Source organism: Phoenix dactylifera, chromosome 10, assembly GCF_051530095.1.
Source record: "Phoenix dactylifera cultivar Ajwa chromosome 10, Ajwa_hap1_PhDact_Kaust_v1.1, whole genome shotgun sequence".
Taxonomy (NCBI): Eukaryota; Viridiplantae; Streptophyta; class Magnoliopsida; order Arecales; family Arecaceae; genus Phoenix; species Phoenix dactylifera.
In genome coordinates, this window is record NC_143199.1 from 18278597 (window position 1) to 18350685 (window position 72089).

At 41.0% G+C, this 72089-nt stretch overlaps 1 protein-coding gene across 4 annotated transcripts; it reads left to right on the top strand.

The window, feature by feature from the left end:
* The first annotated feature begins 8490 nt into the window (after positions 1-8490).
* Positions 8491-35381, top strand: LOC103698115 (uncharacterized). 4 transcript variants are annotated; one of them, XM_088705447.2, is made up of 10 exons: positions 8491-8844; positions 12606-12808; positions 13764-13959; positions 16594-16764; positions 16884-17000; positions 22193-22390; positions 32232-32291; positions 32374-32472; positions 34932-34991; positions 35072-35206. In XM_088705447.2, exons 2-9 carry the CDS (start codon positions 12666-12668, stop codon positions 34977-34979), a joined length of 1032 nt encoding a protein of 343 aa, XP_088561573.1. In that variant the 5' UTR covers positions 8491-8844; positions 12606-12665; the 3' UTR covers positions 34980-34991; positions 35072-35206. The 4 variants fall into 4 exon arrangements, with proteins under 4 accessions (XP_088561573.1, XP_088561574.1, XP_088561572.1 ...); XM_088705446.2 differs by lacking the exon at positions 34932-34991 and having other exon boundaries at positions 8492-8844; positions 35072-35381; XM_088705449.2 differs by lacking the exons at positions 22193-22390; positions 34932-34991 and having other exon boundaries at positions 8492-8844; positions 35072-35381.
* The last annotated feature ends 36708 nt before the right edge of the window (positions 35382-72089 follow it).

Genomic DNA, 72089 nt, shown 5'->3' on the forward strand with positions numbered 1-72089 from the left:
TTCTATAACTAAGGTTCTTTTGTTAAAGACTCTATAGGCTTTGCTAGTTGTAGAGTAGCCTAAGAAAATTCCCTCATCAGATTTAGAGTCAAATTTACCTAGATTATCTTTTCCATTATTATGAACAAAACACCTACATCCAAAAGCATGAAAGTAATTAACTTTTGGTTTTCTGTTTTTCCAAAGTTCATAAGGTGTTTTCTTTATGATAGGTCTCAATAGAACTCTATTTAATATATGACAAGAAGTATTAATGGCTTCTCCCCAAAAGTACTTAGGGAGGTTACTTTCACATAACATAGTTCTAGCCATTTTCTCTAGAGTTCTATTTTTCCTCTCCACAACTCCATTTTGTTGTGGTGTCCTAGGTGCAGAAAAATTATGGGTTATCCCCTTTTTACTACAAAATTCCTCAAATGACTGATTTTCGAATTCGGTACCATGGTCACTTCTAATAGCTATTACTGAGGTATCTCTAGCATTGGTTACTTCTTTATGGAATTTCTTAAAAACAGAAAATGCTTGATCCTTATGTGCTAGGAACATGACCCATGTGTACCTAGAATAATCATCTACAATAACTAGACCATATTTATTTCCACCTAGGCTTGTTGTTCTAGTTGGTCCGAATAGGTCCATGTGTAATAATTCTAGAGGCCTAGAGGTAGAGACACATTTTATGGATTTAAATGAGTTCCTAGATTGTTTGCCAAATTGACATGCTTCACATATTTTGTTCTTTTCAAATTTTAATTTTGGCAAACCTATCACGGAATCTCTTTTAACTAGTTTAGTTATTGTGTCCATGCTTGCATGACCTAACTTACGGTGCCACAACCAACTAGCATCATTATCCTTAGTTTCATTAACAACTAGATATTGGTTATGTTTTGCAAGATCTTCAAGGTCTACAACATATACATTTCCTCGTCTAATTTCTTTAAAAACTAAACTATTATCATTAGGGTTTGTTATAATGCATAGTGATGGTTTAAACATAACATCATACCCTTTATCACATAATTGACTAATGCTTAATAAGTTATGCTTAAGACCATCAACATATCTAACATTATCAATATAAGTAGAAGGGGTGATTTGAACTTTACCAATACCAATGATGTGACCTTGGTTGTTGTCTCCAAAAGTCACAGCACCTCCCTTCTTAGCTTCAAGGGTGAAAAATTGATCCTTGTCACCCGTCATGTGTCTTGAGCAGCCACTGTCCAAGTACCAGCAGTTTTTGTTGACCTTGGCTGCAAGACACTCCTACACAAGTAGATCATATAATCTTAGGTACCCAAGTTTTCTTGGGTCCTTCATGATTAGTCAAGTTGGTTCCTTTTGGAACCCATACTCTTTTAATTTTCTTTTTTGTTTTACTTTTCCTATAGTCACATACATTTGCCTTATGTCCTATAGTCCCACAACAAAAGCAGGTTATTTTCATAGTTTTAGTTTTCCCAGCTTTAACAAAGAAGTTACTAAGAAATTTTTGTTTATTTCTTGGTTTATACCCTAAACCCGCTTTATTAAATACTGCTCGTTGACTATTGAGTATCATATTTAACTTTTCAGAGCTATATGTAAATTTTTCAACTAAGGGTTTGTATTTGTTAAGTTCTTTAGTTAGTGTTTGATTTTCTGCTTTTAGATCATTAAGTTCTTTTGTGAGATCCTTATTTAAGATTTGTTTATGTTTTTTAAGTTCTGAAAATTCCTTAGTTAGTTTTTCATTATCTTTAGTTAAGGTATTAGTCTTTTGAGTTAAAAGTTGGTTGCTTGTCTTAAGTTCTATATTTTCTTTGGTGATTAAATCCTTATTCTTAACTAATTTATCGTATTTATGTAGGTATGATTGATAAGCTATTTTTAGTTCTTTATTCTTAAGATTTATTGCCTTATATTCTATCATTAATTCATTAAATGCATCATAAAGTTCATCAAAAGAAAAATCAAGATGCGCGTCGGAAGTTACCTCATTTTCATTGGCCATGAAGCAGAAATTGGCCTTCTCTTCTTGTTCATCATCCGATGAAGAGGATGATGAATCGGAGTCGGATAGTGTTGTGACAAGAGCCTTCTTCTTCTTGTACTTGCTCCCCTTTTTCAGTAAAGGGCACTCAGCTCTTATGTGACCCGGCTTCTTGCACTCGTAACACCCAATCCTCCTCATTTTTCCTTTCCTTACCTTTGTCCTTGCGGTAGGAATTTGAGGGGCCTCTCCTTTGATGATAGGACTTCTTGTGGTTGATGAATTTTCTGAATTTGCGCACAAGAAGTGCCTCACCATCATCTTCCTCATGTTCTTCTTCTTCACTGCTGCTACTGCAAGATAAGTCCTTGTTAGATGAAGTAGATTTTAGAGCTATTACCTTTTTCTTATGGGAGGACTCTTCCTCGTTGTGTTGTTTCATGGTTAGCTCGTGCGTCATTAGGGATCCAAGAAGCTCCTCAAGTGGTAACTTGTTCAAGTCCTTGGCTTCTTGGATTGCCGTCACTTTAGCTTCCCATGACCTTGGTAGACACCGAAGGATTTTCCTGACAAGCTTACTGTTAGTATAGTTCTTGCCAAGGCTTTTTAGGCCATTGACAATATCAGTAAACCTAGTGAACATGCATGTGATTGTTTTATTAGAATCCATTTTAAATAGTTCATATTTATGAACCAAAATATTTATTTTGGATTCTTTGACTTGATTCGTGCCCTCATGGGTCACTTCAAGTCTGTCCCAAATCTCTTTTGCAGAATTGCAAGTTGAGACCCTATTAAATTCATTTCTATCTAAGGCACAATAAAGCACATTCATAGCTTTAGAATTTAGTTGTGCCTTTCTCATGTCATGTTCATCCCAATCCTTTTCTAGTTTGGGTACCGTGACACCTTCTACATATATGGATGGGATGTATGGGCCATTTACTATAATGGTCCACATCTCATAGTCTTGGGCTTGGATGAATATTCTCATCCTAGCCTTCCAATATGAGTAGTCGGATCCATTAAAGAATGGGGGTCTTTGGGTGGACTGACCCTCAATGTGAGAAGATCCAAATGGGGTTGTCATTTCGATCTTTTACTCTTGGGTGGAAGAGTTTAGGCTCTGATACCACTTGTTGCCCAGATAGACAACCCAAGAGGGGGGGGGGGTGAATTGGGTTTTAAAATAATTTAGATATTTAAAACGTTGTGGATGACTAATTAAAACTATTGCAAGTTGTTTAATTAACTGCTATGTGCTGTGAGTGGTAAGAGAGAAAGAAGAAGAGAGACAATCAATCACAAACACAAAGTTTTATAGTGGTTCGGAGCTAACCCTTGCTCCTACGTCCACTCCCCAAGTCTCACTTGGGAATTTTACTATAATCCCTTGGATTACAGCCGGTTGTTTTCCAAGCTCACAACCAAACTTGTTGTTTTACGAGCTCACAACGAACTCGGTCGGTTTTCCCAGGCTCACCGACTAGAACTACCCCGATTGTTTTCCCGGGATCACAATCAAACCCTTACACACGTTGGTTTTAATAACTAGGCTCACCAACTAACCTCTATACCCTTGATTCAATCCCCCGATTGAATCAAGCAAATACAAGTTGTAAATAGAATACACAAACAGAAAAACAAGCTTCTCAAAAGCAGATGAAAGACAATATAATCTAAAAGGAGTTTAGAAGCCCTCAAACGCTTTTAAGTAGGAGAAGAGGAATGGCTTCTTAAACTTCGGTCTCCTCTTGAATGTGTAGTCGACTTGAATGCAGGAGGAGCTTCTTTAATTGCTGGGAAGATGTAGGTGGATGCAGTAAATGCAGATCTTCCCTTTTTCTCGTTGAAGGACAAGTTGCAGAGTTGAATGCTTGAATACTTGGAGTGGAATGGTTGTTCTCTACCTTGCTACAGTCCTCTGTGGCTATTTAAACCAGCCCCCACGGAAACTAGCCGTTAGAGAGCTTTTTCTGCCCGTTCTGCACACTCTGTACAGTCTGACAATGTGTCCGTTGGTGGGTTGGAGTCGACTCGCGCGATCAGGAGTCGACTCGTCTGTAGCGGGAGTCGACTCATACTTTTCCGGAGTCGACTCTGCAACTGTTCCAGATTTGAATTAAAGTTGCCTTCGCGACTGGGAGTCGACTCGTCTTGACCCAGAGTCGACTCGCCAACTTCTGGAGCTGACTTGGCTTTCTCGGAGTCGGCTCATCCCATGAAGTCCGTGGACGTATTTTTGAATTTGGTCCACTCGAGTCGACTCGACTGTCCTGGGAGTCGACTCGCCGCTCAGAGCCCGAACTCCCTATCTTCTGTCTTTTGGCTCGTCCAGTCTTGGAGTTGACTCGAGCTTCCTCGGAGTCGACTCGGCTCTCAGTTTCCGAAACTTGGTCTTCTGCCCTTTTGATGTGAAGCTGCCTTGGAGTCGACTCTAGCTGTCTGGGAGTCGACTCGAATCTCAGAGGCAGTAACTTGGTCTTCTGTCTTCTTTGTGGTCGCGGAGTCTCGGAGTCGACTCGCGTAATGCGGGAGTCGACTCGAATCTCAGAGTCCAGAATCTGCCCTCTGACTTTTTCTTTGTGTACTGCTGAGAGTCGACTCTTGCTGTCTTTGGAGTCGACTAGCCAACCATCGGAGTCGACTCGCGTTCCACTGGAGTCGACTCGAATCTCAGACCCGAAAACTGCTCTCTGACTTTTTCTTTGTATTCCTCTTGGAGTCGACTCTTACTACCCTGGAGTCGACTCGGTGAACATCGGAGTCGACTCGCACACTTCGGGAGTCGACTCGTTGACAGGTTCTGAGTTGAAGCTTTCTGTTTGTCTGTCTGTTCTCAGTCGGAGTCGACTCGTACTGATCCGGAGTCGACTCGAGCTCGTGCCAGTGAACTTGATACGCTTGGAGTCGACTCGTGATACTCTGGAGTCGACTCGAGTCTCAGACTTTGGTTCAAGCTGACTTCTTAACTTATCCAAAAATTATGAACCAAGTCTTGAGACACTTAGACAAGATTTTCACTGAAACACTTAATTGAATTCATTAGTAAACAAGAAATATACTCAAATGCTTTGAGCTCATCAAAATCAAATAGGGTTTTAATCAATCACTCCACAGATATGATATTAAATTTAGATTTTTTATAACCATACTAACTTACAATACTCAAATATTAAGTCTCTATGAAGTAAGACATAGCGATGTGCTTGTGCCAACGATTTTTGGTCAATATCAATGCTTTCAACCTTCCCCAAACCTCTTCCACCAAATGAGAACTTGTAAACTTCTGCATTCTCCACAATATTACAACTCTTTTGAGGTAGATTGAATGCAATTTCGACACCTTCAAGATATCTTGAACAAAAGATCAAGGACTCCACATCAATATATCCTTTAGCAATTGAGCCCTCGGAATAGGCTTGATTGCGTACATAATCCATTAAGCATACAAAAAACCTTCAATAACAATTTTTTTTTATCAATATCGACATCGGTATGATATTGTTGAAGCTAATAATTTTTAAATATAGATAATAGAGTTTAACAAAATAACATCTCAATAGGATATATCCATCGGTAGTGAACCGGTCTACTAAGTTTAGCTTCCACCGCTAAGTAAATGAGTAGATAAACCATAATGGTAAAAAACTCAGGAGAAAAGATATTTTCCATATGACAAAGTGTAAGTGCAACACTAGACTCCAATTGATCAAGCTCTCGAGGATCAAACATTTTGGAACATAATGCCTCAAAAAATGATGATAATTGAGAAACAATTGCAAGAACTTGTTTCGGCGTTGATGATCTTAAAGCTAATGGAAAGATATCTTGTATCAAAATGTGACCATCATAACTTTTAAGATTTGAAAGTTTTCGCTCTTTGAGATTTATGTATCGTAAAATTTTTGATGCATACTCATCAAAAGCCTTCATATTTTTCAGAATCGTCAAGAAAAGTTCTTTCTCTTGAATAAACATTGTTTAACATAGAGGAGGTATATAAAATTTATCATTGGAAAGCTCTTTAGGATGAAGCTCTTAATCTTCAGGGATGGACTATTTTTCTTCGCAGGTCGACTTCATAAAGCATTGATTTTCACTACATTATGTCTTTCGTCTAAGATCATTCTAGGGTTAACTTGGCTAATCTTAGGGCCGACTCGTGCTCCACAGGGGTTGACTCATAAACTGCTTGGGTCGACTTATAGAAAGGCTATTCTTCACTATGTTTTATTCACCAAAGATTGTTCTAGGGCCGGCTTGGCTAAGCCTAGGGTCAACTCATAAAAGGGTACCAGTCTTCTTCCTTGTGTTGGGGTCGACTCGTGTAACTTCGGGGTCAAACTCTTGAAACCCTTGAAAATCAAAATCTTCTATCTAGGCCCATGGCCATTTAGAGGTTAGCTCATGAGATCCTAGGGTTGACTCCTCCACTATAAAAACTCTCAAAATATGTCTCCAATTTTGGAATGTTTCTTCTAGGCTTCTCGAACCGTTCAAACTCATTGAGCCCTCTATAAAATAGATTAATTACTCCGAGAACACAAAATTATTATTATTATTATATTCATATATTTTGTACTCATCAAAATCAATTCATTGGGTCATTAATTTATTTCTTTTCGAATAGTCCCACCAAAAATCTATTTTATTTTATATTTTTTTGTGTTTGTGGAGAAAATATTATGAGCATCCCGTACGGTGTTTTTCATTTGGGAGCCCCCACCCTCGGGATTTCTTAAGGTCAACTTCATGGGTCTGTCTTGGACAGAGGTACGCGGGGCGGTGTGGGTTTCGTTATTCGGGACCCGTTTGCCAGGGTCGTGGCTGCAGAGGGCAGTCAACTCTTCAACATTTCAGTTTCAGGTGTGGAGTTGAGAGCCGCTTGGGCGGATCTCCGTCATGCCCGGTGTGTTTTACGGGCCAGTTCTATTATCCTAGAGAGGAACTCGGCCACAGTCATCAGCTGGATTCGGGGGGCCCAAAGGGTAATAGTTGTGTCCACCCTTTGCTCTGAGACATCTGGGCATTGGTGAGGGATGGAGGGGCCTTCCAAGCTAAGCATGTTTTCTGTGAAGCCATTGGAGCTGCGCACTGGGTGGCTGATTATGTAGCCAGTCACTCTGGCAGTACCCTATAGGATGGAGCTGGGGAGCTGCCCGTGGCCCTCGGAGGTATTTTATTTTTTAGTTTTATTAGGTGTATCCGTACTCGTAACGTATAATCCACCCGCCTTAGCAAAAAAAGAAATTATAAACATTTTTTTTCCTATTTCTATGGAGTTCCCAAAATTAATAAGAAGCAGGATTTTTTTGTGTATGGAGTTTCCTAAATATTTTTTTTTCTTTTTTTACATACCTGCTTTTTGTGTGTTGAGAATTTTTCTTTTTGAGCAAAATAATTTTTCCTTTTTGAATAGTCCCGCCAAACATTTAATTTGTTCCTTTTCGAAAAGTTCGACTAGAAATCTAATTGATTTTAAATTTTTTATAATTGCGGGGAAAATATTATGAATGAAATTGGTTTCTTTTTTTGAGCATGCGGAATTCCCAAATTAGGTAAGAAGTGAATTTTTATTGGGCATGGAGTTCCCAATATATATTATTTTCATTTTTTAACATGATTGTGGGATGGTGACAATATTATGAATGAATTATTTTTGAAGTTTTTTAATGCTGGTAGAGAAAATAGTATGAATGAATAATTTTTTCCTTTTTTATGCACGTGGAGTTCCAAAATAAATAAGAACTGGATTTTTTTTTTTTTTTATATGGATGGAGTTTCTTTTGCTTTTTCTAATGACTCTGGGATGGAGAAAATATTGTAAATAAATTACTTCTTTTTTTGTAAAGTTCTCAAAATAAATAAGAAGTGGATTTTTTTTTATTTTTTTTTGTGCATGGAGTTTCTAAAATATTTTTTTCTTTTTTGACACGACTAAATAATGGAATATTTTGTTTCCTTTTTTAAAGACTTCCTAAATTTATTAGGAAGTGAATTTTTTTTGAGTGAAGGACAATATGCGCAAAATTTTTTATTTTTGTCCATGACTTCTAAAAATAATTAAGAAGAGTCGATTTTTTTTATGATTGTTTTTCTATTTTTTTTAAATTTTAGAGAGGGGGGGAGTTTTCTCTATCCTTTTCATTTAATAGGTGTAGAGATATAGTCATATAGAGAAGAGATGTGGGACCATTAGGAATAAGATTTAAAATTTGAATCTTTTACTAATGGAAACAGTTGAACTTCCATTTAAAAATTGAACCTTTTTAAAATGCATTTAAAAATTTCCAACAAAATACACCATAATGATGATTGAATTGGAAACCTTTTAGATGGAGTGTACTCTTTTGCACAAATAGAATGACATTACAAATCCAAGATATAATTCTAAAAGTTTATATAGCTTATGAGGTCTAGTTATAGTTTGGGAAGACATGAGTGTAATTATGTATTTGATAGCAAGGGGCTATGGTCTGGGCCTTTGAGGCCCACTATCTATGTGGCAGAAAATGGGCCACCGCTCGTAGCTCCATCGTGAACTGCTCCCCTTCCGTTTATTACTCTCCTCGTGACCTGACCGTAAGCCTTCCACCCTTCCCCTCTCACTTCTATCCTCCTCCGATTGCCGCCGTGCATCACCGTTTGCCGGCGCCTTCACCATCCCCTCTTCTCTCTTCTCTTGTCCCCCGATCGCCACCTGACATAGAACGAATCTCGCCGCCTACAGCACCGCCACTCCCGCCTCCGGCGTCGCGGTTGCCGTGGCTTGAAGCCTCGAAGGTCTCCATCAATTTCTCTCTCACTCTTTGGTCTTGAGCCATCCACAAGCTCCACGACCGCGAGCGCTACCGCCCGGCCCTCAGGTCTCATCCCAGACGAACCCCCCGGATCCTTTCCACTCTCTCGTTTTCCTTGTTTCCATCCTTATAGCTGATGAAATTCTAATTTTCCCCTTATTTTGTGTTACTGAGATCAAATTCACGTCTCTTCTTTGGTTCCATGAACAGATTTCAATACTAGGATTTCCGTAAATCTTGCTTTGTAGTTAAGTGAAGTTGAACCTTGGGATATATGTTCTATCGAATCCCTTTCTGTTTGTGTGCTAACAGTTTGTGGAAATGGATGGATTTTTGGGATGTTATTGTTTGGCTATTATTTGCAAATTTCAGGATGTTCTTGCTGTCATGTTATGAAGTAAATCTTTGCAACTTGATAGTGAGTGAAGAAAGTGATAAAATGTTCTCGTCTATATTAGTGCTGATAGCTGAGAAGACGGGTCATACTTGGAAAAAAAAAAGAAAAACTAGAAATAGTCATCCATAGGAGGAAGGGACTACTATAACCAAATCCTTGTTATTGATTCTGAAAGGTAAAATAGTTTTGGGTTTAATCCGGTGGTGATAATAGCTATGTATTTTAAGAGAATGATTTTGCATGGCAGAATTTTTATCATGATTGTTATGGGTACATGACTGTGAGTTTTTAAAAAATATAGGCTTTTATGTTATATTGGTCGTATTGCACCTCTATGAAGGTGGTGGTAGTGAAAGTTTTCTCTTGCACATATCGTCTCATGCTTCATGAAATTGGGAGACAGTTTTGGGTTGATGAACCAGAGAAGGCCATGGCAGATGAACAAAATGGTGTGTATGGATTTCTGTATAATAAGCCTTTCCTGTTGCCAAATGATTGACGTCCTAACTTGATCCTATCATCTTATTTGGGTGTAAAATAATCATGATCTCATTCTGCAATGCTTGGTCCTTCTTGCATGAAATCTGAATGGCTAGAGCCTTTGAGTTTGGATGAATTTTTTCTGAGGATTTGTTTGTTGTATTACTTTTAGGTGTTTTGTGGTGGTCAATGTTGCCTATCATGCTACAGAAGAAATTAAACAATAGAAGGTTCACATGGACGTTAATTCGTGTTCATATATGATTGATATTGGACTTCATGTGCTTCCAAATGGTTAATTTGATGTATTACGTTGTCTGCTAGAAGAATAAAATTTTGTTATTCATCTGGATAATTATTATAAATTTTTTTGGGTTAGATTTGAATGCAAGAATTCAGGTGGAACAAAGCTTGTTTTTAGGTTAGGCAGGACCTGAATTCAAAGTTGATAGATTGATCACTTGCATATTGAAATTTAGGATCTTATATTCTTTATCAATTCAAGCTGCATGACTGGAATCTTAGGATCGTTGTTTTAGGAGTGTCCCGTTGGTAAATTGATAGGTGGTTTGAGGATCCAGCTCTCTGCATTCCTGGAAGTGTCTCATAACCATAGGCCATCTACATCTTATCTTGAAGATGGTAGGTAGCAGGTGGTTTGAGGGTCCAGTTCTCTGCATTCCTGGAAGTGGCTCAAAACGATAGGTCATCTACATCCTATATTGATGATAGCAGGTAGCAAGAGGTCTGACATCTGTGAAATGCATAGCATAAGGAGAAACTTAGAATTCTTGATTATCTTAGGCAAAACTGCCATAAATATTTACCTTTTACAACATTTGAAATCTACTATCGACAAGTTATGTATGTCTTTATGCCATGTAAGATATATAATTTGGAAGATACATGGTTCAATGGCCGAGATTCATTTATCCTGTCACTGAAAGTTGTACTCATTAGATAATATAGTTGCATCTCGTCTGAAAGTAATAGTTGTCACAGCCCCCTAATTTCACTGCTGTCATACGCTGCTTGGTTTGAGGTCTGAATTTGTTGAGAAAGGCCTCACAACTCCTGCTGGCTTTTTAGTCTTTGGGTGTTCTGGTGCGCGTTCAGATGGAGGTCTTGGAGATAAGTGGAAGCAATTTACTATAATGAAGTTGTTGCTGGAATGATTGCTCCTTTTGATATCTTTGCTGAGAGAATGATGAGGGAATGCCAGCTTTTTTTGTGATGGAGTTTCAGGGTGGTGTTTGTAAACTATTGACTTTATCTTGTAAACCAAAGCAATGCTCTTTAAAGCTTTTATATAGTTCATTAAATAGATTGAAGAGGCTGATTTAATCTGTAGAAGAAGTCCTATTTGGGAGATCTTTTGCCTTTGTTTCTTTTGTATAAAAGTTCCAATGTAGATATTTGTTCTTCTTAACATATGAGAGGGGCTCTATGTCTTCCTTTGTTCCATACTTCCAACTAGGCCCCAAATTAGTGATATCCTTTTATGGAGTTTTTGAACCTCAATTATGGTAACCAACACAGTTTTGGACATTGAGGCACCCTAGAACCAGTGTACACATTCACAAAAACTTTTTGAATTTATCATAAAATTTACATTTAAATACTTGCTGACTTTAGTGAGGATAGATAACTGAATGTACAAAAATACACAAAAGCCTAAAATTTTGCATTTCCAACATATGCTTTTATCCTATTATCTAATAAAGTTTGAGTCAGGCTTATGAAACCTATGCCAAACAGAAAGAAACTTGTCTAGTGACCCTTGACCTACCAATGATGATAAATATCATGCTCGTCTAAATAGACAACACGATATGTAGAAACCAAGTAAAACAAACAATTAGCGAGACATCAAGAGACAAGAAGAATATACCAGAATAAACAAAAAACAAGGTGGCAAGGTAATAAAAAAGACATTTGAAAGAATATACATGAAATGTCCAAAGTTGAATACCAGAAACTTCGTTGGTTATATGACATTAATTATACATATTGGCTAGTAATAAGTAAAAATGGTCAATGGGAAGTAAATCTGGACTCTGAAAGACAACTCCAAGAAAAGAAATCACAGCTTCTTATGGAATTGAATAGAAATAATAATGTGAAGACAATCAAGTAAGTGCAGTGTGCACAATTACCATACGGTGGGAAAAAAATCAAAACAGGTGATCTAAACTTAGATTTAGTCTGCACAAAAAGCTAAAATTTTGAATTTCCAACACATTTATCTGAAAAAAGTCAAGTCAGACAAACTTTACATAAAGGCAATCAAGTAAAGTGGGTGCACACTTTACATATGTTGGTAGTTCAAAATTTTAGATTTTTGTGTAGCTTAAATCTGGTTGTAAATTTGGTTATCTGTCCTTACTAAAGTCAACAGGTATTTGAATGAAGTTTTGCGATAAATGTGTGTAAACTGAATTTTAGGGTACATAACATTCAAACTTTGTTGGTTACCATAATTGAGGTTCAAAAACTTCATAAAAGAATATCACTAGTTTGATGTGTAGTGCCATGTTTGAGTCAGAAAATAGCATTAAAACTCATTCTTTTTTCTTCAGTTGTGCACAAGTTTATAATCTATCTACATCCAACTAATGCTTTACAATTAGTGTAGTGGAGCATCATGATATATTCTAAAGTCGGTAAAATTGGATCATCAAAATACCTTGTGGAAACTTTATTTTATTTGATGCATATATATTACAAAATCATCATGTCTTTATACAAATAGCATTGTCGCTAATTATCAATTATTACATAAAATATTTACTAAAAATTATTGTTTAGAACATTTTTCTAATTTTTGAACTTCAGCACCATCAACATTTTTTTTTGAAATGATCTCTTTTTGTACCCCATGATAAAGTGATATCTTTTGTCATTTTTCATTGCATGTGATCTAAAAACTGCAAATGGATGACCATGTCAGGAAAAAGAATGAGTCCCTTTTACTCCCTTTACGGTAAGAGGGTTTGTAACAGCTAATGAAATGGAAAAGAAAAGAACAAGTGATGAGTTTGAACCAGGACCTGTTCATCCTTCACAACCAGTGGACAGGTTTGAATTTATAAAACAAGAGCAGAACTCTCCAGATGTTATAACTAAAAGCAGGCCTGCCAATGAACATGAAAGGTATGGTTAGACCATTTGGTTTGCCCCTCTTCAATACTGTTTGCAATTTCCCACTTAGAATTTATAGAAGTATGGGTTGTTTTTTGATGTACATTAGATATCAACCAATATACCACAAGCTTTATGTTATCCTGTTTTCCCTTCTTCTAATCGGAAGTGTGGCCTCACACATAAGCCTACTGAAGGAACAAATAACATGCCATTTTATGTTACTTTGCTTTCGATAAAAACTGTTTTAAACTCAGTCATGGTTGAGTTTGCACTCAACATGGGCTTTTAAGAGAAAGTCGTAAAAAATTCAAATTTCTAAGAGCATGCAGGGTATTCAAATATATTTGTACTCAGGTACTCTCCCTGTCATATTTATTTGCTGTCAAGTAATTTCTGATAGATTATATATTTCCCTGACCAAGGATTACTGTAAATACACATATTTATTTTACAGTTCAAATAGTTCAGTTCAAATTATTAGTGTGTTATTCAGTTTAGTAATTTTATTCGTTTAGGTTGAAATCATCTGAATCCCTAGTATACTTAAATTTGCTCAGTCGAAACTTTACAATGTTCCACAGAATCGGCTGTCAATTCAAGTTTAACTTTTCCATTTTATACTCTGACTTTATTCCATATGTGAAGCCATGTTTCTGTACATCCATACTCTCAGCTTCTATGATTTAGAGCATGTTAAACAACTTGATTGGTGAATGCTTCTTGCCTGCTTTCAGAATTTTCCATGGAAGAACTGAACTTAGGGAGAAACTTTTTGGCTATTGTTTTCTTTACCAATGTTGAGGCACAGTTGTTTTTTTATTTGTTATGATTTCATAATATTCTTTATAGTGTTCGAAAACTTATATCCGATGCGCAATGTGCATGGTTGTATCTTTCTAATTCATGGCCATTTGATGATGTTCTAATGCCATACTTCCAACATACGACTATCAATTTCTTTTAGGGAAGAAAGGAGGATTAGAAAGTGGAGGAAAATGATCGGTGTTGGTGGAAGCGATTGGAAGCATTATGTTAGAAGAAAACCTCATGTGGTTAAGAGGCGTATAAGAAAGGGAATTCCTGATTGTTTGAGAGGACTTGTCTGGCAATTGATATCTGGAAGTCGAGACCTTTTACTAATGAATCCAGGGGTTTATGAGGTAATACACTTCGCATATGCATACTACCTTTGTTTTCCTTGATATAATTTGCTTCTTGGAAATTATTCTATTTAATATGTCAAACTCTATAGATTATATGTTTTACATTGTTGTGGCTAGGAATTCGGATCTTCGTGTCATTTTGAGGTGAAGATAATGACTCAAACTTAAAACGAGTATTGTTTAACATATTTATGATAGTGTGATATCATATAGCTCCTTTTGGAATCAAAATCTTCTGTAACAAAACCAAGTGCAAAGACATTGGCCCTATGAATTTCTATGTGAACCTCTTCCAACATAGATAAGGACAATTCTATAATACAATAATAAGCTCTATTCATGTGAATTTGTTTTTAGATTGGCTTATATGATTTCTCAAAGCTTGGTGTCTGGCCAGACTCATCATACAACTCTAATTGGTTCTGTATGCCAAACTCATCGCCCTGCTTATCTTTTCTTTGGACAATGTTGATGTTGCATCTTATAAAAAGAACAGTCTTTTTATCTTTTCTTTTATCTTTTGGTCACTGTTCTTGCTCTCTGGGTGGGATGCTATGTGTTATAGATGATAGCTAGAAGCGTAGGAAAAACCTTCAGTGAAATTGGGCAGTTTTAGCTAAGTAACATAACTTATGAGATATTTGTAAATTGAGGAATGCAATATGCTTGTAGCCTATAGGAGTATTCTGATACCAACTTACAAATATGAAGCTGATGTACAAAACTGCATCAACTGTCAAAGAATTGCAACATGTTATGAAGATATGAAATGAATAAAAAAAATTAATGATTACTTCTAACAACCAATATTTGTTATATGCGAGAAGGTCTGCTGCCATCCTATTTTCTTCTTTCTATGAGGTGCTAGAATAAATAATAGTAAGATTTGACTTGGAGAAATCTTATAGTAGAAATTTGTCAGGTAATTTCGTGGGTTCTAAAGACTGAATGAGTGTCAATAAATTGTGAAAGACATTTTCGTGCAGAAGAGGAGGTCTGTCATTTTCAAGCATGAGGAATAGCAATTTTGAAATTTTAGTCTTGGTTTGATTTTATGTAAAGGCTCAGTCTTAAGATAATTGTGAAGTTGAAGCAACTACTACTAGTTCCAAGGAGGCTTTATAAGATACTGAGATGAGAGAAGGTAAGAATGTTAAAATAGAATCATGATGGAAAGATTTGGATACTTGGGGCATAAATATACTTAGAACTTGAAAAAAAGTATATGTAGTACTGGTTTCATGTGCCTATATATGAACAAAAGATTTCATCCAGGCTGGGATATCAGTGTCTCAGTATCAGGCACCGACCGATCTGATTTCATCCAGGCTGGGATATCAGTGTCTCATTATCAGGCACCGACTTATCTGATATATAAAAAATGTTGGCCCTTATAATCATGGTCAATATAAACTGATGTACTGATGTATGTGTAGATATTGACCAACATTGTTAACCTTTCTATTTTATCTTTTGAGGGCAGTGAAATCAGTGATAAGGATGAGCACATGCAAAGGGGTTTATTGCAATGTGGTTAAAGCTGATGGTGGTCAGGTGGAGGGTGATAGGCAGCAGCCCGGGAGGGGGCGGGGGGGGGGGGGGGGGGGGGGTGTTGGAGATGGGGCGAAGTGGTGGGCAGCAGAACCAACTATAGCAAATAGAGAGTTCATGGTGGCAGTAGGGCAGAGGATCAAAGGTGGCTAAATGGACAGCAGAGGGGGAGAGGGAGGAGGGGAGAGGGAGGAGGGACCAGTGGTGGTGATGGGAGCAGAGTAGTAGGGGGACGAGGGAAATAGAGGTTCGTCGTGAGGGCTATTTCTCGTAGGGAAATAGATAAGGGTTAGAGAAGAGATGAATATGGGCTATTATTTTAGATGATCCGATGCTTATTTCATGCCAAGAAATTAGGATGCGGGCTGTTTTGGAAGTCAATCTCGACTTTTATCTCAAATAAGATTAACCAGTTTCTTGGTTTATCTTGTTATCGGCCACCCATTGCGATGGATGGGATGTCAGTCCCTTAAAACTTGGATGAAATTGAGGCTAAAATTAGAATGTATAGCTAGATGTCCCTAGAGTTCTTTTATTAAATTATACTGCATATTTAAATGAAGAAATAAATTGACATTTTCATTTAAGAATAAGAGGGGTTAGATGAAATAGGAAATATGCTCAAAATTATTGTAACCACGACATACGATTCAGAGAGTAAAATTCTTATAGAATGATGGTAAAGTTGACACTGTTACTTTGAGAATGAAGGCATAACCAGAAACTCAAATGTAAATATAAAGGACAAAGAATGTAAAATTGAGTAATATGGTCTACATGTGCACAAGAAAAGACTAAAGGAGTCCCTGGTAGGGACAAATGCTCAAAGTTGACATGAAAGCTTCAACAAAGAGATTACTCAATTAATGATAACCTCAATGGAAGTTGTGAAAATGGTTTTTGAAAATTTGGATTGATGAGAGATGCAGTCCTTGAATGGATTGATGAGGCTTGTCATACTTATGTTATTGCTCATGATTTTTTTTGTTTGTTTGTTATCTTTCTTGTATCAAACTTTCTATGTTTTTCCATCTTTTCAGTTTGTTAATAATATGCTTATTGCTAATTATTTTGCTGCAGCAACTAGTGATATATGAGACATCAGCATCAGAGTTGGATATAATTCGTGACATATCTCGAACTTTTCCTTCGCATGTTTTCTTTCAACAGAGGCATGGACCGGGCCAAAGGTCCCTATACAATGTTCTGAAGGCATACTCTGTGTATGACAGGGATGTTGGATATGTTCAGGTTTGAATTGAAGTCATCAACCGACTTTTTAGCATTCGCCCAGCTAAAAGTTTTAAGATTACTGCTTCATAATGTTGAAAGTATTAGGATATCACTTGATTTAGCTAACTATAATGCAGGGGATGGGATTTTTAGCAGGTTTGTTGCTTCTCTATATGAGTGAAGAAGATGCATTTTGGCTTTTAGTTGCTTTGTTGAAGGGGGCTGTTCATGCACCCATGGAAGGCTTATATCTGGTATTCATTCTTTTCTAAATACTGATTTATCTTATGATGTGTTATGGACTTGTTTTTCTTTTATGCATATACTTCTATCTATTTCATACATACTTGTAGTAACTAGTGAAAGTGCACTTGCATTTACACATGGAACTAATACCCAGTAAAAAAGAGAATAATTTGATAAATTTGAAGAAGGTTGTGAAAACTTTTGTTTATTAGTTTCAAATATTTTTAGAATGGTATAGTTTTATTAGTTTTGATTCACACTGGATTAGATCATTTTTGGTGGATTTCGGATTGGAAGTTTTGACACTAAGCATGCAAGAGAAGTAATGGAAGGATGTTGTTATAAGTGCATTATCTTTTTGTTAAACCTATTATAATGTGTTTTTATTGAACCAATGATGTGATAAGTCATATGTTATCATTTTTTATATCCCCTGAATTCAAGCACAACAAGATTTTCTTTATTTAACTAAATAGTAATAGTTAGTTATATATTGGACCTTTCTCCATGACAGAGTTCTAAAGTGAAAAGGAGAAGATGCTAGTACTCTTTGGACATGTTTGGTGTTACTTAAAAAAAGTACTTTGCAACTTTAAAAGTAAAAAAATGCTTTGTAGAAGCAACATTTTTGGTAATAGTGTATGAAAAGTGCTTCTACAAGAAGGAAAGTTAAAAATGCTTTGAGGAGAAGCTAGAAAATCTAGCTTCTAGCTTCTCCTTTTACGAGAACAACTAAAAGTAGAAGCAACATCAGAGACACCCTTTACTATTATCTTCTTACACCTTAGAGTGGGATTGTATGTAACCAAAGAGGAAGTAAAGTATACCCACATGCAAAGTTATAAATAATCAAGGGTTTTTTGAAGGCCAAGATCTCAGTCATCTTAGTGGGTTGCTGAAGCTGAGATGAATGGAGATCTTGGTTTACTCTAGTTGATTTGGAAAATAGTCAGTTTTGAAAGGAACCAATATTTTTTGAGATTGTGGCCATTATTTTAGACTAGGATATCGAAACCTTGGCCGATATGGTAAATGCAAAATTGAGAACTATATTAAGGTAATGATTTTGAGATTTTTTTTCTTAAAATTCTATTAAAAAGATAAAAGGATGGTTTAGAGACATCAGCCAATATGCTTATATTGTGTCTGTGGATATTTCAGGTTTTCTTGGTTTATTGAGTCCATCTCTCCTGACTATCTTGGGGCCTTGCTAAAGATAATAAGAAAGGATCCCATCCATTGAGACAAAAACATTATAAGGGTGGAGAAGATATATTTTAATTATTACAAGTGCATTTTGGGAAGGGGCGTTTCAAAAACATTAGTGTTTTTTTTTCTTCAAACAGGACATTGGCATAGTTGTATAGATTTTAACATAAACAAGCAAGGAATAATTTTTTACCGTTTGTTGCATGATGTGCAAACAGGTAAGCACCTTTTCGGTTCATGTAGTTTAGGGTTCCAAACATGTTTAACCGTTGTGTGATCTTTTTCATAAATTTTTAATATTGACAATATTGTTGATATAAATTGTGTAAATTGTACAATAAATAACTAGACGTATTGAATCAATTCTGGAAAGAGACTTAGAAAAGGGAAGTGAATCTAAATTGCAGTTTGTAGATAACATAGCGAAAATGTCTAATCTGCTACAACCATTGCTTGATTAAGTTGGCTATTTACATGATTATTTATAGATCTGTTATTTATTTACTTATTTCTGGATATGATAGTGGTTGCATGATCATAATAGACAAGTGATTCTGAGCTGCAAAGCATTTCACAAACTATACGATAGACATGATCAAATTCAAGACCAGAATAGGAGAGCAAAATAATCTATTATGTTAGTTTATCATCAATGTAATTGAGATATCTTTTAGGACCTGTTTAGATACTTGTTGAGGTTATCCGAGGAATATTCTTTATTTGATCGGTGCATGGAAGATCTCATCGGTGAAGAAAATAGAATTTTTCTAATTAAAAAAAAGGCCATTACCCAGTTATGGTCTTGGCAATCTAAGGTCCTAGGGGGGGCATATTGGGGACATGCTTAACTTTTGACCTTTTTTTTGCAAAAAAAGACTCAAACCCATGTCATTTACTTATCAACCTAACCCCTTTACCACTGTACCAAACAATGGTTCCTAATTAAGGAAACTTTAAGTCACATAATTTCCATGAGAGCGGGGATATTGTAAATCATGTTGTAGCTAGAATATATTATGCTAAAATTATGGAATTGTCTGCTCTGAAGGTTTTTAAGTCGAATCACCTAGTTATCCCTCCCTTTTGAACTCTATGTCACTCCACCTGCACCTCCAATGGTGCTTACCTGAGATCATGACCTCATGATCTTAACCAATGTTATGGTTTGACTCCTTTCTTATTGGATCTATTTCCGCAAGTTTACCGAATAGATGTCAAATAATTTTACACTAATTGCTATGCCTAATTAATTATTTGAAAATTAATGAAATTACGTCGTTATTATAAAAATCACCAAAGTAATCCAGAAAATACTTCTACATTATCTATATGTAATACAAATGTTAATAATTTTTTAGACTTTGTTAAATATTTCTAATTAATTTTTATATAATAAATTAATATTTAATTAGAAAATATCAAGAAATTTATTTTAATTCAGAATAACGTAGAACCCTACTAGGAATGCTAGATATATGTTTATATATTATTGTCAAAAAAATATTTTTCTACTTCAAAAAATACTTCTTAGTTATCTATATATAATACTATTTTTTCATATTTTTTTGTATTTTTAAATAGTTTTTAGTAATTTTTGATTTAAACTATAATTTTTAAATATAAAATATTTTCATAAAATTAATTTAGTTCGGATCAGTGTAGCATCCTATCAGGGATGTTACATATATTTTTCTCATCCTATGGATATGCACAAAAGGCTACTTAATTTTCAAAATTATTCAAATTTGGCCTATACCTCTACGTGTGTGATCATTCCCAAACTTAAAATAAATTCATGCCAAATGTTAATAGAGAGTAGCATGCATATCCCTAAACATGCTACCAATTTTACTGTAATTTTTTGATTGTTACTTTATTTTTTAAATTTTAATCCAAAAATTTATTTTAAATTAAAAAAATTATAAAGTTAATGAAAATCATAATTTTGGCAGCATTGTATAGATCATACATAAATCTACAACAGATCTTAAAATTATACCAAAATGAAATATTTTGGATGAACTCTTATTTTCTCATTTTCTTGCCTATTTTCGACTTCAAAATAGGAAAGAAAACAAGAAAGAAGTGGAGGGAGGGGGCCATTACCTGTTTTTTCTTGGATCTAGCTTAGTTCTTGCAAAATCTGGCCTCTACCGCATTTTTTCACAATTTTTCTTAAAAAAAGGTGAGAGAGGGGCTGAGAAAGCACGGATAGACTTTTCAGCCTCCCACCTTTTTTATTCACACGGGAGGGTTGTGTTTGGGCAAACTAGGCTGAACCAAAGTGTATCACCAGGTTTGCCTCGGTATTGCTCCAACTTGCCTGGTTCACAGCAGTTTACAACCAGCTTGGCGATAATTTTGAACCGAAGAGGGAGAATTGTCTCAGTTCCCTTTCGGTACGGTTCGGTATGTCTCAAACCGGATAGTTCAAAGAAGTACGGTGAACCATGTTTCCGCCACTTGTCTTCTCAACTTGTGCCATCTGAGAGGTTTATTCAAGGAACATCTTAATTGGGAATCTAGACAAGCCTTTAGAGCTCCAGCAGATAAGAAGATGCTATTCCTTTCATGGGGAAGGTGTGAAAAATCATTTGCATGATGTATCTTATATTTAATCATTTTCTTACTTGCTCAAGCAATTGTTGAAATGAGGTTTTTCCTATAGTCAAGCGCCCTTCACTTGTGTAATCTATCTGAAATTTATTTGATTTTCTTGGTCTTCAATTCTCATGCAAAACCCAAATTGATGTTGGAAGCTATCAGGGAATGAGAATCTTAAGGCTGAATGTATACATGTGATGAAAGAATTGAATTAAGAGCTTTATGAATCATCGAGGGGTTAATACTTAGTGGATTATGAACAAGAAATTAACAGAAGGATCATTGAGGAGCATAACTAGCAGTACTACAACACCTAAAATGCCAAGGCTTGAAAGATCAACTTTAAAGCATAAAGTCACATCATAGAAGAAAGAAAAGAATCTCTTAACAATATTTAACTTTTCTTAAGCTGGAGAATTTTGAAGGCTCTCATATTTTAGAGGAGGGAAGGGGAAGTGTTGATTGCCTCATTTTCTGGCTGGGGAGGGTGCAAGATGTTGTAGTACTAGCTATTGGCGAATAACTATTTGTGGTGACTCTATGAACTAGCATAGATGGTACAACTAGATGTATTGATTCTAGAGCTGCTTAATGAAATTTTCTCTCGCCCTAGAAGAAAATATTTAAATTAAATTGTAAATCTAAATTTGGGTTATTTCTTGTATATGCTTTGATAGAGCTCTATGTAGTTTTAGCAATAACAAAGGGAATCAACAATTTCTTTCTACTAGGACTGGTAAGGGCTCCTATTATGACTCAAAGAGAGGTGACTACCCATTTCTAGGGGAAAAGCCTTCACACAATAAAGAAATGTATAGAAAAGTAAATAATTTACAAAACTCAGATCTCATTGAAGCATGTGTCTAAGACACTTGAAGGCATCCAAAACTAATCCTAGTAGACTTAATAGTTCTCTACCTCATCCAATATCCAAAATAGGGTCTTGGAATTCAAAATGTGCTTAAAATATGACTTCAAAGCCGTCCCTGAAAAGTAGCCTCAAAAATCAACTTAAAATTCATTAAATCATTGTCTAATATTGCTGGAACTACTACTAATATCACTCAAACTGGAATGTGTGAAGTTCAAATTGTCCACCAATGCTTCTGCATCAAGTCTTTGTGGCTAGATTTTATCTTGATGTTATGGGTTCATAATCAGAGAGAGGAATCAGTTAAGAATTGCTATTCTTTTCCTGCTTCTTTAATCTTTCTGATAGATTCATTTTGTTATTCTTTTCCTTCAAGGAGTTATAACTTGATTTATTATGGTACAATTGTGTAAAAAGGGTTCTTTTGGCATATGCAGAAGTATATATAACTGTTCATAAACTGTTAGTGACTGAATTGTTTACTATTTGTATCTACTATTTGTGCTTATGGAGCAGGCAGGTTTGCCGCTTGTCCAACAATACTTATTTCAGTTTGAGCAATTAGTGAAAGAACATTTGCCAAAATTGGGTCAACATTTTTCTGAAGAAATGATTAATCCAAGCATGTATGCAAGTCAATGGTTCATTACTGTTTTCTCGTACTCATTCCCTTTCTCTTTGGCGCTTCGCATCTGGGATGTATTTCTCTATGAGGTTAGCAATCAAAATTTCTCTTATTTTTAACATTATCTAATGAAACTAATCTAATGGTTTATAATCATCTCGGGCCCTGCTTATTTGATGCATCAATTAAAGGGTTTAGGTAACCATTCCTGATGATTGCAACCTACCCATGTTCAAGGATTATGAGGCGTGCATGTCAGTTCCCATGCCTCCATGTGTGTGGGCCTATTCCCCATTTTGAACAGAAACAGTTCAATACAAAGAGGGCATCAGATCTAAATCTTGAATTCCTAATCCTCATCCATGGTTGGGTTGCAGTAGCTAGGGATGGCAAGCTGAATTGCTTTTGTTCCTTTTATAAATATCTTAGTTGTAACCTTCATTATTCATTAAGAATTATGTTATTACTACAAACTACAATAGTAGGTAGTATTATCATCTGATCAATGATGAATATTGAAATGAGTCATGTGTAATGAAAATAATGAACAATCTAAAGATAATAGATTGGAAAAAGGTTATAGATCATGGGTTTTTTAATGCTATCTCACACCTGGCTATCTTTGGTTGGATATGTGCAATGTCAGTCTGAATGTAAATTTGTAGAACTTGATATAGTCATGGATGGTCATGATTATACATACCAAATCAGATAGTCAGAATGTCTATCCATAGAAATTTATTTATGCTTTCATTTTTTTTTTTGCATAGTCAAAAAGGGAGAATCGTTCTCATCTATTTGATAATCTGCAAACCAACCTTATCATTCTTTTAGTGTGCCTTGTTGCAAAGCACACAGTCACCTTGCACAACTAGTGTAGCTTTATCCAGCATTGCAGTCATTTTAATTAGTGCTCATATGCTTCTACTTCCATTTCCATCTTCTTTTTCTTGAATAGAACTTAAGCAGTGAGTCCTAAGGAGAAGAGGGTGGAAGCCTGACTAGTCGTATAAACGCATGAAAGCATGTATACTTTGTGCATATACTAATAATTTGCATGAACAGATGTATGGGAAAGTTTGTTTTACGAAGAAAAATATATTTAATAGATCACATTTGATGGTTCGGAGCATCGATTGGGGATCCCCATTGCTCAATATAGAACTGACCGGATTTGAGTGGAGATCAACTCAAGTGTATATATAGTTGTCATTGAACATATATGCACACATACATATATACATGTTTATAAATTCAAGGATTGAGATTGATCCTAGACAAAAATTATTAGTGCTTTTATATATACTATATATGTATCTGAATATGCATGCATATACACATAGAAACACCCACACACACACACACATGCATGTATACACACACACATATATACATGCATATAAATTCAAGGACTGAGATTGATGCTAGACAAAAATTATTACTGCTTTTATATATACTGTATATATATATATATATATATATATATATATATATATATATCTGTATCTGCATGCATACACACATACAAACACCACACACACACACATAGATATATACACACATGTACATATACATACATAGATTCGAACATACACACACCACACTTTATGTTGACTTCTTGAAAAAATAGATGATGATCTAAAATCAGTGATAGACTATCCAAATTCAAAATCCAAACCATTGATTATGAATCTACACCAAAATGCCTAGAAACAAAAAAAAATTATATATATACTAGGTAACCTGTACTTGTCGGCTACAGGTTTGGTATGGTACTAGTTAGGTTTCATGCCGACATGATACAATGTCAGGATGGTATCAATTTTTTTTAAGATTTAATAAAAAGTAATCAATTTTTTTATTTTGTGAATGATTTTAATTCTACTTTGATATTTTTTGTTGTTTTTATCATCAGGTACACCTTAAATGATACTTCTTGATATTTTAGAGTGATTCTTTTGCGTTAAAGTAGGATTGCTCCGAAATAATACAAACTTGGGGAGGCAAAAATCTGGCAAATTTGTTATTAGGTTTGCTACCCCCAGCTATACTTTTGCGTGAGTGGAGTAAAGATTCCGATCCAAAAGTATCCATAGATCTTCGAGTAGGTAGTTAACTGTCGACAAAAAAATCATGGTAGTATAAAACCTAAACAACGGCGGCTTTAGAAATTAGAGCAGTTGCCTGCTTTTCTTTTATGCCCCTTCCTATCTGGTTATATTAGGATGATAGATGTCCTCCAGACTGAGTCGACCAGTAGTATGGTGGACTTATCTAAGCAAATCTCGATCATATCTCTAGGGTGATGTCTCGGACATGAAGTCATGTGATGATCGACTCTCGCTAACCCTTATGGCTGTGGCTATCAACTGGAAGCATGCATTGAATATTGCGATCTGCCCATTGCTCTGCATCCACCCTAGCTTCGCTGGCTATGAAACTGGTTGGTCGTGAAGACAATTCTGGCTCATCGAGCTCTGGCTCCTGCTATTGGCTCCCAAGCCATTTGATTATGGGATCATCCTTATCCTGAACAAAAATATTGTGGATTGGATCCTTGTACTTCAGCTCCACTTCCTTCTAAATGTACTTGAGCCTTAATCTCAGATTGTAGTAGACATATATGTATCATTGTGCTGCCTCTATGTCAGACCGTTCCACTGCTTGCTGTGCATGAGGGCGAAAGTGAACCAATTACACTCACAGCTACTCGATGGGATCTTCTGAAAGAGGATCTAGATGGTTAACCGCTTAAGATGTCTCGTCGAGAGATCAAAATGAATCCACCATTTAACTGCAAAAGTATTGAAGAAAATTACATATAAGATAGTATCATATTAATAACTCTAAAACATCAAGTAATAGTTATCATTGATTTTTAATATGCCTAGATTCATATTTTTACGACGCCATTGCCTAGCCTCCAAAGCTATCAGTGCCCTTCCTAAATATTTTCGTCCATAAAAAAGACATATCATAATATGTTAATTATTGAAGATGTGGGTTAAGTTAACTTACGCATGCCACTTAAGCTAACTTACCTCTTGTAGACACACGGTCATGACTTCTAGATCAGGCTCCATTTTGTAGATCATATTATGTAGGGCGGCTAGAAGTCTTTCATCCATATCGATACTAAGTACAGTGTATTAGAACTTTGAGTTTTGGTAGTAAACTGTCAATAAGGTTTGTAATTGTTTTAGTAAAATTTTACAAGTGCAGGAGCAGTCAAATTTTCAATATTTTTACTTATCTACTAGATGCAACTTTCTACCTATCTAGTAGTTCTACATGTACTCGATAATATTGATGTACTCTTGAGTATGCTCCGACTTTTCCTTCCTAATCTGATTCTTTGCCTTCTTCATCATACAATATAGAATGCCCATCTAGAGATACCTCTTGTTGTCCACGGCTCGAAACATTTCATATAATGGCTTAATAGTCTTCACCATTTTCTTAGCCCATTGCCAAAAAGTCTGCCTCATCACCAAACTCTTCATATAGCTTTCCTTAGTGCCGATCCTCGTAAATATGCTCTCCTGCCACTTGGCACTGACAAACATCTGATGCAAGCCTGCTTTTCTTTCAAAAATGCTATCAAGTGCAATGTAGTTAGTAGCCAGCGTCACAACTGGTCTAAACATCTTCCTCCTTGTGTATCTCCTCATTAGTGATAAGATCCATATGTGGTTAGAAATAAATCTAGTAATGGATTGGGCTATCTCCACTGTCTGCTGCATCCTACGAATCTTTTCAATTTCCATCAATATGAGGTTGATACAATGTGCAGCACATGAGATCTAAAAAATATGTGGCCGCCGCTCCATCAAGATAGCTCCTACGATCTTATATTATGGTCCATTATCAGTGACGACTTGCACAATATTCACCTCTCCTACTTGATCAATCACATCCTCCATCAATCTAAGGATGTATATAGCGTTGTGCACTTGATCAAGAGCATCAATTGACTTCTAAAAAAAATTCTCGATGTCATAATATGTCAAGAAGGTGATGATGCTCCGTTTGGTAGGACTGGTCCAAACATCATCACACATCACTGTCAGTCCATATGTAGGCCACTTGCTCTAGTATGCGGCATTCTACTATAACTCTTCCGTGTGTTGTCAAGAAGCTCACCATAGATGTCCTTCGGTCCTAGAGGATCTACATCCAGGCTAGCAGCTTGTATGAAGGACATGGTCGATCTATCATACGTGTTGCCTACCGCATTTGCTAATATGTGGCTAAAGTAGAACTAGGATCCAATATTCTTTTTATTGCCCTTCTTCAACATGATGTCGATCCTCTGCTGTTTCAAATCTATGCTAGGAAAGGTATATAGATATAGATCATTGATTGTGGCTCTTGGTGAAATCTCTTTGAAGGTCTTTTTCCTACTGCCAAAATTTTCAGCGTAAATGCAATACGACCATTATTTCTACTGATGACCTTTCTAGTCAAGGAGGTTCTCCTGAACTCTGGATTTGTCCCGCCAATCTCAGAATCAGAGCCCGACTCATAGTGTGAAGGCCTATGCATGGTTCATCTTGCTGTCACTTATTATCCAAGCTTGCCTGAATGACAACCTGGATCTGTGCCTTATTATTTGGAACGGAAGTCTCCTCTTACTCTCTGGAGTGATAAAAAGGTGGTTTTACCACTCGACGGTCTGCCTCTGCCTTCTTTTAGGCAACCTTCTTCTTCGATGTTATAAAATCAGCAAAGTGTTTCTTCATCAGCTACTGAATCTACTGTGGATATTTTTGGCGTATAGATACGTTGGGATAACCATCAGACAGGTGCTGCTTCAAACTGGTTACTCCTTCTTCCTTGAACTCTGTATTGCACCTCTAGTGGTGTCGATTCGAGAGCATGTACTAGTGATTCCAACCCATATCACGTTCGGGGTCCTTCGATGGATCTATTCCTACAGGTTTATCGAGTACATATCAGTTTATTAATTATTTAAAAATAATAAAATTTTATTATGATGAAAAAATATATTTTCTATTTCAAAAAGTACTTATGAATTATCTAATACATAGTACTAATTTTTTATATTTTTGTACTATTTATATATTTTAATAATTTTTAAATTAAAACATAAATTTAAAAATTAGAAACTCAGAAAAATATGTTTTCTACTTTAGAAAATATTTTAGAATTATCTAATACGAAGTACTAATTTTTTATTTTTTGTATTGCTTATATATTTTTAATAATTTTTAAATATAAAAATTTTAGAAAATTAAATTTAGATCAGATCCATGTAGAACCCTACTATAAATGCTATATATATTTTTCTCAGCCCGTAGGCATGCATTAAAAGCTACTTATTTCTCAATTTTATTCAATTTTGTGCCTAAGTCACTATGCGTATTATCACATCTAAACTTGAATAAATGGATACTAAATTTAGATCAATGGTAGCTTGCATGCTCCTAAACAGCGTTCTTATTTTATAGCTATTTTTTAGATTTTATTTTATTTTTTAATTTTCTATTCCAAAATTTATTTTTAATTTAAAAAATTATAGATTTAACAGAAATTAAAAATTTTAGTCTCATTGTGTAAAGTATCCATAGATCTACAACATATTATGAAATCATGCAAAATCAAAAATTTGGGCATGACCTTTCCTTAGTTTCCATTTTTTTGGCATTTTTCAACGTTAAAAAGAAAAAAAAGAAGAAATGAGGTGGACAAGAGCTACTTTACCTTGTTTTGGGTTGGATTTAGCCTTTAGTCATTGAAATCAACTGTTTTTTAGCGAAAGGGGGTCGAAGGTTGAAAAAAAAATTAGAAAAGGCCCAAGAAAGCTCTTTATTATTGGAAGGGAAGGGAGCTTGAATCGGTTCGTATCGATACAAACCGAGCAGTTCTTTGGATTTTCCAAACAATAGGGCAGAACTATTCTAGTTCTGCCCCGGTTCGGTTTGGTACACCCCAAACCGGGCTGTTCGGCATGCCATGTCTAATATATATATATATATATATATGTATGTATGTATGTATGTATATTAGCTGGACGACACACTATGGTAACTTGTGGAAGATGGAGTTAATGATTCAAATAAAAAATTGACATGAAATTGGATATGAGCGGATGTTGTTGGTTGAAAACGTCTCCTATTCACAATGGAACAGCATGGTCTTGCTTGATGCATCATTTTCTTTTCAATAATGGACTATTCAAATTCAAAATCCAAAAACCTTCGAAAATAATCTTCGCCACAAAATGGATGGTTTTAATAGCGTGATACTATGTTTTACTATAATCTAATCATCAGTAAGTTAGTATAATTCTACCCATATTTTAAGATGTGCAGATCATGATTCACAAAGTTGATATTCAATTTATGTGTTCTTTCATGATGTATTTTATCATGCTGTTATAATTGATACTGTTCATTTTTGTACCAACTTGATGTATAGTTTAGAGACCACTAAAATATATAAATTTTAGTTTCTAATTATTTTTGTGTAGTGTAGATCATGTTCATCAGTTTTGAGCTTGAATTTGGATGGTCTCTCGTTGATTTAAAATCATTAATCCCCTTTTCAAGGAGTTAATTTAAAGTGTGTAGTCTAGGGGGAAGAGTTACTAACCTGCAAGGTTACCCTTGACATCATCATCACTAGGGTCAAAGAGATCATAATGTCAAGCATGAAACTACCTTTATGCAGGGGCAGACCTAGGATTTTTTATGTAGGGGGCAAATTCTTACTTACTATATTATAACTGAACCTTAATCATAGTCATGTTTTATTTAATTAAACATAAGATATGAACAATTTTAAAAATTTAATTATATATATTTTGTAGTTGTATTAATTTCAAAATTGGGAGATAGAAAAGCTTCACAATGTGTGAATTACAACATAACCAAATTTTTTCTTTTTGCATATCAAATTTGTCATGTTTATTTTGGTTTTAAAGAATATATTTCTCATACTCTTTGCTTTCTCTGATTTCTTTCTTCTCTACCCTGCTAACAACAAGAAGCTAAAAGTGGTTGAAAATATTGTGGATAAAGATCGCGGCAAAGCCTCAAGTTTTGGCAAATAGTAAATTGGAGAGCCATTCATTGCTTATAATTACTTATAATAATATACTATGGCACAAGAGAGTGGTGTGGACATGTAAGACTTGTGGTACCAGGACATTCATCATGCTACTAGACTTTGGGCCTTGTGCCTCCTACTTAGACCCTTTCATGTGCCAAGAGATAATGAGAATGGTATATAGCCCAAATGTCTTTAATGTCATGCTTGTAAAATAGGGAAAAAGCAACAAGGAGATGAATGGATTGAGGTCTAAGTAACATGTTGCATCTATTCCAACTTGAAATGAGGAAATTTGAATTTATGAGATTTTATCTTTAAAATATTTTGTTATTGAACCAAGACAGGTCTGTGTCATCTAAAATATGATTGAACTCGCACTTCTAATTATCTGTGGAGACTAGAGAGTACAGCAGGTTAGAGGAAAGAAAGACACAAAAGAAAGATTTGGAGTATAAACCAGAAAGCTAGGTAGCCATGGTGCCGTCTGTTTGCAACTCAAACATCACTGAATGAATCCTAAAAAAATCTCTTACCAACCAAACTCTAATTTTACATCATATATAACATTTAGCTAACTAAACCATTGGAAAACTCAGGATTCAACTCTTTAGATCTCGCATGCCATAACTTAGATACCTCATCAACAATATGGAGCATGGTCTGCCGTACCGGTCCAGCCTGGGACCGGCACCGGATCAGCGTGAAATCCGGTACCGGTAATTTATTGTTGAAGAACCGGTACGGGACTGGTATGGGACCGGTTCGGACCGGTACGCCACCGGTTCGGATCGGTACGCCATCGGTTCGGACGGGTACGGACCGGTACGCCACCGGTACGGACCGGTACGCCACCGGTACGGACCGGTACGGGACCGGTTTCGTACTGGTCCGGGACGCCACCGGTACGCCGACCGGTACCGATGCAGCGGACCTTGGTATGGAGGGTGCTACTCTTGCTACAAAGCAAAGGGGCATCTTGCTTGCCAAATCAAAGGACATAGAGCATGGACCGCAGGTCAAGGGGTGACGATAATGGGGCTGTTAGGAGACAAAGCAACAAACCAAGTGGGGGTCTTGTGCATTTCTTTAAATTCCGCATTGCTTTGCCATTGGCTTTATGGAAGAGAAGTAGAGACTGTGAAAGAGAAGCAAATATAACTACAGAAAACAACCGCCCTATATAGACACACAATTGGTTCTTTATTGTTAGATAAATATTTAATATAGAGGAATGAAGAAGATTGAACCCACTTTTCCTTATGAGTAAAATAGGCTCATATCAGACTCCATTAAATAAAATAATATATTCTTATTTACTCGACAAACTCAAGAATCTTTAGCATCACTTGAAATGTTTCCTCTGACTCCTAACTCATGACTTGCCTTTTGAGTAGGTACTGTATTTTAGATAAAATATCCATGCTATGAATTCGTCCCTTTTAAGTGGAAATTCTAAGTAGGAATTACTTGATTTAAGAAACTTTAAGATGATATCTTAGGAAGCATGGATACTTCAAATTACATGCCATGTCCATATTAGATATGTATCAATACCGATACTTGTCGAAAACTTATATGATACGTATTTGATACTTAAGTATCTTATTTTTCAAAATTAAAAGAGTGCTCTAGATACTTTCCAAATGCCCTCAAGATGCTTTTGGGATACCTCCAAGAATGAGGGGGAGGGTTTTTCTTTCTTTCATTCTTTCTCCTCGTTTTATGAATTCTAACACTTTTTATTGGTGAATGGTTGCTTTAAGTGTTTGTGATATTGATATTAAATTTTAGAATATGCATTTTGTTCTATGGATTTTAATGATGAGTTGATGGAAGTTGATTTTAATGTATGAAATAAGGGCTATATTATTTTGATAGTTAATAGTGAATGGTTGATTTAGGAGTTTGTGATATTGATATTAAAGTTTATAATATGGATTGTGGTCTATGTATTTGAATGATGACTAGATGAGGAGTTGGTGGAAGTTGATTTTAATGTATGAATGATGGAGTACATTTTTTTAATAGTCTAGTATGTTTTATGAATGCTTCACACACATATAATACTTATATATTTGCTGCTGTATCCTAACCATATCGTATCCTACTTTTTAAAGTTTTGTCGTATCAGCCTATCTGTATCATTTCGTTTTCATATCCTGTATCCATGTCCATACTTCCTAGATGATTGCTTGACTCATGATGTTCTCGTCCCATTTCCTCTTAGATTATTTTCTTCTTCTTTTTATATACTTTAAAGCTTTCAATTTTTCCCTTCCATTTTGAAATATGATTTTGCGACATCATTTGGAACGAAAATTTGTGTTATGAGCCACACTTGTCAAAATAATATAGACTAGGCGTTTATCACAGCTTTACGAATTAACCTCCTTCATATTGCTTTGCAAATTGAGGCAGTGAACTGAAATTTTTAGTGATATGATGACAATTTTGAGGGTCAGCTAATTTTATTAGCTCTTTGGATTACTTTTTTGATTGAGATTAGAGCTGATGATTTTCTTTCTTTTAGCTTTGTAACATTTGAGGGCTTGTTCTGGTTATTTTCTCAATAGAGCACATCCCTTTCTAACATGTGGAGGATTTTGCACACTATGATTGGTCAGTTTTCATACATATGGACTTATTTTGCTTGCCTTCGGTTTTGGCATTGCTCTTTGCTTGTTCATACTTGTTTTTGCATCCATAATTGCCTCACTATTTTATTTTATCAAAAAGTACCACTCTATGTCTTGTTGTCACCTGTTATGTTATAGACAGATAATTAGACCATTAAAATTTAAAGCGCAGTTGATTCTTCTTGCTACATTCTTAACTTAAATTCATTGCTTAGAACAGGGGGTCAAAGTTGTTTTTAAAGTTGGGTTGGCTTTGTTGAGGTTCTGCCATGATGACTTGGTGAGACATTTGGTGCATTTCTGTTTGATTAAAATTTTATGCATAACTTTTTAAGTAATTAAAAATTGATTTGGGCCATCAGATAAAACTTCCTTTCGAGAAACTTATACATGCTTTGCGTAACTTCCCCGAAGATGCAATGAAGCCAGATACACTCTTACCACTTGCCTTCTCAATCAAGGTAATGATTGCCACTTACACCTTTTTATAAATGAATGTTTTTCTTTTTCTGTTGTGTTTTTTGTTTTTGCATCTTGCTTTCTACAGTCTTTTTATGCCAATTTGACCTCTCTTGGACTCATTCTACTTCTTCCTTTCTTTTTCACTCTTTTTCCATCCAAAGACATTGCTAACTTTCTTGAAATGGAGTTGGTAGACTGAAAAATATTGTGAACTTCCTATTTGTTTTGTTGTGGAATGCTTAGACGTGTCCAGAGGGACTATGTTCAGTTAGCTATGGTGATTTTTCCTTTTATTCAGATGTTGGTTGCAACAGTCTTCAGATCTTGGTAAACTTTGCTTGCTTCATAATGTCATACTATAGTCACAACACCTCCAACCAGCTTTATCCCATTGGTGAGTTTTTTTGATCAAGAGAAAAGTAGAGCCATCATGAAGAAGTCTGATATCATATTTTTTTTTTGTAGCAATTATCAATTACTCAAGTTTTACTTTTTTTAAAAAAAATTTGTGGTATTTTTCCTTTGGAAAGAGGCCCTTCTATTGGTAGAGAATGAGGTCTGAAACCAGGTACATACAACCCCAACAGAGCCATCCATAAAACAGAAAAAGGGGGTGAAAATTTAAGGCCTCCTATAAAATCAATATTAGAACCAGATTCCATTGAAGCAAATCATTGACTGGTTGGTTTCCTTCTTTAAAAATGTCAGAAAGTTGAAGAAAAATACCGGAGTCTCTTCTCATCCAAATGTCCCTTAGTGGAGAATTGTGGTGGTGGCCTTAAACTGAGTTTCCTTTTAGTGTAGTTGATCACCAACAAGGAATCACCAACCCAGATATTCTTGATTCCATAGATATAGGTAGTGACTAGATGACCTTCCCATGCAACTCAAAGCTCAGCTTCTGATATCATGACCTGGTGATAATCTTCTACTGCCCACATGAATCAGTCTCCTTTCCTCTTCCCTAAGGATGAAGCTTGATAATCTTCTACTGCCCACATGAATATCTCTTTTCCTTTCTCCTAAGGATAAAACTTGCTTCAGCAGCATGAGTTTTACCATAAATGGGCAGAGGCAGCCGAGAAACTGCAATGGAATGTGAAGGCCTGTAAGGGCTGAGGCTGCCCCAGGGCCTTGAATGCATGTGTAAATCATCTTTAATAGTTGCCTGTCCATACTCTGAAACAAACCAGAGAGCATGTTAGGAGGGGGTGGTTATGATGTTTTGAAAGAGCTATTCCTTACAAGCAGTCAAAAGGAGGCATAAGTAGCAGATACCAGCAATTACAATAGATGGGGTGGAGGAGGCTAGGTAATTGATGTGGGCCCCTCTAAATTATTGATGGAGATTGCAAGCTTCAGCATTTGAATCAACTCGGCAAAAGTAGATCTGTTCTTGATGAAAAACATGGTGCTGTACCAGAATGGACCTACAGGGCATATACTTCCAACAGACTTTCCACCAGAAATGCTTCACCCTTGGAGTCATGGCAACCTTTCAAATCCAACTGTTACAATGGGGAGTAGATGCATACTGATGCTGAAAAAGAATTTGATAAACTTGAGACTAATTTTGTACTTCCATCCTTTGCCCTAACAAAGCCCTTAATCCTACCAGATGACCCTATGCTGACTTTCTTGAATTTCTTGGAAGGATTTTTCGCATGTTTTGGTTTCAGGTTTTATGATTCAGTGTTTTGTGTCCTCTCTCTCTCTCGTGCCCCCCCCCCCCCCTCTTCTTCTTTTCGTTGTTGGGAGAAATGGCGTCCTCTCGTTCAAAATGTTACTAGCCTATTCCTCGCCTTGCTTCTTTGTGATTTGACATTTGCATGTTCCAATGGTTGGAAGTGCTCAAAATTTTTGACTTTTTATACTAAAACTTCTTTAATTCATCAATCATTGTGGCTAAATGTGATTCCTGGGTTCGTTTTTTATTCAATTTAAACTGAGCAATCATTAATACTGTTATTTCAATTTCATATGTATTGGTTGTATGCATTTATTACCTTCAGTGATATACGTTACCATGAATATCTAATATGTAGTCATTTTTACTCTTAAGATCAATTCCACTATTAGAATAAAGAAGATTATTCACCAATAATGTTTAAGGGACAGAAGAGTATAATTTCTAAAAATCTTATTATCAACTATTTTTATGACTTAGACTTGCGTTGCTTGAAGCCTAGCCAATTATACATTGACTTTTACTGTTTGTCATATATGGTTGCATTACTTGATTCCTCATCTAATTTGTTGAATAATTCCTTGCACTGTTTCCCTTATATGATAATTTTGGAAATTGATAGTTTACAATGTTGGATCACAACAAATGTTTTCACTGAGTTGAACCGATCTGTTTATAACGGAGTAATTGAATAATTCAATTTTCCATCCTAAAGTGTAGTAAACTGAGTTACACCTTATAGGTTTAATTCCTATATACAATTTTGACCAGGGAGTAGTAATCAGCAAAGCAATTGTGAATCCTTCATATCCACCTTGACATGTAAATTTTGTAAGATTGATGCCCCTAATGTTGTAAATTAGTGGCTTTGTATGGGCTTCTATCACCTTTCTGGTTGTATGGATTTGTAGGTTTCAAAACGCCTGGAAGAGCTTAAACAAGAATATGAGAGAAGAAATGCGGGATCATTACAGCAAACAGGGTCCACCAATAGGCAGCTGCTGGCTATTAGGAATAAAGAGTTTTCTATCAGGACTGAAACGAGCAAATGTGTACTGAAAGATGATCCATCTCGCTGAACCCTCACAGCGAAATGGGGACAATAATATGAAAGTAACATTGTAAAGTGTATGCCAATTCTTTTTTTTCATTCTTTCGTTGTATCAGTTATTATGTCAAACTCTGGCTTTGTCTGTTAAGTAATAAGACCAAGTTCTTTCAGTCTATGTTATCCTTTTCAAATCATTTGGTTGCAGTATTTTAGGATAAGAAGTAAATACTAATTGCCTTTCAATAGGCTGCTCCATGGGGAAAGGAGAATAGATCCATTTTCAGATCGTCAGATGGTAAAAGTGGTAAAAACTTAGAGCATAGTTGTTGGTGCTTAGGTTTTGAAGTATGGTTAGATGAGGCATCAGATACTTTTATCATGATCCATAGAGGAGTACAGATTCTTTCCATCAAATTTACTAATAAAATATTCTTCTTTTTTACAATATTATCTAAAAAGTCGTGTCTTCAATGATATTTTTGATAAATGTTAAAACAATGTATTCTACGATTTATCTTTTTATCTGTTAAATATTTTAATCTTATAGATTCCATTACTAATCTCAAGTTAAAAGGTTCAGCAGTACTCTCTCCAGCCTACCAAAACTACCAAATTTAAAAGGTTTGACAGATTTCCCCTTTCAATATTATCAAATTCACATATCTGGCTCATTCTTTTGTTTATTAGCTCACTAGAATGTCCATTGAATATGCTTGGATTGCAAGTCATAGGGCCTGTTTGGGGATGGTGTAGCTTTGGGCCAAAGAACAATTTTTGGTAAAAGCTGCATTATGAAAAAACTGTTTTCGAGCAAAATAGTTTTTTTGTTATAAAAGCATTTGATTGTGAAGATTCAAAAGTTGTTTTGAAGCTATAGAAGTAGTTTGCTTTGTGTTGAGTTGACAAATTCAAAAGTTGCTTTTGAATGACAATGATAAAAAAGGATAAATATCTAAAATAATTTTAAAATTGTTTAGATATAAGACAAATGAGAATAATGATGCAAATACATATTTTTTGTATATAGCTAATGTGAATAAAATAAATAAAGTAAATAATTGTTAACCATGCTTCATCAAAAGAAGGTTGCACTAACATGCTCCAATACGTATCTATTATATTAACTTATCATGTATACTCTCACATACTTCAGCTATAAAGCTATTATCTTGTGCCATAATGTTTGGTAGGGGCTCTTGTATAATATCCTCATGGCTAACATCGCCTTGGCATATAGTTATCATCATTATCAACCTTGTCACACTTCTCATCATACTTTGCATGCTTCCTATTATAGTTATTGATTACTGTTACGGGGGAACTCAGCCACCATGCCCCACGTGACCGGCACGCGCGCCCAAGAAGACTACAGCTGCCCCTTGATCCAGTAACCCGACCCCGAGTCGGATATCTTCGGCTTCGCAGCCCGACCCCGAGTCGGCGGCCCCTTGATCCAGCAGTCCGACCCCGAGTCGGATATCTTCGGCTTCGCAGCCCGACCCCGAGTCGGCTGCCCCTTGATCCAGCAATCCGACCCCGAGTCGGCAATCTCTCGACAACGACAGGCTGTTCCCCTGAAGCACGCCGCGACCCTCTGCTCCACTACTCCCTGCAACGGTCGTATCCGGCGCTGCTCCACGATCTCCTGTAACAGCCGTACAAAGCGGAGCTCCACTACGCCCTGTAACGGCCATGTCAGTGGCAACTCCATCGTGCCACACGATGACCAACCCCCCAGAAGGACCCCCCAGCCTGGTATATATGCGGCTGGGGGGAGAAGGGGGGAGGTAAGCAAGAACTTCCAGAGCATTCTCCTACTTGCTACTATTATCTCTCCTTCTCCTCCAATCTCCTCTGACTTGATCGTCGGAGGGCCCCCACTACCCCAGTGGTGGTGCGAGGCTTGCTTGCAGGTTTCCCGGTGGAAGGTGGAGCGCAATCAACACCAACCAAGGCAACTCAGACGGAATCCCGTTCACACCGCTGTGCCAATCGTTCTCGGTTTGGACCACCAGCAACAGTTGGCGCTAGAGGAAGGGCCCGAATCTCAGAGCGATCGTAATGGCACGGCGAGGTGGTCGTGGAGCTTCCAATGCCTCCGGTCGCGGGGCCTCTCGCGCCTCCGGCCGGGAGGCCGCTGCGTCTCCAACACATTCTCAGCAACACTCCACCGCTCCACCTCCCATTCAGATGGTCGAAGCCGCTCAGTTCGACCAGTTAGCCCAGCAGGTTCGCACCCTCGCGGAGGCAGTGCAGAACCTGCAGGGTGTGATGTCTCGGGCGCCGCAGCGGGCCCAGGAGCCGCTGCTTCCTGAGCGCTCACCTGTCCTCCTCAACCCGCGCTCCTTCCTCTCCCATGGGGAGGAGCACCGGCGCGAGGAAGATTCTCGAGCACGGTCCATTCTGCCGGGACCTTCCCATCGGAGCTGCGCGGGGTACGAGAGGCGGGCCCGGGCGCGTTCCCAGACCCCCCAGTCCTCAAGGAACCCGCGCTCCAGTCGGTCCCCCTCTCGGTGCTCCTTGTCTCCCACCCATCGGTCGCGCTCCCTGGACCGGCGGGTGGACGATCTCCACCGACAACTCCAGGTCCTGAAGGGCCACTCCAAAGATCCCTTCGCCGACTTGGAGATCTCCTCCCAGCCGGCGCTTGCCTCGAGGATCCTGCGGACCCCGAATCCGCCGGGGTTTAAAATGCCGGCGATCGAGCCCTATGACGGGGCGGCGGACCCGCGGGATCACGTCGAGAGTTTCAGGACCCTTATGCTCCTCCACGGAGCATCAGATCATCTCCTCTGCAAGGCCTTCCCGGCGACCCTCCGTGGCCCGGCAAGGGCGTGGTTCGCCGGCTTGGAGGCTAACTCAATCCAGTCCTTCGACCAGTTTACTCGCCTCTTCATCACCCATTTCGCCGTCGGCGACTGGTCTCCGACTCCCTCTTTGATGTCCGGCAAAACGAGGGAGAAAGCTTGCGGGATTATCTTACTCGCTTCAACAAGGCTACGCTGGAAGTCCGGAACCTGAGCCAGGAGGTGGCTCTTTCAGCCCTGAAGCGTGGCTTCCGAAAGGGCAGACTCACCTTCTCCCTGGACAAACGCCTGCCGCGGAGCTTCCCGGAGCTGTTGTCCCGGGCGAACCAGTATGCGGACGCCGAGGAGGCGGCCGCCCACCGGAGCAAGGAGGCCGCCGAGATCCCTCCAAAGCTCAGGAAGAAAAGGCGAAAAGAGGCACGCCAGAGGAGGAGCCCGACGCCTCAACGTCGGCGCAGAAGCCTGTCGCCGGCGAGGAACCACGGCGCCCTACGCCCTCGTTCTCCGCCCCGACGTTTCAACCGGTACACTCCTCTCCTGACTCCCCGGGCCCAGATCCTCATGGAAATCAAGGGGCGGGAGGACCTCCCGGTCCCGAGACAGATGAAGAAGATTCCTGGGAGGAGGCCCTCTCGGGCGTACTGTGAGTACCACCGGGACCACGGCCACGACACCGAAGATTGCTTCCAGCTTCGGGACGAGATCGAGGCTCTCATCCGCCGAGGGCGTCTCGGTCGATATGTGAACGACCGACGTCCCCCCGCAGACCCGCGTCCGGCCGACCCGGCCCCTCAGGAGCCTCGGGAGCAGAATCGACCCGTCGCGGGCGTGATCCACACTATCACTGTGGGCTGCCCCCGGCCCGAGAGGAACGCAGGGGGCTCGACCGAAGCGTCAGGGGCAGCCGTCGCAAAGAGGCAGAGGGTCGGTAATGTAATCACTTTTTGTGATGAAGATGTAAAGGGGGTTCAGACCCCCCACGATGACGCCATGGTGATCTCCCTCACTATGGCAAACTATGATGTAAGGCGTGTTCTTGTGGATAGTGGAAGCTCAGCTGATATTTTGTTTTACGAGGCCTTCCAAAAGATGAGCTTGTCCAGACAATTGTTGCACAAAACATCCGCCCCCCTCTTAAAGTGCCTCCGCCCCTCGGAAGCGGCCTACGTCCTCGGCGAAGTCCACGAAGGCGTTTGCGGATCACACTTGGGGGCTAGGTCCTTGGCGCACAAGATCATGAGGCAAGGCTATTATTGGCCTACCTTGTTGGAGGACTCAAAGGATCATGTACGGAAATGCGACGCCTGCCAGCGCTACGCCAACGTCCAGAGAGTCCCTTCTGTCCCCTTGGCACCAATCACTGCACCCTGGCCCTTCGCCCAGTGGGGAATGGATATCCTCGGACCATTCCCCGTCGCTTCAGCTCAGCGGAAATTTTTGATTGTTGCAATCGACTACTTCACCAAGTGGGTGGAGGCAGAGCCGCTGGCCACTATCACGGAGGCGCAAGTCCGGAAGTTCGTGAAGAAGAACATCATTGTCCGATTTGGGGTACCTCGGGTCCTCATCTCGGATAATGGTCGACAGTTCGACAACAAGCATTTCCGTGACTTCTGCGAGGAGTTCGGGATCGAGCATCGGTTCACATCTGTGTCGCATCCCCAAACCAACGGCGAGGCCGAGGTCACAAATCGGACAATCCTCCAAGGAATCAAAGCGCGAATCGGTCGGACGGGGCAAGCTTGGGTCGAAGAACTCGAGAATGTCCTTTGGGCGTATCGGACCACGCATCGGACCCCTACCGGGGAGACGCCTTTCAGCCTAACCTATGGCACGGAAGCCGTTGTCCCCGTGGAGCTCGGACTCCCCTCACCTCGGGTGGCCGCGCACCGACCCGAGGCCGATTCGGAGCAACTCCGAGGGAACCTGGATCTCTTGGAAGAAGCGAGGGAAATGGCGCAGGTTCGGATGGCGATGTATCAGCGGAGGGTGGCCCGATATTACAACTCCAAGGTCCGACCGAAGCTTTTCAGAATCGGAGATCTGGTGCTAAGGCGAGCTAAAGCATCTCAACCTGCGGAAGGTGGGAAGCTAGCGCCAAATTGGGAAGGCCCGTATAGGGTTTGCTGGGTAAACCGACCTGGCTCCTACCAGTTGGAGGCCCTAGATGGTCGAGAAATTCCAAGGAGCTGGAATTCCGCTAACCTGCGGATGTATTACCAGTAGAACGACAATGCCAGAAAGACAGTTCAAAAATGTATAACACTTTTCATTTCAATAATTTCTGGTTACAATGGCGTGCTCGTATGATTACAAGGAATTCCCAGAGGGGAATTAGGGTGTAAAGAAAGTAAAGAAGAGGTGGAGACTCCGAGGAGCTGAAGATCTGGGATCCCGAAACCTCCATCTGAAGCGGCTGCAATCCCGCCGGAAGTGGGTGCTTCCAACCGGAGGCGCCATCGGCGTCTCACGAAAAAGACGAAGAGCCAGCGCGGATGAAGAAGAAGTGGACGAAGGAGAAGTCCACACTGCTCCTACCCAGAGGCACCATCCACGCCTCACGAAAAAGATGAGGAGCCGCCGCAGAAGAAGCTCCCGCTGCCTCCAGGGGAACGCCACCTCCAAGGGATATTCCGGTCCTCCCCAGTGTTAGGGGAGAGAAGGAATACAAGGGAGAAGAGCATATGGAGGCGCGGTCCCGGATCAAGCGTCTGGTGCGGAGCTCAATCGGGAGGCCGAACTTCAAGGAGGGGAGACGTGATCCCGGATGAAACGCCTAGAGCGGAGTTCCGCCGGGGAGAACCTCCTTGTTGATCCCAGATGAAACGGCTAGTTGGCGGAAGTCGCGAAGGGCGCGCCTCCCGTTCCTTCGATAGGGGTCTCTCAACCATGCGCCGGAGAGGAGGCCCACGATCCATGGCAATCTGAACAGCTCCGGCTTGGCAGGCTCCATCGCACCTGCACCTATATTTATAGCCAAACTGCAGCCCCCCGGTCGTTCCGATGCGGGTGGCTCCAATAAATGCGGGCGCATTGAATCCGGAGCCGATCCGGCTCTCGAGGCGTATCTTCCCGCGATTTTCTAAGCGTCATTCTCCTTAATCGCATTCTTTGTGCAGGACACTCCGGGTGGCCTGTACCCCTAGGTCCACGTTTCTCCGCTCGCGCCCAGGCCGCATCCGCCTCGAAGAACGCGCGTATCGCGGCCGCTTAACTGACACTCCTCGCAAGCAGCAACTGGCGATCCGATTTCCCAGGTAACCCCTCAATTAGCATTTAATGCCCATCTGGTGTTCCCCAGGCAACGCTTGGAGAGGAGGAGAAACACGATCGCAGCTGGCCACGAAGAAATCCCGTCGGACGGCAAGCGACAGGCGCACGACCAGCGAGCGGAATTTCCCGAGGCTCGGCCCTCGGATGCCAGGCTAACCCGATGATCATCCCGGGAGCAGACTAGCCTGAAGCCCCGACCGGTCGCCTCGGCTTGCGCCAGCCTTGGCCGACCAACGAGCGGAATTTCCCGAGGCTCGGCCCTCGGATGCCAGGCTAACCCGATGATCATCCCGGGAGCAGACTAGCCTGAAGCCCCGACCGGTCGCCTCGGCTTGCGCCAGCCTTGGCCGACCAACGAGCGGAATTTCCCGAGGCTCGGCCCTCGGATGCCAGGCTAACCCGATGATCATCCCGGGAGCAGACTAGCCTGAAGCCCTAACCGGTCGCCTCGGCTTGCGCCAGCCTTGGCCGACCAACGAGCGGAATTTCCTGAGGCCTGACAACCCTCAGATGCCAGGCTAACCTGATGATCATCCCGGGAGCAGACTAGCCTGAAGCCCCGACCGGTCGCCTCGGCTTGCGCCAGCCTTGGCCGACCAACGAGCGGAATTTCCCGAGGCTCGGCCCTCGGATGCCAGGCTAACCTGATGATCATCCCGGGAGCAGACTAGCCTGAAGCCCCGACCGGTCGCCTCGGCTTGCGCCAGCTTTGGCCGACCAATGAGCGGAATTTCCCGAGGCTCGGCCCTCGGATGCCAGGCTAACCCGATGATCATCCCGGGAGCAGACTAGCCTGAAGCCCCGACCGGTCGCCTCGGCTTGCACCAGCCTTGGCCGACCAACGAGCGGAATTTTCCGAGGCTCGGCCCTCGGATGCCAGGCTAACCCGATGATCATCCCGGGAGCAGACTAGCCTGAAGCCCCGACCGGTCGCCTCGGCTTGCGCCAGCCTTGGCCGACCAACGAGCGGAATTTTCTAAGGCCTGACAACCCTCGGATGCCAGGCTAACCCGATGATCATCCTGGGAGCAGACTAGCCTGAAGCCCCGACCGGTCGCCTCGGCTTGCGCCAGCCTTGGCCGACCAACGAGCGGAATTTCCCGAGGCTCGGCCCTCGGATGCCAGGCTAACCCGATGATCATCCCGGGAGCAGACTAGCCTGAAGCCCCGACCGGTCGCCTCGGCTTGCGCCAGCCTTGGCCGACCAACGAGCGGAATTTTCTAAGGCCTGACAACCCTCGGATGCCAGGCTAACCCGATGATCATCCCGGGAGCAGACTAGCCTGAAGCCCCGACCGGTCGCCTCGGCTTGCGCCAGCCTTGGCCGACCAACGAGCGGAATTTTCCGAGGCTCGGCCCTCGGATGCCAGGCTAACCCGATGATCATCCCGGGAGCAGACTAGCCTGAAGCCCCGACCGGTCGCCTCGGCTTGCGCCAGCCTTGGCCGACCAACGAGCGGAATTTCCCGAGGCTCGGCCCTCGGATGTCAGGCTAACCCGATGATCCCCCCGGGAGCAGACTAGCCTGAAGCCCCGACCGGTCGCCTCGGCTTGCGCCAGCCTTGGCCGACCAACGAGCGGAATTTCCTGAGGCCTAACCCTCGGATGCCTGGCCTAGCGCCGGAAGAATTCCCTGAGGCCTAACCCTCGGAGGCCTGGCTTAGCGCCGGAAGAATTTCCTGAGGCCTAACCCTCGGATGCCTGGCTTAGTGCCGGAAGAATTTCCTGAGGCCTAACCCTCGGATGCCTGGCTTAGCGCCGGAAGAATTTCCTGAGGCCTAACCCTCGGATGCCTGGCCTAGCGCCGGAAGAATTTCCTGAGGCCTAACCCTCGGATGCCTGGCTTAGTGCCGGAAGAATTTCCTGAGGCCTAACCCTCGGATGCCTGGCTTAGCGCCGGAAGAATTTCCTGAGGCCTAACCCTCGGATGCCTGGCTTAGCGCCGGAAGAATTTCCTGAGGCCTAACCCTCGGATGCCTGGCTTAGTGCCGGAAGAATTTCCTGAGGCCTAACCCTCGGATGCCTGGCTTAGCGCCGGAAGAATTTCCTGAGGCCTAACCCTCGGATGCCTGGCTTAGTGCCGGAAGAATTTCCTGAGGCCTAACCCTCGGATGCCTGGCTTAGTGCCGGAAGAATTTCCTGAGGCCTAACCCTCGGATGCCTAGCTTAGTGCCGGAAGAATTTTCTGAGGCCTAACCCTCAGATACCTGGCCTAGCGCCAGAAGAATTTCAAGAGTCGGGAGTCAGCGAGACGCTACCAAGAGTTAAAAAGAAGAAGGACGAAAGTGAAATGAAGAAACTCCATTTGCATTAACTTTCATTGTTTCAGGGCCGAGATCCATACAACTTGGCAAAACGCCAACACACAAAGAAAAGTACAGAGGGTCAGCTTGGAGGAACCCCCGGGTCGGGAACGCCCGGCACGTCTGCAAGGGGTAGGGAGACGGTTGGAGAATCAGCAGGCAATGGCGCCGGAGGGGAGTCAAGAAGGGAGATCCCACTCAGGTCTATTTCGGGGTACTTAGCCGACACCCTTGCCAGGCCTTCCTCGAAGCCTAAGACAAAGGAGTCGGACCCCGCGTCCGACATGTCACGGACGAACTCGTCAGACTGACGATAGGCCTGTACCGCCCCCGACATGTCACGGGTGAACTCGGCGGACTGACGATAAGCTTGTACCGCCTGACGCCCGATCTCCGCACTCTTCTCGGCCAGCGCCGCCTCTGCTCGCTCCATAATCTGAGCTTTTGCCTCCAAGACCTTCGCCACAATCCGGTCATCCGCCTCGGAGGAGACCCTCAGCAGATCAGCCTGGGCCTCCTTGTGCTTCGCCTCGGCAGCGATGCGAGCAGCCTCAGCCTCCTCCAGGCGCGAATGAAGCTCCTGGTCGCTCGCGCGGGACTTCTCCAAGGCGGACTCCAATTCGCCCAGCTTGGCTTCAAGAGACCGGATCCGGTTGCGGGCGTTGTCGGCTGACCGCTGGGCCTTCTCCCACCTCTCCCGGTAGTCGGCAGCCTTCCGGGACTGCTTCTCGGCCCGCTCCTCCGCCTTCTTGATCTCGCCCTCGAGACCCGAGGCAACCTTGAGTTGCTCCCGAGCCTCCAACAGTTGCTTCTCGAGGGTGGCGAAGCCGAGTGCCCGCTCTTCGGCCACCTGGAGCCTCGTCTTGAGGTCCCTGGTCGTCCTCCCCGCCGCAGCCTGACCTCCCTCCTCTACTGCCTTCAGTTGGCTCTCGGCCCTCGCCAGAAGCCTCGCCTGTTCCTCGTAGCACTCCTCCAGGCGGATCATGTACTGGGCGAGCTAAGAGATAGGAAAAACGAGGGCGTCAGGCGGGGATCAACAGAGCCTATAAATGATGAAAGCGACCAAAAGAACACTCACCGACATGAGACAGACGCAGCTGGCAGCCCCAACGTCAGGGACCCTCATCTCTCGGACCCGCCTGCGGTCCTTCTCTAGCAGCACCGTCTCGATGAGGTTTCGGACGCCGGCGAAAGTGAAGGCCGACCCCGACTTCTTCCCGGAGTCGGACGGTGGTTCTGCAGCCTTACCCTTACCCATCGCTTGGGGAAGAGTCATGCTGACCATGCTCGGGGCGGGGACCGCCCCTGGAATTGACAGGGTCCCGCTCGGCCGGGGCCTCGGCGCGTCCCTCCTCGTATCATCCGGAGCCGACCGAGTCGAAGGCTGGGCTGGGGACCGATCACGTCCAACCCGTCCATCCCGGGCGCGCCCGGGTGATGCCTCCGGAGAAACGGTAGTCTCGGCGTCGGAGGGCTGATACAGCATCAACTGCCGGTCCGCGCCCGCGGCGTCCCCCTGATCGGCGGGTCCGGACCCGTCTGTCGGCGTCGGAGTCGCCTGCCGGCGGGACTTCTTCGCCGGTGGGGCCCCGCTCGGAGGAGCTCGTTTCTTCCTCCGGACTGCTTCCAGTAGGGACGTCCTACCAACAGCCGTTGCCTTGTCCGACCGCATGACGTCGTCGATCTCTGCAAAAAGGACGAGGTGGTCGGAGGTTGAGAAACTGAAGGAAAGAACGAGACGAAAGAGGAGAAAGGAGCTAAAAAAGAAATGGTGGCGGGCTCACGGTCAGCGGGGACCGAGCTCAGACCGACGTTCACCAAGGTATCCTCGGAAATAAGGCGAGCCACCGGGGGGAGCCGGCCCTCGGCAACCAACTCCTTCAAGACGGCGACGCCATCGGATTCCTCCCTCGACAACCTCGATAGGCCAATCGGAGACTTCATCGGCGTCTCCCAGGTTGCCCTGATTCCCCAAGAGGGATCTGCGTCAACGAAAAAGAAGCGCCCCTTCCAGCCGTGAATGGAGGTAGGAGCCTCCTTGACAAGGCCGCACCCTCGCCGCGCCGCAAAGCACCACCACCCTTTATCCTGGGGGTGGCCGCTCAGGCCGTAGCATTCCCAAAAGACATTCAGGGTGGCGGGAACCTCGTGCATGCGGCAGAGAACCTGAAAGGCCGTCAGGGCGCGCCATGAGTTCGGCACCAGTTGCGTCGGCGCCACTCTTAAACCCCGAAGCACCTGAACGACTAAGTCCGAGGGGGGAAAGCGGAATCCGGCCTGAAGAATGCCCTCATTGATGGCAACCTTCCCTGGAGGAGGATGGGACATCCTCTCCTCAGGCCCCGGGAGTGTAACATTGCAGGCCTCGGGAAGGTGGTATCGAGCCACGAACCTATCTAGGTCTTCGGCAACCAACTCCGACTTAATGCGGTCTGCTCTCACTTCGCCCATCCCTAATGGCCAGTGAATCTACGGTCAGGACAGGGTCAAGAAGGGGGAAAGGACCGGAACGACTGGAGTACACTAATACAAAAGGAGAGTATGGAGAGCCCTAAATTAAAGAATGGGGCAACTCACCGGAAGAGAAGGAAGAACGGCTCCGAGAGCGTCAAAGGAGGAGCAAGCGAACAGTCCGACGGCGATGACGGCAGCGCAAAGGAGAAACTCGAAGATGTCTGTAAAGAGAAAGGCGGACGGAGGAGGACCCCCGGTTAAATAGGTGGAAAGGTGGGTGATGCCTCGGTGACGCCGGAGGACGCCTGGCTGCCGAAGGGTCGCTCGCGCCCCAAAGGCGAATCGACGCCATTAAGGAAGGATGTCCGCCGAAATCCTCGGACTGCCAGGTCAGCAACAACCGCCATACGCCATAAAGAAGGCGGGGAGCTCGAAGCGCGCGCGCCTCTCCGAGGGATGGCGGCAATCTCGAAGCATCACTTCCTTCACCCGTTCCCCTTCTGGTTCCAGGCTCGGAAGTGGGGGGCTACTGTTACGGGGGAACTCAGCCACCATGCCCCACGTGACCGGCACGCGCGCCCAAGAAGACTACAGCTGCCCCTTGATCCAGTAACCCGACCCCGAGTCGGATATCTTCGACTTCGCAGCCCGACCCCGAGTCGGCGGCCCCTTGATCCAGCAGTCCGACCCCGAGTCGGATATCTTCGGCTTCGCAGCCCGACCCCGAGTCGGCTGCCTCTTGATCCAGCAATCCGACCCCGAGTCGGCAATCTCTCGACAACGACAGGCTGTTCCCCTGAAGCACGCCGCGACCCTCTGCTCCACTACTCCCTGCAACGGTCGTATCCGGCGCTGCTCCACGATCTCCTGTAACAGCCATACAAAGCGGAGCTCCACTACGCCCTGTAACGGCCATGTCAGTGGCAACTCCATCGTGCCACACGATGACCAACCCCCCAGAAGGACCCCCCAGCCTGGTATATATGCGGCTGGGGGGAGAAGGGGGGAGGTAAGCAAGAACTTCCAGAGCATTCTCCTACTTGCTACTATTATCTCTCCTTCTCCTCCAATCTCCTCTGACTTGATCGTCGGAGGGCCCCCACTACCCCAGTGGTGGTGCGAGGCTTGCTTGCAGATTTTTCGGTGGAAGGTGGAGCGCAATCAACACCAACCAAGGCAACTCAGACGGAATCCCGTTCACACCGCTGTGCCAATCGTTCTCGGTTTGGACCACCAGCAACAATTACCATATGCTAGCAACAATGATTTTTATTTAGTCATCTAGTTTATATGCAAGCATTCGACTAAGTATAGTCCATCTATTTTACCAAACTTTAAGTGCTTGCTTTACAATATTTTAGAGTAATCCATGAGCGTGGTTGAATATCTCATTTGGACTTTGTATTATTGGATTGCTATGTTGAAATTGAGGAACATGAGACCTTTCTCCTTTATATTGTGCCAAGTATTTTTTCATGTTCTTTTATCTTGCATCAATGATATAATATTTATCCATGCCAAAGCATAAATAATGTCATGTCACATAGAAGAGTTATTCATTCCACTTCTAAAGTTTGAAATGTAATTTATTTGTTATACTCACCACCTCTTGGGTGTAGGAATTTTATTATGGTCTTTCCAAAGCCTCAATGACTATACATTTATATCATGAGTAGTGCCTTCCCACCTAGTCCATATAAATGCAAAACATATCTCAAACCCACATACTATCATGATATTCTGTGTGCAATAAGGTCTCTTCCCTATGTATAGAATTTGCTTATCTACAGGAACCACCACATGAACATGTAACACCAATACAATCACCACGCATTATATAATAAGCATAGACGCTAATAAATTTAGAGAAATGGACAATTCAAATATCCAAGAATAAGATGCCGTATTGAGTTCTTACTTTGAAATATGGGTAAAATTATGGTCCCTATCGAATATATACAAATGCAAATTTATCTTATGTTCGAAGAACTCTGTGAAATTTTCTACTAATAGTCTCTTTAGAATATTGAAACTATTCTTGGAACAAATCTATTACTAACTCCATGACCCAATATTAGCAAAAGAGTAGTCACTCTTTCTTCTATACTCATTTCTCTACTATTTGCCAAACTATACTTGTCTCTGAATAGATTCTGAAGATTTTGAAATATATGTATCTCCATTTGAAATTGCTCATAGTATCTATTGCCAACTCCATTCAAATATCCGTAAGCAATATATAAAGAATATCTACGTTAATCCTTATAAATATATTTGAGAAAATAATCAATATATGTAACTTAACTAGCTAATACAAGTGCATCAATCTCAATATCACTTTTATTACTCTCCTCTTCGATATTATCTTCTGGTTAAAAAGAATCCACCAATTTATCCCAATCCATATTCACTATCTTCAAATAAAAGTAAGCCCAAATCATGAACAATCAACAACAATTCCTAAAGAACATAAATTTAAAATTACAGAAAATAATTATTAAGATGCTTACAAAAATATGAAAATAATCATGCATCTAGCATAATATCATATACGACCACATTCATGTTCTATATAATTATAAAATTCTATTTCCAAGAATATAAAGATGCTCAAATCATCCAAGCATAAAATAACTAACCAAATAATAAGTGGATAATATAGTATTCATCATATATTAAATATAATAAACTTATTCCAATAGAATAATTCCAAAATTGTAGACTTTGATGGAAATAGTTCGGGGTATGCAAACTACTATCGCACGACCAGACTAACAGGATGGCCTGACACAGCATGCCAGTCGTTGCCCGAAGAACTTTGGTCGTCATCGAGAAGATGGTCTCCTTGGTGCTCATTCCAAAATGGGCTTTAGCCGAAGAGATTCAGAATCCCCTAGCTGGAAAAGCTCTTCAAGAAAGAGGCCGACTTTAATCGAAGCATCAAGAAGTTAAACAACAAGATCGAAGCCTTGAGAGAAAGACAAGCCGGCCAAAAGGAGACTCGTAAGCTTAAGCATCAGGCTGCTTAGTATAATCTGATCGGCGGTCGAATAGGCAAGAGATCATTCACTCTGCCATACCTCAAATGCCTCTGACTTGTTGAAGATGAGTATACCCTTTCAGAATTTTATGAAGACATATATTTTTAAAATTACTTGAGGGGCAGAGCTCTAGCACATAAAGTACTGAGGTAGTAGTATTATTGGCCCACACTATAGAAAGATACTGCTTAGTTTGTGAAGAAGTGTGATTAGTGCTAGAGACATACCAATGTTCAACACCAACCGATTGTAGAGTTAACTCCTATCAGTGCCCTGTGGCCATTCCCCTAATGGGGGATAGATATTCTTGATCCTTTTCCACAAGTTACTGTGCAGAGATGGTTCCTCTTCGTTGCCATTGATTACTTTACAAAATGGGTCGAGGCAGAACCTTTAGCTTGGATCGCTGAGGAGAATGTACAAAACTTCACCTGAAAATTTATCATCTGCCAGTTCAGAATCCTTCAAATCCTCATACCAACAATTTGATAATACTTGATTTAGAAAATTCTGCTTCCAACTTAGTGTCAACCACTGGCTTATCTCAGTTGGTCATCCCTAAGCTAATAGATAAGCTGAGATAACTGATTGCACTATTTTTCAAGGCTGAAGACTAGGCTTGATTGAGCCAAAGGCCTTTGGGTAGATGAACTGTTTATCATTCTGTGGGCCTATCGCACAACACATCGAATTAGGACTCGAGAAACCTCATCCAACCTCTCCTTCTATACTAAAGCTATCATTCTTGTGGAGATCAGCATCCTATCTTAGTGGGTGGATACATAAGACAAGGAAGTAAATGTTGAGAATCTCTACATGAATCTAGATTTGCTAGATAAAGCTAGGGATCGAGCTCGGGTCAAGATGGCTTCCTATCAGCAATGAGCGGTTCAATACTACAACTCTCGAGTCAAGAAAAAGATCTTTTGACTAAAGAATTTCATCCTTAGAAATGTTGAGGTGGCCTGGCAAGGCGATCGTGGAAAGCTTGCACCCAAGTGGGTAGGACAATACAAGATTGCGGAAGTCATTTGACCCAACTCATATTGACTCGAGCAACTTGATGGAACTCCAGTATCTCGAGCATAGAATTCCGATAATCTTCAAGTGTACCACCAATAAGCGCTATAATTTTAAAGTCTATACTCCTTTATTGCTAATAATAAGTAAAGATTATCTTTGTGTTCCAAAAATGTTGAGTACTGCAAGTCGAATACATCAACCTTTGACTAAAAAATCTTCAAAAGCGATGGATTGGGCAAGCTTACTAAAGACCCCTAATCAAGATTTCTATGGGCTTGACTGAAATGCCTAATTGCCAAATCATGAACAAAATATCGGACAAATCTTCCAAGAGACTACCGATGATGCTTGCCATCTTTTAGGTAAGCTCCTAGGTCTAGCCAAGATGTCAAATCACCGAATGACAGACGAAATGTCAGACAAGTCTCCCAAGAGACCACAAACAACGTACTTGAGCACTGTAGGTTAGGATGAGCTTCCAAGATGCCACTAGCCTGTTACCCAACTAACAAAAGACCTAGTAAAGAATATGCTCAGATAGAAGAGAGCATGTCCGACCTAATCAACCGCGTGCTAGCTATCCAAAAAATGCAACTGACAGAGATTTGGAGGGCCAAACGATCCACCTTTTCGAGCAAGGAGAACTAGGCATCGAGATAAAAAGCCAAGCTCCAAACAAACAACTGAAGACCTAGAGTACCAAACAACATTTTTAGGCAAGGGGAACCCAAGCATCAGGAAGAAGAGTTGAGCTATGAACAAAAGACCGAAGATCCGAAGGGCCAAACAACCCACCTTTTCATGAAAGAGGAATCGGCCATTGGGATGACAATCTAAGCACTGACAAAACACTCAGAGGGCCAAACAAAACCTACTCTTCAGGGAGGGAATGAGGCACCAAGATTGAAAGCCCGAATACACAATAATGACAAAGTAGGTATGACCCACTGGCCCAAAATCAACTACAAGCAAGAGGCAAGGGTCTGAGCTGACCACAAATGCGCCCTTGAAATTCTACTCATAATCTCCAACCTAATTAGGTCCGAACAAAGAAGGACTCCAACCTCCGATTTGCGATCTACATGCCTACGCCTAAAAGGCCCAAGCCTATAACCTCGGCAAAGCAGCGCTGAGGAAGGGGGGGGGGGGGGAGGTCCCTACACCTCATAGCCAATTCTTGCCTTAACCTCCGACAGATTGGCCCAAATGAAAGATGAGTTGCCAAGGCAACCTGATTAAAGCACAGCTAGCTCAGGCATGCGAAAACGAGCTATGAAACTTAACACTACCAAACCATCATGTCAAATAAAACAAAAGCTACGAATAAAAATACTTTTCTTAATATTTGAAAGTTATAAGTAAGAAGTAGCTCGGCAATCAAGCAGTATACACACAAAGAGATCCAACTGCACTTAGTCCTATGGGGCCAATAACCATGAAAAAGATCAAGCTCGCCGAGGGCAGATGACACCAACAAAGTCACCAGTCTTAGGAATAGGAAGCCACCCTTTGCTTCACCCTACACCTGCATGATAGTGCCAAGAAGTGAATGAAGAAGACATACACCAATCCCTATTGCTCGAAACTTGGTGGAGGGACCTCGGTGGCTTAGGGAAGGTCAGTAGGAGGCATGGAGGGACTGATGGCATCCACCCTACTGTACTTGCTCAACGGTACCTTCCTCTTATTTGGTAACCTCGGCCTTATCTCCCTCTTCCTTGGCTTTCTCTACTACATTATCCTCAGACAGGATAATGTGCCTAAAGTTGAATTTGGGGAAGCACCTTGCTGCCTGTCGCCGATAGTTGTAGAAGACATGGAGGTATGATTAAATAGAAGCAAAAGCAAAGTCCTTCTGAAAATCTTGGGAGTACTTGTAGGCCTCCACAACTTGGAGGACCCCCTCCTCGATTGAAGCTGTCGACTGCTCAGCTGCTTTCTACTCCTCGACCTTAATAGCTCGTAGCCAAGATGCCTGATGAGAGCACAAAAGTGCGACCTACATGTCACTAAAATTAGTGTTATTGCTAACCGATAATAATAAATTCGCTAGATTAATATTATATTTGGATTTGACACAGGTTATCATAAATTAGAAATAAAATGCACATTGAGTACAAATTTGACTTCAGAAGAATCCCTTCCCAGACCGATCCAGTTGAAGATCGAGTCGAGTCCGAGTCGGGTTCGGGTCCAAATCGGGTCCAATTTTTCTGTACTTTTAGGAAAGAATTTTGGGAAAATCTAATTTGGCCATATCATAACTATGAGGTGCTGGGTGACCCATGACTTGAAAGACTCATGTGAGGCTTTCCAAGCCGAACGAAAGGATAACTTGATTTTAACACCTGCAACTCCCCCCGAGGGGGACGAGGCCACAGGCCGAAGGGGGGAAACGCTCCATAAACTCACATTTTATGATAACCCATGACATGAATGAAATGGGGTGATATTTTTTTTATCTATATGACTAATTGGACGGAACTTGGTATCTCCCAGCTCTCATCTCAGGAGGGCAAAGAAAGTCCCAGACCTTCTTCCAAAATCTAATTCCATTGCAGAAACTGACACATGACCCATATTCAGTTCAACGTTACAGCAAGGCGTGATCACGCCACCATCCCGCCGTCCACGACACCTCCAACTCTTCCCGGATCCACGGCAGATCAGCTCCTCCAAGCCACCCCGTCGATCATGCTTCCAGCGGTCCCACAACATCCAGATCTTCCGTGATGAAGCAATGCCCGTTTCTCCTCCCAGCCATCCACGGATCACGCCATCATCGCCTCCTCGGTGATTCCTCCAATCTTCAGCACCTCCTCCGCCTCTTCTTCCGCCCCAGCCACGGATCACCATCAGCTCCTTCCGCATTCAGTCCCCATCTTCCGTGATCAATGTCTCAGGCTATCGCGCGACCGTCCGTCATCCCACGCGCGTCTCTTCCATTCCGCTTTCATCTCGGAATCCCAGCGGCCAGCTCCTCCTTCCCTCACAGAGCGCCCCCCTGCTTCGTATGCCATTCCGGACATCCCGCCACCAGCTCTAGTGATCCCATGGCATCCTCGTTTCCGGATCAACTTCTCCATCCCGTGATCAAGATCCAGCGTCTCAGCCTCCCAACGGAGCCGCGTCCGTTCCGAGTCCGCCTCCTTTGAAGCCGGTGATGCATCCCAAGATTGCTCCTCCCAGCATCCCACGCTTCAAGCCGCCGCGTCTGCAAGCGATCACGCGTCCTCCCTTCCCATCCGCCCTCTCCTTCCTCGCGTCTGCCATCATTCACGCCGTGGCGATCTATAAGAAGGGGGAGAACGAGAAGAGGAGGGGGGAGCTCGGAGTGGTGGTGGCCGGCGGGTCCAAGGGAAAGCTCGGTTTGGCCAAGAACAGGGGATGCTCTGTTCTTGGAAAGAAAAGAAAAAAAAAAAGAAAAAGAAGAGTAGTTTATGTTCCTTCGTGGGAGAGAAAGGAATTTTCTTATTTTTATTTTATTTTTTATTTGCAGAATAAAGAAGCATCAGGCTTCATGTCCAATCTTCCTTTTTACTTTTTGTAATTAGTTTTCTTTTCATGAAGTCAAGCAATTTCCTTTCGTGCAATCCTTGTTCTAGGTTCCGTTTAATTTCTGTTTTTATGCAATACATTAAATGTTCCTTTATGCAATTTGTGTTCGCTTCAATCTTCTTGTCTTCATCCGTTTTAATTTATGCCAAAGCTTTTCTTTTCCATTAAATATATAAATGCTTTTTGAATTTAAGTACCTGTCTTTTCGTTAATTTCAATTAGTAAATCATTCCATATCCCCAACATAATGTTTTGCTTTTATTATTCAAAAATCGCTTTTAAATCCAAGTGAACGTTTTTATTTTTAAGCAACTCCAATCGCCTCCCTGTGGATCGACCTCTTACAACCACTATTCTTCGAGTAGAAAAGATAAGAGTAGAATTTAAATTTAACTTTTGTCCGTCGGTTCTAACAACGATCTGTCTAGCATATTTTTAGCTAGACAGGAATCGGACGAACAAAATTTTGGTGCCGTTGCCGGGGAGGCAAATCGAGAAGCAAGAACGATCACGAAGATCAAATTGGATTTTGGATGCCTGGAGTGAACGCACTCCGGTAGTAAGTTTTTATTTTTATTATTTTGATTATTTTCAGTTAATAATTTCGTAGTTATTAAATTCTGAAATTTGAAATTCGAAAAAAAAAATTTTAAAAAAAAATAAAATATAAAAAATATTTCAAAATTCAAAAATTCAAAAATTTAAATTCAAAATTTGAATTCTGAAATTCGAAATTTGAAATTTAAATTTAAATTTAAAAAAAATATTAAAAAAATTCAAAAAAAAATTTTAAAAAATTTTTTTAAAAAAAATCTATATTATTTTTGCTAGTAATTGATAAGGCGCAATTTTCCGAGGTTATCATACCTCTATTGGGACTCCTCCCGGAGTAATCTCCAGAGCTTATTCAACGGGCATTCGGAGATTAACTGACGCATAAGGATTGTGTTTAATTTACATTCAAGTTATTGCTAAAAAAAAATTAAAAAAAAAAATTTTAAAAAAAAGTAAAAGTGAAAAAAAATTGCTTGCTCATTTAATCAATACAACCTAATGACATTGCATAAACTTTAAAAAAAAATATTGATTATTTGCTGCATTTAGTATTAAGCATTTGCATAAAGTAATTAAGGGCAAAACCCACTAAAAAGATTAGGTCGGGAAGTCATTACCTGTCCTTAGCCCAAAAATCACCACCTTGCATACTTATCCTAAGCCAAATTAAATTAAAATCAAATTAGACGTTGGCCTTAGGGTTTTCGAGCTCAATTAGGCTCTTGGAAAGAAGCGGCTGAAAGCCACTCCAGTGAGAATTTAGTAATTGGTGATGTCTAGGAAAGTTTTACAACAGTGAGAACTGTTACGGGTATTGTGGTATCGGTGTATCCCTTCTGGCACCACCGCACACCCCGGGACTTTCCTGGTCACTGGTTACTGAATCACTTAACTGGTAAGCTCAAGCTTAATCTGAAAGGGAGATTAGGAGCTGTCTAATCTAGAGAGAATTTCAGGAACTTTTTTAACCTGATAAGTCTCTATGCAACTAGATTTAAGAAGCTACTAAACCTCACTTAGTTCTAAGACTAATAGGATCAAATTGTTGTGTGGTGTTGATTGTGGTCATCTTGGTCTAGCCTTTCTTCTCTTCTTCTAGGATTTCGTTTAGGAGTCAAGTCTAATTAAGTTGTGGATAATGTATGCATGGTAGAAGATCATTAAGGGGTAAGTTAACACCATTTAACCCAGAGGTTGGAAAAAAAGCATCGTCACATCCGACGAATTATTGATCAACCACCAATCTCTACAATGGGTGAACATATTAGAACCCTGAATGAATTGTTTGCACCCACATCCGCTAGTCCCCCTACCTGCATAGTATTACCGATTAACAATGCAGCCCAATTCGAGATTCGGGCTGCAACAATAAATATGTTACCCAAGTTTCATGGGTTCGAGAGTGAACAACCCTACATTCATCTAAACAAATTTTTGACAATCTGTCAAACGTTTAGAAATCAAAACTTAGATGAAGAGGGTATTAAATTAAGGTTGTTTCCAATGACTTTAGAGGATCGTGCTGCTGCATGGCTGTATTCCCTTGCTTCAAATTCTATCACATCATGGGAACAACTATCTAGGAAGTTCATGGCAAAATTTTACCCCATGATTAAAACAGAAAAAATTAAGGATGCTATAAGAACTTTTAGAGGAAAATCTGAGGAGGAATTTTTCCAACTTTGGAAAAGATTCCATGACTTGTTGGTCAAATGCCCACACCATGGGCTTGACAAGGCTGATCTAGTACATTTCTTTTACAAAGGACTACCTCCGGCACATAGAAACATGATCGAGTCCATGCACAAGGGTAGGTTCATGAACCAAACCCCAGATCAAGCCTATGAATTTCTTGTTGACTTAGCTAAAAACGCCCAAAATTGGAGTAGCTATGGTGAGGAAGTAAATAGAGATGAGTTCGGGTCTAGAAAATCAGGTAATTATGAAATGAAAGCAGACCCAAATCTCAAAAATGTCATGTTCAATCTGGTGACTGGAATGAACAACTTAAGCAAAAAGTTTGATGCTTTCACTGTTTCCACTAGCACGAGTTCATATAAAGAGTTAAATCCAATCATGAAAGTGGATCACGAGTCACATAGTTTATGTATCTTGTGTAACAGTTCTGAGCATCTAGTGGAGTGTTGTCCTAGTTTATCCAACATAAAGGCCGAGCAAGCAAATGCTCTAAATTCGTATAGTGCCTTCAAGAAGCCCACTCCCAATTCGTTCAGCCCAGTTTACCACCCTGATAATAGGTTCCACCCAAATTTCTCATATAAGCAGAACGAACCTATTCAGCATCAAGGTGGTCCACTAGGTTTTCAAAACAACTTTTTCAGGATAGGGCCACCACAAATGAACCAACCATTGGTTCCATCTGTACCTCCTTATAATGCCCCTATCCCACAGCAACCTTCACAATTAGAAACCATGATGGCTAATATGATGAAACAACAACAAGATTTTATCAAGCAACAACAACAGACCAATACAGCCCAAGCCCAGACTAACCAATTCCATGCGCAAGCAATTGCAAAACTTGAGGTTAGTCTAAGCCAAATAGCAAACTCTCTAGGGGATAGAAAGAAAGGTGAACTACCTAGTCAACCAGTGCCTAACCCTAGTAGACAACAAAATCAAGATCAAAGAGGTCAGTATCAAATCAATGGAAATCCGACCTATGAAGTCCAAGCAATTACCACTTTAAGGTCTGGCAAGCAAGTGGACAATAAAGTCCAACTTCCTGAACATGAAAAAGAAAATAAAACTGAATCTGATAAGAACCCTATTCAGAAGAGGGGTCAAGAACAGGACAAACCGAAAAAAAGGAAAGAACCCATAGAAACATACAAACCCAAGGTTCCCTTTCCCAGTAGACTTCAGGACTCCAAGAAACAATCTAACTTTGATGAAATCATGGAAGTCTTTAAAACTGTTCAAATAAATATACCTTTTCTCGATGCCATAAGACAAATTCCCTCCTATACAAAATTCTTGAAAGACCTCACCACGGTCAAAAGAAAAACAAGTATTCCTAGGCAAGCTGTTATGGCTGCACAAGCCTCATCTCTCATTCAACAACAGATTGCCCCGAAATTCGAAGACCCTGGTTGCCCAACTATTGAAATAAAAATAGGAGAGACGATCATCCAAAGAGCACTATTAGATTTAGGAGCCAGTGTAAACCTACTTCCCTACTATGTGTACCAAAAATTAGGTTTGGGGGAATTAAAGCCTACAAATATTACCCTTTCCTTAGCAGATAGGACAGTGAAGTACCCCAAGGGGATTGTAGAGGATGTAATAGTGAAAGTAAATGAGTTTTACTATCCTGTGGACTTCGTTATCCTTGAGACTGAACCTGCAATACATCCAGACAGTCACACACCTATAATTTTAGGTAGACCTTTCTTAGCCACAGCAAATGCTGTGATCAACTGTCGAAATGGGATGCTGAAGTTATCTTTTGGCAACATGAAAGTCGAGCTTAATGTCTTCAACATAAGTAAACAACCACCAGACGACAAAGAAATCAATGAAGTTGACATGATTGAAAGTCTGGTTCAGGAGACTTTCTTACAAACTTATAATAAGGACCCTTTAGAAGCTTACCTTACCCATTCCGAGGAAGGGGTCAAACATGCGCCCCTTAGTTCTGTTCCTCTTATGAGCATAGATCGTCATCAGCCGACTGTTCTTCATCGGACTCTTCCAAAACCATTCTTAGATAATGGTTGAAAAAAAAAAGAGGATTTACATTTTGTCCGACTGAAGACATAAAACTTAGCGCTCTTGGGAGGCAATCCAACATGTAAATATTATTAAAAAAAATTATATAAAAAATAAATAAATAAAAATTTATTAACATGCAGGTTTGGGGGTTTTTGGCCCTAATTGTCACTTTACCCACCTATATCAGGTAACTTCTCCTCTGTCCTATTACTGCTTTAAATTTTTTTTAACATTGAGGACAATGTTAGATTTAGGTATTGGGGTGAGAATATTTTTGATTGCAAAAAAAAAAATAAAAAAAATTTTAAAAAAAATTTATTAAAAATTTTAAAAAAAATAAAAAGGGGGGATTTCAAACTTTTAACTCAAACTCTAATCTTTTTGGCTGTACAAACTAGGAATTGCTTGGACAATAGCTTTAAGTTAAGAAATATGATAGCAGTTCTAGCTTGAGTTTTCGTCCCACCTATCCTCTGCTAACATGATACAAGATGATTTAGCACCTACACGTAAGCACATGAATAGTGGGGTATGTATACTTGCAACTAATATGAATACTTTTAATCTTCAGGATAATTTAAAGTTATATGTGTGATGAACGCCCTAAAAAAAAGGATAAAATAAAATAAAATAATGAGTTTATTTTAAGTCTTCTCGCTGAGTAACCGGGCCTCTTGCCTGGCAAGCAGCGAGTGTTCGCGTAAAAAGGTGAGGATGATTGAGATTAAACTCTGAGTGACTAATTTGGCCTTGAAGCCTAGTTAACTTGAGTTATTAAGCCTGTTAGTGTGTTTCTACACCTAGTGCCCTGAGCCATCTGGATCGAGAGTCATTGGCCTAACACTCGCTACATGGGTCAGCTAGAAAGCTTAATAAGGCTAGATATTGCACAAGTCATTCTTCTTAGCATTCAGTCTAATAAAAAATATAAATAAATAAATAAATAAATAAATTCGGGGTGTTCATTATCATTTAACTCTAGAAAGTCTTGAAAATTGAAGTGATCATGTTGGAAGTAAGTGAAAGCCACTCATTTATATGATACTATCTTGCACCTCACTACATTCTTAACTTGTTAGCAGATAGATGGGGAGTAATGGAACTTGAGTTAGAGTCTGTTTAAATATGATAGCAATAAGTCTTTATTGTCCTTGCAATTCTAAGTTCATACAATAATACTTGTTCAAATTTTGAGTTAAACATTAGAAATTCCTGACTAATGAAGTTTGTGGGTAACTTTACTGCAAACCCTCACGAGACAACACTCGTCCACTAGGGTAACCTAGGGGTTTAAAGGCTTATTGCACGTGCTAAGTGCAATCGTGACTCCCTACGAAAATGGGTATATATCTTAGTTTGTGTATTTAGCTTCAATTTATTAAAAAAAAAAATCATCATAAGTTAGACTACATCTTTTTGTGCTCTCATTTTATCGTTTGCTTGTTAATTGCTAGAGACTAGCAATAAGCTAGTTGGGGGGTGTGATGAGAGCACAAAAGTGCGACCTACATGTCACTAAAATTAATGTTATTGCTAACCGATAATAATAAATTCGCTAGATTAATATTATATTTGGATTTGACACAGGTTATCATAAATTAGAAATAAAATGCACATTGAGTACAAATTTGACTTCAGAAGAATCCCTTCCCAGACCGATCCGGTTGAAGATCGAGTCGGGTCCGAGTCGGGTTCGGGTCCAAATCGGGTCCAATTTTTCTGTACTTTTGGGAAAGAATTTTGGGAAAATCTAATTTGGCCATATCATAACTATGAGGTGCTGGGTGACCCATGACTTGAAAGACTTGCACTTGACCTCCAGTCAGAACAGATGACCCATGAGTCCGTGACGAACTCAGTCCGTCCGTTTACAAGCCAAATTTCATATCCCACTATTTTTTTATCTATATGACTAATTGGACGGAACTTGGTATCTCCCAGCTCTCATCTCAGGAGGGCAAAGAAAGTCCCAGACCTTCTTCCAAAATCTAATTCCATTGCAGAAACTGACACATGACCCATATTCAGTTCAACGTTACAGCAAGGCGTGATCACGCCACCATCCCGCCGTCCACGACATCTCCAACTCTTCCCGGATCCACGGCAGATCAGTTCCTCCAAGCCACCCCGTCGATCATGCTTCCAGCAGTCCCACAACATCCAGATCTTCCGTGATGAAGCAATGCCCGTTTCTCCTCCCAGCCGTCCACGGATCACGCCATCATCGCCTCCTCGGTGATTCCTCCAATCTTCAGCACCTCCTCCGCCTCTTCTTCCGCCCCAGCCACGGATCACCATCAGCTCCTTCCGCATTCAGTCCCCATCTTCCGTGATCAATGTCTCAGGCTATCGCGCGACCGTCCGTCATCCCACACGCGTCTCTTCCATTCCGCTTTCATCTCGGAATCCCAGCGGCCAGCTCCTCCTTCCCTCACAGAGCGCCCCCCTGCTTCGTATGCCATTCCGGACATCCCGCCACCAGCTCTAGTGATCCCACGGCATCCTCGTTTTCGGATCAACTTCTCCATCCCGTGATCAAGATCCAGCGTCTCAGCCTCCCAACGGAGCCGCGTCCGTTCCGAGTCCGCCTCCTTTGAAGCCGGTGATGCATCCCAAGATTGCTCCTCCCAGCATCCCACGCTTCAAGCCGCCGCGTCTGCAAGCGATCACGCGTCCTCCCTTCCCGTCCGCCCTCTCCTTCCTCGCGTCTGCCATCATTCACGCCGTGGCGATCTATAAGAAGGGGGAGAACGAGAAGAGGAGGGGGGAGCTCGGAGTGGTGGTGGCCGGTGGGTCCAAGGGAAAGCTCGGTTTGGCCAAGAACAGGGGATGCTCTGTTCTTGGAAAGAAAAGAAAAAAAAAAAAGAAAAAGAAGAGTAGTTTATGTTCCTTCGTGGGAGAGAAAGGAATTTTCTTATTTTTTTTTTTTGCAGAATAAAGAAGCATCAGGCTTCATGTCCAATCTTCCTTTTTACTTTTTGTAATTAGTTTTCTTTTCATGAAGTCAAGCAATTTCCTTTCGTGCAATCCTTGTTCTAGGTTCCGTTTAATTTCTATTTTTTATGCAATACATTAAATGTTCCTTTATGCAATTTGTGTTCGCTTCAATCTTCTTGTCTTCATCCGTTTTAATTTATGCCAAAGCTTTTCTTTTCCATTAAATATATAAATGCTTTTTGAATTTAAGTACCTGTCTTTTCGTTAATTTCAATTAGTAAATCATTCCATATCCCCAACATAATGTTTTGCTTTTATTATTCAAAAATCGCTTTTAAATCCAAGTGAACGTTTTTATTTTTAAGCAACTCCAATCGCCTCCCTGTGGATCGACCTCTTACAACCACTATTCTTCGAGTAGAAAAGATAAGAGTAGAATTTAAATTTAACTTTTGTCCGTCGGTTCTAACAACGATCTGTCTAGCATATTTTTAGTTAGACAGGAATCGGACGAACAATGCCTCACACTGAGCCTTCAAGCCCTTCAGCTCCACGACAATAGCCTTGAACGCCCTCGGCTCATCTATTCTCTTCTTTTCGTTGTCCAAGCTCCTACTCCACCATATGAGCAGCTCCAAAGGAAAAAGATAAATTATCAATGATGCAAGGATGAAGCTGCTCGGATCGACTGGCTAGTAGAAGGTTCTCTCTCAGACAATAAAAAAAAAGAAGACAAAGAGTGACTGACAATTCACTTTGACTGGTAGGAAATTTGCTCTGGCCGGTACGAAGTTCACTCTCGAATGAACCAACCTACAGTAGTTTGCCAGAAAAAGTGACCGACAGAAGGGCACTAGAGAAAGGAAGAAGAGAAAGAGTCAAATATTCCACCAAATAGAGAACTCCGAGAGATCGAAAGGCACTCGCCAAATTGGGGGAACTGCTTCAGGCTTCCACTCCTTACGTAGAGCCTCAAACAGTGCTGTTCTCATCGCCTATTGTTGAGTGATTGTTGTTCCTCTATTTGATTTTGATGAGCCCAAAATACTTGAATCTATTTCATATCATACTAATGAATTAAAATGAGTGTTTCAGGGAATATATTGTTCAATATGCTAAAATGACTTCAAAAATGGTTCAAGAATTTTAAGTTCAACCTTTACTATATTTGGAACCATTTCAATCTTCGCCCAGCTCTCGAGTCGACTCCAAAGATTCTCGAGTCGACTCTGGCACAAAGGCTGCTATCTGGCACGCCCTCGAGCCGACCCCCAGTCTGGGTGAGTCGACTCCTGATGGATTGGTAGAAAATAAGATTTCTAAATGTAGAGAGCGAGTCAACTCCAACTGAGACCGAGCAGACTCTAAGAGTAAAGACAGAGAAGTATTTTCTACGGTACAATACCCGAGTCGACTCCAACTATGGGCGAGTCGACTCCTGCACAAAGACAGAAGACCTGTTTTCAAGCCAACTGATATCGGGTCGTCTCCAACTGATACTGAGTCGACTCCTGCGGAAAGGCAGAAGACTCGTTTTTAAGCCAACTGATACTGAGTCGACTCCAGCTATGGATGAGTCGACTCCGATAAGAATGACAGAAAAATATTTTCGGTGGCACTAAGATCGAGTCGACTCCTGTTAAGGCCGAGTCGACTCCGAGGACCAAGTCAGAGATCAAGTCTTCAAAGCTTCTGATATCGAGTCGACTCCAACTATGGATGAGCCGACTCCAACAAGAAAGACAGAAAGTCAGTTTCTGATACACTGAGACCGAGTTGACTCCAGGTGTGATCGAGTCGACTCCAATGAGGGAAGATAGAAAATCAGTTTCTGATATACTGAGACCAAGTCGACACCTGAAGGTCGCGAGCCGTCTCCCACTTTTGGCGAGTCAACTCCTAAATGTCACGAGCCCTCTCCTGGAAGAACACCTGGTCCGTACTATTATAGATACAATGAGCGAGTTGTCTCCTGAAGAATACGAGTCGTCTCTAGTTTTAGCCGAGCCGTCTTCTAGTCGCGCGAGTCGACTCCAATCTCAATGGTTATATTGTCAGGTTATACAGTAATGTCAGAACGGCTCTCTCACTCCCTCTAACGGCTATTTTTTTTAAAAAAAAGAGCTTTGAAATGTATTTAAAAGGAGAGGAGAGACAAGAACAAAGTATCCATTCAAGGGCATTCAAGTTAACATCTATCCAAAAAAAATATTAGAGCCTTTTCAAAAAAGGAGAAGAGGAGTAACTACGCTTACATTGATTTTAGAAGTACTCCCTCCTCACATTCAAGGCTCGATTATCTAATCCTCAACCATCGGCATATTCAAGAGAGGATCCAGAAAAGAGAACCCACACCTTCCTTCAACATAAAATCTGTTTAAGAGCTTCTTTCCTTTTTATTTTGTTTATATTGTGTTGTAACTCTATAACTCATATATTCTAATTTTGTTTCTTGATTCAATCAAGGGATTGAATCAAGGAGATTGAGGTTTGTTGGTGAGCCAGTGTAAAACCAACATTGTTAAGGTTGTAGTTGGTGAGCCGAAAAAAATCAACTGGGTTGGCTTGTGAGCCCCCAAAAAAAATCAATTTGGTCAAATCAAGTTCTTAGGATTGGGTTAGACCTAAGGTTAGAATCAAACATGGTCTAATTAGAGTTAATTGATCAAATCTAATTAAGTAGTAACAAGATTAGGTCAAGAAAACTCTAGGTCAAATACAATAGTTGTAGATTGATCAATTCCATGTCTTGATTAGACCAAGATGAAACTTAATTTAGGCTCAGAGGTAGAGCCCAAGTCATTTGAGTGATCAAATCGAAATTGATTAACCAATCGGTGTCTAAGGTAAGTTTGGCAGACTCGACCGGTAGTTTTTAATTGGAAGCTACTCGCACTGATTCGTCTTTGTCGAGTTAATGGCATATCTCTTCCATCGATCTCACTTACCTGGCCGACATGCTCAATCACATTTTGATTGGACTTAATGATTCGAGTTAGCCCATGCCTATAAGAAAAATCAGTTTGACTGATTTAGGTGTCTCCTTAACCGGTTTGAGTCTAATCTAATTTAGTGAAGTCAGTGGGAGAAATTAGACTAACCAAATATTCTTGCATCAAATTTTGGCCCAAGAACTTTCTGCTACAGAACTAGCCAATGTCGAACCTGCCAACTAGCCAAACACCGAAAACAAAACACTGATCTCTATACTCCCTTACCGGTACCTGATCGTCCTTGGCATGACATTAGTGTGGACTTGTGCTTGGTCTTCCCCATATCGTCCGAAAACATGATTCTATTCTTGTCATGGTGGACCGTTTCTCCAAAATGGCCCACTTCATTCCGTGTTCCAAAACCTCGGATGCTTCCAAAGTGGCAAAACTCTTCTTTGATGAGATTGTTAAATTTTATGGCTTTCCCCACACCATCGTGTCTGACCGGGATGTACGTTTCATGAGTTACTTTTGAAAAACTTTGTGGCACTCGGTTTGCATACAATAATTCGGTCAATCGGTCCATAGGCAGGTCTATATGGTTACAAAACTAGAAAATCTTTAGATCTTTTACCCATGTCGCCCCATGTTAGGATTTCTGAGTCTGCACACGCATTTGCACAACATATTCATGAGTTACATTAAGAAATCCAAAAGCGCATCCATGCTAGTAATGCTCAATATAAACTACAAGCTGATTCTCATAGATGAGACAAAACATTCCAACCTGGGGACTATGTTATGGTACGTATTCGGCCGGAGCGGTTTCCGCATGGAACTGTTAAGAAACTGCAGGCGCGTAGCACGGGGCCATTTTGGGTATTGCACCGGGTGGGCACGAATGCCTATGTTATTGACCTTTCCTCTGATTTTGGTATCAGCTCTACTTTTAATATTGAAGATTTGGTTGCTTACAAGGGTCCACCATCCATCCCAGATGACCCTTTTGTTGAGACCTCTCTTGAGCCTACTACTTCTCATATCCTTGATTCCATACCATCTCCACTTCCTTTGCCTCTCCCACCAGCACAGAAAGAACTTATTGATGCCATTTTAGATAAGCAAACCATTTTATCCAGTGCTGGTAGCATTCAGTATTTTTTAGTTCGTTGGCATGGCCGCCCAGAGTCCAATTCGACTTGGATCACACGAGAGGAGCTTCAGCGTATTGATCCAGACCTTTTGGAGTATTACCGGAGCTGCACTACGCCGCGTTCGTCGAGGTCGACTTATTCCGACCCTGGGGGAGTTGGTGCGGACACCAGTACCGGACCGCCTGTGATGCGGGTCTACGGTCGTCGAAGGAGGAGGGTCTAGCCACTCTCGTTATGGCTGGACTAATTTGATGTTAGTTTATTTTATGTTGATTGGGTTTATGTACATATTATTATGTTATGTTAGCGTTTTTATGGGATTAGTTTAGTTGGAGGGACCTTTTTGTATTTTGTAACCCTATATATGGGTCTATGCATTTGTTGACTGATTAATAATGATGAATGTTTAAAAAAATTGCTTCCCCTCTATTTTCCCCTCTTCTTCCCTTCTCTGTTCTTCTTCATCCTCTTTCCTCCTCCTCCTCTCTTCTTCTTCCTCTCCACTCCACTCTCGTAGCAGTACTGCATTAATATAATAATGTTGAGGTAAATTATATATTCAACAGCTTTGACTAGTTTCAAATTAGTAAGTTATAGAAGATCTATTTTATGGTAATGTCATAGTTAATGAGATTAATGAGACAATGTTAATATAGCATCAGATAGCTCAATAAGCTCCTCATGTTCATTGAAGGCTACTTCCCTTAAGCAATTTTAATTACTTATATCTTATCTTTTGGTCTTGGTGGCAAGGTACACGAATCCATAAGCTTTGTCCCATCAATTTTCAATTTCGGTATAAGCTCAGGGTTGACAAATTTATGTATTTATATTACATTGTAAGGCAGTGATGTTCCATGTTGTTCTCTAACTTATGCAGTTACAAATGCTTCCCAGTTGGCATGTTTGTTTTAGAATATATATATATATATATATATATATATATATATATATATATATATATATATATATATATATATATATATATATGGTATAACAAGTAAGATATGGTAAATACGGAAATAGAATAAACCTAATGTGCATACCATATATGTATAGGGATAGTGTAATCATACTATATCTTTGATGGATCTTGAATGATGTAATTCCTATATATTTCTTCAATTAGTTTCCATGTTTATGCAAAATTGGAATCTTTGATCAGAGTTTCTACCAAATCATGGGGATTGTATAGCATATTTGGAATGTGTGTCAAATCTCAAAGATTTTCAATAGATGATACGTGAGACTTTAATAAATGAAAATTCAGTACACAAACCACAAGCCACTTGACTCGGGGTTCCTAATCAATAAATTCTTACCAATCCTTTACTCTTGCTTTTTCTTTTTTCGTTGTGATGGCATGAAGTTAATTGCTGGACCCATCAATGAATTTGACCAATGGTAGTCAATAGTTTATGGTGCTATAGATGGATAGACTTGCTATTCTTTTTGCAAGCACTTCTTTTCTGAGAAGTATAGGGTGTAGGGCTGGAAGTGGGCCGGGCCACCCCCTACCCAAGCCCGAAATTATTTTCCGGGCTTCGGGCCGGGCCGAGGCCCGAACAATTTTACAGAAACGCGGCCCGAGCCCGTTTGGGAGCCCGGCCCGATCCCGAGCTCGGCCCAGTTTACATGATTAAACATTCAATTTTGTAGCAGTTATAAATGACAGATCACCTGCACAGAGGACAATTTCACAGAGGTGTATGTGCAAATACAAGTACATGAAAACATACAAGCAAAAATGTCCACAAGCAAATAACCTACTCAGCTTAAATCAAATATGAGATATGTTGGGAACCCGCCCATGCCGCAGAAAATTAAAAAAAAATTTCAGATGGCAGCGGAATTGGCATGTGCGGGATCGACGTTCATCTCATGAACGTTATTCAAAAACCATTCCTAGATAGATTAGGATTAAAAACTTTAAAACTATTTGGAAGATCAGATCTTCACCTTGTGCGGATAGATGATCACCGCAAACTGATGATCGTGGTTTTGGAAGAAGGCTCGCTTGAAGCCGCACATGCGTCCGGCCTCTACGGGTATCCACACGAAGCAGAGGACCAATCCAAACGCTCCAATCTCCCCGGGGTGCTAGCTCCCTTGCAGAGATATGTTTTGATGGCTGATCACCTCCCTTTCAATCAACCCTTGATTGTGCTTGGGAGGAGGAAGAAGAAGGATGAAACTTGAAGAATAATCAAAGCACCTTGCAGCCCTTTTCTTTCCCCTGCGTTGGATGAAGGAAGGGAAGAGGGAGGAGGCCGCCAAGTCCTTTTTGCTTTTCTCCTTGCTTGCGGCTGAAAACAAGAGGATGAAGGGGCCACGGCACAAGGGAGAGGAAGAAATCTTCAATGCCCTAATGCAGCCCCACGCCTCCTCTTAAATAACATGTGGAGCTCCTACTTTGTAGGAGCTCCTTGATTAATTTCAAAGAGGGGCACCAGCCCCTCTTGTTGTGCCGCACCAAGCAAGAAAAGAAGGAGGGGCGTGCGCCCCTCCTTCTTGGTTAACCTAGTCCTCCTCTAAGGAGGATTAGGAAGCCCTAAGGTGGTTAAGCCTTAATCCAATTAGGCTTAGACCAAGGGTGAACCAATTTTGGGTTTAATCAATGCTAGTTCTAATCCAATTAGAACTCAAATGAATTATGACTCGATTGAACCCTTCAATCCTAATCTAATTAGGAGTCATCTTAATTCATTAGATTAATAATTAATTAGGACTAAAAAAATCCTAATCCAATTAGGACTTATTTAATTTTAGTCCTAATCCAATTAGGACTCTAATTTGAATCCGAAGTTCTAATCCAATTAGGACTTCTAGGAATCCTATTCTAAGTAGGAATCCAAATTGAATTCAAAATTCTAATTCAATTAGGATTGTAGGAATCCTACTCCAAGTAGGACTCCCAGTCCTACTCCAAGTAGGACTTCCAGTCCTAATCCAATTAGGACTGCAAGAATCCTACTCCAAGTGGGATTTGTGTTTAAGTCCAATTAATTAATTTCCATTGTTCCATCTTCAACTGATTATCAATCGAATTGATTTCTCGTGATTCATAATCACATTTCAACCATCGGATCGGTCATTACCTCTAGTGTGTGTGACCCCATAGGTTTTATTCTAACTGGTAGTGAGATATATTGCGATCTCTATCACAATATCATTGAAAACTTCTTTCAATGGGTTGGAATAGTTCCAACTCAACTCATTAGGGTTTATCGATCATCAAGATATTTCTTGTGAGTCTCACCATCCACTAGTGACACCTAGCAGCATGTAGTGGCTACCCAGCAGAATGGAATGACGAACCTCTAGATGCAATTATCGTATGATACAGTCCTACTATCGTGGATCCCTACAGGATGAAGGTCATGGACAACTCGTCAAACCCCATCGTCTGTCATATGTCAAGATTTATTCGACTTAAGTTCGAGAGTGGAAAACTCTTTCTCCACTGTGTATACTACCCCGGCCGAGGTCTTACGAACTCAGTCTTATAAATCACATAGGATCTCTCCTTATCTACCAAGATCGATAGATTCCATATAGGTGCATACCCTACTCCTACAGTGAACCTACTGTAGCCAATCTATACTGCATGGACCCATATGTCTAGAGACCATGTATATGTGCAGTCAAACTACAATAACCTCATTGTGAGTAGCCGAAGCACCGCAGGTCAAAGGACCAGTCACACTACTGCAACATCAAGCAAGTCACTGACGAGTGGATAGACATCCAAGTGACTTCTTATCTTGGTCACGCTCAGTATCCTTGTTCTTTAACAAGCACCTGCACTATTACTTCAGTGTTACCACACTGTGGACTCGAGTCTCGTCCATCCATAAGGAAAGCAATGTGTGCACTGATCTCATCGGATCGATCACCGTCCTCGTGATGATCCATCGATCAGGAGCATTTAGAAATTAATCACCAATGATACATGGGTCAAATTCTAAATTCTTGAGAATATGCATCATCATCTTATTAATTCCTTGGACGATTCATAGACACATAAACAATATGAATAAAAAAGATGCCTTTTATTTATTCAATAATAAATAGTCAAGTACAAAATTATCCTAGAATTAACAATGTGTCAGCCAAATTGGCTTCTAGGGTATACATCTAACAATCTTTCACTTGCACTAAAGCCAATCAGTCATATATCTAAGTTCCATCTTCTCAAGGTGGGCTTCAGTCTTTTGCTGACTCAGCTGCTTAGTGAACGGATCTGCCACGTTGTCCGCGGAGTCTATACTCTGCACCTCGACATACTTCTTCTCAACATAGTCGCGTATGAGGTGGAAGCGCCGCTCTATATGCTTAGACTTCTGATGAGACCTTGGCTCCTTAGCAAGAGCTATGGCGTCATTATTATCACAGTAGAGTGTTATGGCATCTGATGATATTACATCCAATTCCGCAATGAATTTCTTGAACCAGAAGCCTTCCTTAGCAATTTCAGAGGCGGCGATATATTCAGCTTCCATAGTAGAATCAGCAATGATCGGTTGTTTAGAACTTTTTCAATTTACCGTACCACCATTGCACAAGAACATATATCCAGATGTAGACTTTCTATCATCGATATCAGTCATGAAGTCTGAATCTGTGTACCCTTCTACCTTTAACTCTGATGTTCCTCCAAAGACCAAGAATAAATCTTTAGTTCTTTTTAAGTACTTAATAATATTCTTTACAGCTGTCCAGTCTCTTCACCTGGATTCGACTGATATCTGCTAGTGACACTCACAGCAAGGGCTACATCAGGTCGTGTACACAGCATGGCATACATGAGGCTCCCTATTGCCGATGCATAAGGGATCTTACTCATGCGTTGAATCTCTTCAGATGTGTTGGGGCACATCTTCTTGGAGAGATGAATTCCATGCCTAAGGGGTAAGAGACCCCTTTTGGAGTTTTCCATGCTGAACCTTTTCAGCACTTCCTCTATGTACATCTTCTGTGATAGGCCAATCATCCTTTTAGTTCTATCTCTATAGACCTTTATCCCCAAAATATAGGATGCTTCCCCAAGGTCTTTCATGGAGAACTCTTTTGATAACCAGACCTTGACCGAGGTTAGCATGGAAATATCATTTCCTATCAAGAGAATGTCGTCCACGTACAATACGAGAAACACGACAGCACTCCCACTAACCTTCTTGTAAATACACGGTTCCTCTTCGTTCTTGATGAAATCAAACGTTTTGATTGCATCATTGAAACAAGTGTTCTAAGTCTGAGATACTTGCTTTAGTCCATAAATGGACCTTTGCAATTTGCAGACCTTGTGATCTCCATCACCGAAAGTGAAACCCAAAGGCTGTTCCATATAGATATCTTCATCAAGATATCCATTTAGGAAAGCTATTTTCACATCCATCTGTCAAATTTTACAATCATGAAATGCTGCAATGGCAAGCAATGATCGGATGGATTTCAGCATGGCTACAGGTGAAAAGGTCTCTGATAGTCAATGCCTTCGCGTTGACTATACCCTTTCGCTACTAACCTTGCCTTATAGGTCTCTACCTTTCCATCCGAACCTATCTTTCTTTTGTAGATCCATTTGCATCCAATAGGTACAATACCTTCTGGTGGATCTACTAAGTCCAGACTTGGTTGGAATGAATGGAGTCAAACTCTGACTTCATAGCTTCCAGCCATTTCTCGGAATCGATATCTGATATCGCCTCGTTGTAGGTTTTGGGATCCTCTATGTGTTCCCTATCTCCCATGAGGAATATTTGCTTAGTATCCTCTTCAAGCATACCTAAGTATCTATCAGGAGGATGGGAGGCCCCACTAGATCTGCGAGGTGGAGGAACAACGTGTACTGGCGCTGTATGAATGGGTTCTATAGGATCCATGACTCGTTGCTTTTTGGAGACTTTCTCTTCAAGCTCAATTTTCCTCCCACTGCCTCTATCAAGGATAAACTGTTTTTTCAAGAAGATGGCATGTCGGCTCACAAACACATTGTGATCCTCTGAGACGTAAAAATTATATCCTAATGACTCTTTAGGATATCCTATATAACGAGCACTTATGGTCCTAGCCTCTAGCTTGTCCGCCTGTAGTCGCTTAACGTGGGCCGGACATCCCCAAATCTTGAGATGACCAAGACTTGGTTTCTTACCATGCCATATCTCATACGATGTGGTAGGAACGGATTTAGAGGGAACTCTATTCAGTATATAAATTGCGGTAAGTAAGGCATCTCCCCAAAGAAACATAGGTAAATCAGTGAAGCTCATCATGGATCGGACCATATCTAATAGAGTCTGATTTCTCCTCTCTGACACCCGTTGAGTTGAGGTGTACCCGGAGGAGTCCATTGTGAGACTATGCCATTCTCCTTGAGATAGTTCCAAAATTTTCCACTAAGGTATTCTCCTCCTTGATCTGATCAAAGAGCCTTAAGGGGTTTTACAATTTATTTTTCTACTTCATTTCTGAACTCTTTGAACTTTTCAAAAGATTCAGATTTGTGTCTTATAAGATACACATATCCATACCGTGAATAATCATCGGTAAAGATAATGAAGTACGAATAACGATCCCTGGCTAGCACATCGAATGGGCCACACACATCTGTATGTTCCAGGGTAAGTATTTCAGTGGTCCTCTCCCCATGTCTTACAAAGGGCAATCTAGCCATTTTTCCTTGAAGACATTACTCGCAAACTGGATATGACTCGAAAGTCTATGAGCCGAGAAGCCCATCTTTATCCATTTTGTTCATTCTGTCCTCTCCAATATGGCCAAGCCTGAGGTGCCACAAATACTTTTGGTTTATCTCATCCCTGGATCCTCTGGATCCTTTGGCACTCACTTCTTGCTCAGACACATTTACAGGTACATCCATATGCAAATGATAGAGACTGTCAATCATAAAACCACGTGCGACTATTTTATTTTTGAAATAAATAGAACAGCAGTCTTTGTCAAATGTAAAAATATGACCTTCCTGTGCTAGACATGAAACGGAAATCAAATTTCTGCTAGCTGCAGGTACATAATAACAGTCTCTAAGTAATAAACTAAAACCAGACGGAAGGCGCAGAGGGTAGGTGCCCACAGCCACAGC

Bases quoted from the DNA above. Each gene is read 5' to 3' on its own strand.
- LOC103698115 (XM_088705446.2), top strand. From the start codon at position 12,666: ATGGAAAAGAAAAGAACAAGTGATGAGTTTGAACCAGGACCTGTTCAT. The intron at 16,765-16,883 runs GTTTGAATTGAA...ACTATAATGCAG, and splicing joins GGGATGTTGGATATGTTCAG to GGGATGGGATTTTTAGCAGG. The intron at 17,001-22,192 runs GTATTCATTCTT...CTTATGGAGCAG, and splicing joins CCATGGAAGGCTTATATCTG to GCAGGTTTGCCGCTTGTCCA.